Source organism: Thermobia domestica, chromosome 8 (assembly GCF_964235325.1).
Source record: "Thermobia domestica chromosome 8, izTheDome1.hap1.1, whole genome shotgun sequence".
NCBI lineage: Eukaryota > Metazoa > Arthropoda > Insecta > Zygentoma > Lepismatidae > Thermobia > Thermobia domestica.
In genome coordinates this window covers 238598708-238670796 of record NC_137461.1, presented here as the reverse complement: position 1 = coordinate 238670796, position 72089 = coordinate 238598708, and the positions used below count along the sequence as shown (strand labels likewise).

The 72089-nt window shown below is 34.8% G+C and overlaps 1 protein-coding gene across 1 annotated transcript; it reads right to left on the bottom strand.

Moving 5' to 3' along the window:
* Positions 1–28859: 28859 nt before the first annotated feature.
* LOC145691968 (protein takeout-like) lies at positions 28860–61593 on the bottom strand. The gene is made up of 6 exons (XM_081767265.1): positions 61459–61593; positions 60214–60306; positions 52989–53136; positions 48455–48597; positions 32776–32925; positions 28860–29032 (listed from the first exon to the last, which is right to left on the bottom strand). The coding sequence occupies exons 1-6, from the start codon at positions 61532–61534 to the stop codon at positions 28881–28883; spliced, it is 762 nt and encodes a 253-aa protein (XP_081623391.1). The 5' UTR covers positions 61535–61593; the 3' UTR covers positions 28860–28880.
* Between the last annotated feature and the right edge of the window lie 10496 nt (positions 61594–72089).

Sequence of the window (72089 nt, the reverse complement as noted above, 5' to 3'; positions counted from 1 at the left end):
TTCCTTTGTGTAATTTCAAATATCTATTAAATATTTTTAATATATATTTTATCTTACTATGCAGCTTCTTGGATCACGCCATGCTACAGAGATAATCCTGAATTTAAAGACTGTGTGAAACAGTTGTGCCTTGTGATGATTCAAAATTCAATGGATGGTATGTATATAGAATATATTCGTAACATACGAACTAGGCTACATACAAAGCAAATTGTGAATATTACGTGATTATAACTTCTAAATTATAGATTTGTAACCAATATTATGAAAAGACATGTAATAAGGTTTAGACTTTAAGATCTCTCCATTTGGTGAAATGATCGGAGCGAAAACTCTACCCGAAAAATGTTTTCTGACATTAATTTCGTCGTTCCAAAAATATGTCCCTCTACTCCTTACTACATATTTCAAGCCGGAAGTGGGTGAAATCAATCTTTTTTCTGTTTGAACGTTGATCTCCTATACACTAAAATGTTTATTAATAACAAATAAAACAATTTTCGAATTTAACAGCGCATCAAGTATATTATGTTCAGTGATCATGGTATACAAAGCATACATGGTATACAAAGCATTCTAATAATTCTGGTTTTAGTACTGATATCCATATAGGTAAACGGAATATTGAAAGGAGTAATAACTTGTTGATATAAATATAGCGTCTAATAATAAGATTCTTGTTTGTAATTATTGCTATTTTCGATTCCGAAGTCAAGAACCTTACTTTGTTAACGTCTGACGAAAAGCTTCTATCAATAACCGTATCCTTCTATTGATACCAGAAATTAAATATCCACTATTTCTGAATTGAATATGAATCATCAGAATTTGGATTGCTATCGTAGTTTTATAATGTGAGAAGAACATTCCTTGTGATAATTTAGTGACAATGCAAAATATATTGCTATAAGAAACGGAGTGTTTCAAAGTCAGAATGGAAACCAGAATCGTCAGTCCAGCTGCATAAATTGGGTTTAAGTTACTGAAATCCTAGATTTTTTTCAAATATATCAGATTTATGTCTCTTGTAGTCAATATACTTATACTAATATCTAGTAGTCATTTCAATTGTGATATTCTATTAGTATAACAATACATTCGATATGTTATTATCAATGCTTCTTTAGAAAAGCTTTATTTTCTAATGTAGTTTCACTCAAACCAATTCAATTATTTAATTGTATTTTTGTTTACCCATCAAAACCCTACTGGAGATTTACTTATATACAGAAATAATGATTACAAGAGACATAATTCACACTTCACACAGCGAGAAGGCTTTAACCGTCTTTTCCCATTTCAATATAGACAATACTTAATACGATCAAGCTTTCGGCTTTATTGTTGAAACGAAAATTGTAAGGTGGCCTCCCATCCACAACAAGTCATTGGATAGATTTCTTCGAACAATTTGTATTTAAACAAGATTATCTTCTGAAATAAAGATCACTACTTCTAGTTTTATTTCATCAAAAAAGTTTTTCTTTCTTATATTCCTTAAAAATGTTTCTAGCGTAACTTGTTCAACAAAAGTCATCTTGTCATAACTCTCATAGTTAGTAATACCGCTCAAGCTCTTGCATAGCAAATAGTTTTAATATATGAGTACAAATTTCGTACCATAGGTAGTTACATTTGTGAAAGGAATACTATCACATAATTTTCTTCAATTATTTTTCTCTACCCTATATATTTAGTCCCGCTTTTTAGTATTATTAACATGTAATCTCTATAAGATTAAGATTCTTTAATCCTACATTATTTAGCACTGATATCAAAATTGCCAAATCAACTAATTTATTGTATGTTTAAATATAAAATCATATTATATTTAATCATTTAGGGATCCTGGTAAAACCATACTCTCAAATAGTAGATATATTTTTCTTTTAAGTTTTTCCAAGTATGTGAATCACTGACTAATGTGTCACATGTCTATTAACACTTGTGGGTGTTTCTTTCGTTAATGCATCCTATAAATACAATAATTCAGTACGTTAAGGACTATCATTGTGAAATCAGTGTCAAATAGTCAGCAATTTTTAAAACCATGATGTAGCCAAAATAATGACTTAAATCATGCACTACATCCCTCACTTAAGTATCTAAAGTATCCTGTAATTATGTACACAACACAGGAATGTGCATGTATCTTTCGAAACTACTTCGAAACAGGCATCTTCATACGGTACACCGCCACATTCTTTTAGGAAACACTGTATGGTAGCGTGAATGCACCAACATAACTGACATAAAAAAGTGATAATGCCTTGCAGGTTGCTCTCAGAAACACAAAGCACCACATTCAACTTTGCGAATACTTCAAACATCTCTTCTGGTATGGACAAGCTTCTTATAGATGAATGTATCTTGCGTATATTGCCGAATATTCATTTTCCAAATTCATTCAAAATAATGTGAACATTCTCATTTTCTTGAGTAAAGTACTGAAAGATTCTTCTTTTATTAAAATCCTGTAAACTTAAGATCTTGACATAACTTATACAAACGAAATAAAGTCTAGACATTATTTGTCTTTTGTTCCTCTTTCTAAACCAACGATATTACCTTCTGATCTTAAAACACATGTTTCCTTTTGCTTAAGACAAAACTGAAATTAATTTCTTTCGGTTAAACGAAAAAATATGCTAAATACCTAAATTTGTGATGTAACTCTTACTTAGGTAGAAACCACTGTTTCTTGAGACACTGTAAGAATAATATATTATCTCCCAAACTTGTGCTGAAGTAAATAGTATTCATAATTAATCACACTTGATTAAGCGTTAATTATGACTATATGATATGCATTTGCTAAAATGAAATTTATGACTCTAAATCTACTTTTCAGAAGGGTAGTGGCTGGAACCTCCAACTAAGAAATAAATCAAATTCAAAGGAATGGTATTGTGATAGTCATATGTGCGTTATTTGAAGTTACATGTTTCATTTTTATGTTTATGTATTTTTAGGCGATGAGCAACTTGGTATTGGGCCACTGGATCCACTGTATGTGCCTGATCTCAACGTTACCTATAAGAAATATCCTATGTTCCTCGAAATTATTATGGACTCAATAATTTTTCAGGGAGGTAGATTTGTGAGGGCTGAAAATTTTACGTAAGTTCATTCTTAATGTTATAATGACATCAACTCTTCTTCTGCTGTGTATTGTAGATATGTATATACGTGTAGTAAGTACTAAAAGTGAACGATATGATAATACAGAAGTAAGTTTATATTTCTGATCAATATACTTAAGTATATAAACTCATACAATGTATTACCATAAATGTGCACTACCTTGTTATATTGTTCATCTTGATCCTATTAATTGATAATCATACTATATATCATTTATTCGTATGTCATAAATAATTTAGACTGCATTTGAAGCTTTAAATTTTTGTACAATACTATAAAGATAAAAAAGAGTACTATTAACATAAAGTTTGATATAAGATTTACAATATGTTAATATTATGTTTTATAGGGCTAATTTGAACGATACTTTATATGGGCATGTAGAAGTAACTCTGGTATCGCCACGTCTACAAATTGAAGGATATTTGAATGCTAATGGTAAAGTTAGTAACATACCTATGGCAGCTAAGGGTCATTTTAATATTACTAACAGTAAGTAAATTTACAAAAAGTACTTCAGGTGTAAGTGTTGCATGATTGCTTAGTGGTTCACTGGTTATGTGTTTACAAAGTTTGTATCAATACGAGTAATTCTCTTTGGATTTGTGGTGCCAATATCATATATATAGTTTTTCAGTGATCCTTACGTTTTTCGCAATCTCTTTTGTGTAACTTCTATAACATTAGTCCAATACTTATATCGTCCGTCTCACTTTGAAGTTTAAAGGATATTGTTTTTTTTTCCTATTCATTTCAATACTATCAAAATGTATCATGGGATTTATTAACTTCCGTATGTCCTGCCAGAATACACGGGAATAATATATTGATGTTGTTAACATATCTTTCTCATACTCTCAATGTAAAATATACATTTATAAAGGGGATCATGTCAACTATCGATAAAATCAATATTATGGAGTAGTGAAAAATGAAAATATTCACATATTTATGAAAGTGAAAACTGTATATTAAAATACTGATAACGAACAGGTATTTAACCTTGCTATATCTTCCAACTAAAATAGTGAGTTTACTATACTCAAAATAGGAGTTAAAATTCTCAGTTTGTTTCAATTTGAATGAATATGAGAGTTAAATATCATAAATAAATCGACAATAGTTATATTTTATTGTCAATGCATGCATTTTAGATGTAGATATGGAAATATACAAAAACAAACCTATGTACAGTATAGACATTTTTATATGATACTAAACAATATAAAATGACTTGAGATAAGACATGAAGTTAAATATCGTACAACTTTAGGAAATCGAAGCAAAATTTCTCAACATCACCGCATAAGTAAAATAACAATGTACACCTTGTCTCAAAAAGGTTGAGCGCATTCTTTATTGGTGTTTTGAGGCAAAAGTTTTCAAAGTCCACTTCGGGTATTTCGGAAAAAAAGTAAACCAGGTTCGAACCTCCAAGCCAGCCTTTGCAATCGGGAAAAAGTTTGCGGATGTGTTTTCCTTCTTTTAAATATAATAAGACTTGTTACCCAGTGTAGAAAAAAAGAACAATGATTGAAATACTTAATGATACAATATTTCGAAACCTTGTATTAATGTCAGAACATGCTTGTTTGTCATTTAGCTCTCCATACGTAATGGAACATTTAGATACGTAAACGAATCTTTACATATGTAAAAAAATGCTCAAAGTTAAGACATAGAATATAATTACCCCCTAAGTACTAAAATAAAAGTCAAAGTAGAACAGAAACAGCGTTTGTAGTGGATATGAATGTCATAATTTCCTTGAGAACGTTTATACATCGCTAGAAGCATGTTTGCAGAAGTCCTTGTGTTAGCTCACTGGTAAGCTGTAGGATTTCGAATCATAAGGTTGTGTGTTCGATTCTCATCTGGGTCAATGCTCTTTTAAAAATAATATTTTCCGCAATGCATGAAAAATTATATAAAATAATTACATTAAATACATCAGTTGTATATATATAACATAATCTTTGCAAAATATAGTAATTATTATGTTTAAAATATAACATCTGAAATAGGTAATTGTTCACAGTAGGTCGGTATTATATGTATGAGAATGTTAAATACAAGTTAAGAAACTCGTTCAATAGCAATAAATAAATCGTGTAGTGTATTTATTTGCAGCTATTTGTCATATAGAGGATAAGTCTCAACATTCATAATACAGCATGTCATTTATGTTCTTGAAAAATTATTCGATGCATAAACAGAGGGTTTAGACAGAGAATCCAAAGTAGCAACGCTCGCAAGAAATTCATGAACCCCAAAGGTCACGTGAGCAGACTGGAATTGTCCTTATGAAGCATGCCACAGCAGAAAGTCTTTACATAGATTTTCAATTCAATTCCTGATATTTGCTTTTGCAATGTGGAAGTGGTGATGTCTTGAGTCGCTCTCTCTCGCTCGCTCGCTCACTCTCTATTTATACAGAATATAAAAGTGGATGTATGTGTGTGTTTCAACATAATTCCAATATATCTAGCGCAATTTTACTATATTTCTTACAATCTGGAAAAGAGTACTGTCCGGATACATATCAAAAATGCTAGAAACGGGTCGGTATTAGTATCGAGTCCATTGCTTCGTGGTCGCTTAGATGAATAGCTCTACTTTCAATTCAAGTCCAATTAAGCTCCCATTAGCACCCAGGGTGCTTACGTAGCGACATAAAAATATCGAAATCATCCGATATTAGAATCGAATCATAAGTTTTCAGCGCCGCTAACAGTGCCGCATTTCCCATTAGTCCACATTAGTCCACATTTCACATTAGTCCCATTGCCTAGAGGGCAACATATTTGCAGAGTGCAAAGTTTAAAACTTGAATAATATTTTATTTTTTTCCGTATGAAAAAGTTAAAAATCAAGAGCAAATATACTATTTCATTTACAACCCTCTTTTACTATTCTAATATGTTTAATAATAGCGTAAGAAATCTAAAAATAATTCAGAACATGTTTCACATTTGCTAATTTTGGTTACGTAGTTCTAGCTGTAGCATGTAGTGAGTGGTATTTAACTGTAATAAATTCACTTACGAAGCATATTCGAATTAAGTTTTATTTTTAAGTTAGGGATGAAGGGGCGGAGAATATGTAGTTATTGAGGGCGCCGAGCTTTTAAATGCAACACTGGTCGCTAAATTAATTGGTAGAAATTTTAATGTCATTTAAGACTAAATTTAGTTCTAACGGTGGCAGTATCGTTGCTCTATTAGGAGAAATGACAGTTGCTGATATCAAAATTATAAAAAAAGAGCGACATTAGTATCGAATCCATAATTTTCGGGGTGGATTAGATAAAGAGTGGGACTCCAGGTGCTTAATTATATAGAAAATTAGTTTTTCTTTTTTTACGTTGGTCTACTTTTCCTTGCTTTGAGACTTTCAAATTTCATAATATTTTCTATTGAAATGTGTCTGTAAGGCAACAAAGAAATAATTATATATGATAAATTTAAATTCATTTTAAATCGGAAGATGAGAAACTGTCATTATATATCGTAAACGTCAGATCAACCAGTATTGTAGCAGAGAGGGGCTTGAGCCATTGACGGTAGAAATTCAAGCTCCGATAAGTGACAATTTCACAGACTTGTTTTATTTCAAGTGTAACCTCTTTAGTCAACTTAGAAGAGGACGTGGATCATGGGTCAGGGTTGATGTCGATGGCTTTTGGTGGGTTGGAGTTGGTCGCAATGGTTCAGAGTGGTTCATAGTTGGTGGTGGGTCATAGTGGATCACGATGGATGATGGATCAGAGTGGGCAAATGGGTCATTTTGGTGGTGGGTGGTAGTGGGTCATGGTGGGTCGTGGATCAAATTTCCATTGGTCCACACCATCTCTGGTTAAAATTGTACTAAAGGTAAGAGGCGCCGAAGTTGCATGTCAGCTCTTATGCTCAAATTTTACACATAGATAGTACCCCACCAGAAAGCAATAAATCTGAATCGGTTCACGGTATCACCTCCTAGAACTTGAGATGTAGGGGTTTGTCTGATTGCCTAAATTAAGACGTCAATGATTTATCCCTCAACAAGCAAGCTTTTTGTGATCGTTTCCGTGGGAAAGTCAGAAGAACACGTACCTAGTAATCGTAATATTCATAGTTCACGTCCACCCCGGGGTATTTGTTTTGTGTTTTCCTTGACTCACCTAAATATAAACAAATCACACATATAGGCATTTTAACATATTTTGGGAGAGTAATTTTGTGGTTGGTTGTCGCTTTTTCGCGTCTCTGCCGTTGGTAGTAAAGTTTTCAAAATATAAGTGGGGCCACAGCGGATTGTCGCTGCGGGGCCACCAAGTTTTGGCGGGAGGTCAATAGTTTACCATCTGTAGTCCACCGACGCTTACAGCTTAGGGTAATGAACGATGTCTTTGCCTTGTAGACTTCATGACTACCGACGTCGGCAGTCAACTAGCTTTTATTATTCCTTTACTAACCATCTATCGTTCATGTTTATACACGGTGTTGTAATAATAATAATAATAATAATTATTATTATTATTATTATTATTATTATTATTATTATTAATATTATTATTAATATTATTATTATTATTATTATTATTATTATTATTTGTAGTAATAGTAGTATAATTGATAATAGAATAATTATATTGTCTATGGATTGTCTACGTAGGACTACTCACAGGATTTTGGCAAGTCTTTGTTCGACTCGACTCTAATCCGAGTCGAGTTGAAGGATATTTTTCGCGCCAAGTCCTAGAGTAGACCTCAAAGATGTCTATTTCGAGTCGAGTCGAGTTTCAAAGAAAAGTCGCTCGTGCTCATCTCTACTAATGAGAGCTTAATCGGAGTTAAGCGAAATCGAAAGTCACACTATTTATATAAGGGACCCCGAAAACTGTGAATTTGACACTAATAAAGATCATTTTCTAGCAATTTTTATACGTATCCCTCTCCCATTCACCATAGGTAACCCGACAGCACTCTTTTTCAGACTATAAGAAATGTGGTTAAAATTCCTGTAGGCCAGTGGTTCTCAATCTATTTCCTATAACGATCCCCTTTTATCACATCCTCTTGCCAGCGACCCTTTTATAATTTGTGTTTTATAATAAGTTTGTGTGGGATTTTTAACATACCTATTTCTATAATAGTAGAATCCATTTCTTGTTTATAGTGAACAGTGCCGTGGCATGGAAAATCAGCGCTCGGGGCGAGGGTATACGACGAGTCTCCGTACATATGAGTGAGGTCGACAGACTAGCTGCGAAGCGCCACCATGGTTGGCACGAAGCTCAATAAAATTTTCAAAAGTAAACTCTGCTTTTCCTTGATTTTGTGCACATTTTATTACTTTTTCCTTCTATTTTATACATGTGCACATGCACTTTCCTAACACGAGTAACACACTTCCTCTGAAATTTGTGCCCCCTTTTTTCGGCGCAAGGCATTGACAGTGGATACAGTAACTGTAATATCTATATTCCCAACGACGAAGGTGCTGGTTCAAGATGAATGTTAAACTCCTTCATTGAAGAGGCCATTAACGTATCTGATCTATGCCCACAACTTCTTGACCAAATAACAGAATGATCATGCTACAAGTCTTTGCAACTGGTTTTCTGTAACGAAGACTTGGACAAGTTCTGCCTGATGAGGAGCAAAGAATATCCTGGACGGGTATCTGCTGCTTTAAAAGCAGTAGATAATTCCATTTGCTACATAGTACTTGTGCGAAAGTTTTTTTTATGGTAAAGATTAAAACAAAGAAAAGAAATTGCTTATCAGTTGAAAATGGCTTCATAATGTGCATCACGAAGATTGAACCGGGCATTGCTGCACTAGTGAAATTACACCATGCTTAGGTATCTCATTAGGGTTCAATTTTAATTGTATTTCAATGTGCAGGTTTTGTTGCACGTGTATTTTTCTAGTATTTCTATATACAGATCTCATTAGTTACATACCATACCTCTTTAATTTAAATTCATTTTTAAACACCTCTGCACCCTTTGAAAATGTTCAGTAGACTTACTTTCTATTGTTCTTTACAGTATGTATAAAAAATAAAAGTATGCCTATCAGAACAAAATTCAAAATAATATTTAAAAATAATTTCCGGTATTAGATTCTAACTATATTTATCTCTTCCGCTTATCTTCATGACCCCTAGGGGCCACGACTCCCAGGTTGAGAAACCCTGCTCTAGGCATACATGAGTTATGTTGGAACATACATACATACACTTTTATATGTATAAATGCAGATAAGAGAGAGTTGAGAGAGAGCGATTAAGGTATTACCGCTCTCAATCTCTTCACTTTACTTTTGCGATTCGTGAATTTCTTACGTGACAGTTTGGGGCTAGCTAGTTTTTTGTCTTGAACGACGAATATTGAGAAGTTACCTGCGTATGAAAATAGCTGCAAATAAATACATTACATAACTTATTTATTGCTGTTACACGATTTTCTTAATTTGTATTTAATATTCACATATAACATACCGACGTTCTGTCAATACCTCAAATGTTATATTTTAAAGATAAGAATTGCTTATGTCGTGAAATGATATGAATATATATATTCAACTGATATATACAACTGAAGAATTGTAATGTAACTATTTTACATAATTTTCATGCATTGAGGAAAGTAGAATATTATAAAAGAACCTCACCTAAACGGGTATCGAACTCACGATTTAAACGCTAGGGGATGTACCACTAAGCTAACATGACCGCTTTTCGGAAGCTGCTTCTGAAATATAACTGAGCTCATACGTAAATGCTCTTTTCCTTATAGAAGTCACAATGGCGAAACGAGAGTGTGAATATATATTGTTTCATTCAATATAGTTTCATTATTTCATTATATATAGTTTCAAATATTGTATCATTAAGTATTTCAATCAATTTTACTTTTTTCTACACCTAATACCATTTCAACATGTCTTATTATATTTAACAGAAGGAAAAACATATCTGTACATTTTTTCCCGATTGCTAAGGTTGGCTTGGAGGTTCGAACCAGCAGTTTTAGTTTACTGTTTTCAGAAGATACCGGAAGTTGGGCTTCGAAAGTGTTCGTCTCAATACAGCTATTATCATATCGCTCAATCTGTTTGGTATATGGTATATGTTTTTATCCGTGTAAAGTCAGTATAACAATTCATTCTTAAAACAGCTTTCCGTATGTATTAATATTCCTTTATAAAATCTATTTTTAATATTATTATTACGGCGCACCATTTTCAGATTTCTTTCGCGAGTCGTTGACCAAGTCGTTCCTCACAATAGGCGTAGTGCAAGGGGAACCTTTTACCTATTGCTTTCGGCTCATAGCTCAAAACATTGGTAACTATGGACAGACATACAGCAGTAATTACTTTATGGGAGTTGGAATGCTATTCTGCAACTGCAGCTAGCAGACGAGTAGGTGTCCCGGCCTCTACAGGAAGACAATGGATTCGGAAATATAGTGCTACACGTCAGACTGGTAATTTACGATCTCCTGGTCGTCCGCATGTGTCAACCGAAGCCGAAGATGCGAGATTAGTAAACAAATCGCGGTTAGACCCACTAAGGGCGTCTAGAGAGCTAAGGAAAGTTTCTCTCTTTCCTGGTAGTAAACATACAGGTCTGCGAAGGCTTCGCCATGCTGGGTTACGTGGCCGTGTTGCTGCCGTAAAAGAAAAACTCTCAGACGACCACAAAATTTACCGTCTCGCGTTTGCACAGGCGAATGTGCGTCGCAATTGGGAAAACGTAGTTCTCACAGATGAATCCATATTCACAACATCAAATGAGGGACGCCGTTTTGTGTGTCGTCCGACAGGCACCCGATATGACCCTGGATATGTTGCTGCTTGAAATCGCAGTGGCCATGTATCTATTTCATGTTGGGGTTGGATTTCCAGTCGAGGAGCAGGACAGCTTCACAGAATTTAAGGACATCTGAACAGTGCTAAGTACTTAGACATTATGAGTAATATCATGGTGCCATCTGTGCGAGTATTTCAGCCTGATGGTGTAATTAAGTTCCAGCAAGACCAGTCGCCAATACATACTTTCCGTGTGGTTCAGGAATGGTTCGCAGAGCAGCCTGAGATATTTAATTGACTGGCCGCCTCGTCAATCCCATGGAAACCTCAATCCCATGGAAAATATGTGGGCAGAAGTGAAGCGTACTCTAAGGGACAGTTGGCCTGAGGCTGATCCACCAAGAACTCAGGATGACCTGTGGCATCTTGTTTCCGTAGCATGGCTGGAGGTAGGGGAAGTAGATAGATTTGTCACCCATTTAATATATTCCATGCCCAGAAGAATGGGGCGTGTAATAAATTCAGAAGGGTCTTGGACACAATATTAATGTCCCCGCCTCAACTCCCGAAAACAGCCCTTTTCAGGGCTACCTAAACGCTTCTGAAAATATTTCTAGAAGTAAACCACTCCTTGTATCCGATTTGTGTGCAATTCTACTAACACAAAAATGATAATTCTCTGCAGGCTTTGAACTCAAGACGACCTCACTAACAAGCCCGTACACTACCAGTGAGCTAACATGAACACCTGAAGAAACACGACTTTCAATTTCCGGTATTCCATGACACTAATGCGGTTCAATGAGAAAACCTCTGGGATCTTTGCGGCACTGTTCAAAACTTTCCTTTAGACAGAGAGAATTTGCAGTATACGTCGTAGAATGTGTGTACATTCTGAAGATAGATGACGAGACAAACTTCCTGCTTTCGGATAACATCACAGAAGAATTAAGAATATTAATATTTTGCACTGCGAAGGGAGCCAGTGGACAACTGCGCTTTTGATGGACGGAACATTTAAGCGTTGTAGTCGGCAATTTGCTCAATTATTTACAATACACTCAACATAAGAAGTAACTTCGAGGAAAGAAATATTGTCCTTTGATCTTCGGTCTCTTACTAGCCAGAGATAGTAAGACGTATCAGAGATTTTTCAGTTCGGTGAAAGCTAATATTAATGATTGGAATCCGAAATTAATCAAATTGGATTTTAAGGAAGCCGCAATATTATCTTGAAGAACACTGTTCCCAGAAACTCACATGAGTGGGTGTAATTTTCTTCTTAATTAGTGCTTTCGGAGAAAGGTTTAGAAATTAAGACTCAAGAATGACTACAAATCAGTTCCAGATGAGGTCGTCTCAGAATGTGTTTTGCTCAATCATTTCTCCCTGTACATGATGTCGATGTTTTATGACTTTCCACTTTAAAAGATGCACCATATCACCAAAAACTCGATAGGTTTTTAGAATATTTTGTAGAACAGTGGCTAAGCTACTCCGGTATTGGCATCTCCATGTAGATCTGCTTGAATCAACAGAACAAAACAAATAATGCTGTTAATGGGTGGAAAGACAGACTCAAATCATTAATAGGTAAGTCAACGCCCAATGTGTATTATTTGTTGAAGTATCTAGAAAAGTGAGGATGTGTGCAATCAACCTATATGAAAAATAACAAAACATTTAAGGAAAACGATGTAAGTACATAAGATTGAACAAGATAATGGAAAACTCATGAATTGAACATGAAGCCTCAAAATATGTCATGAAACTGTTGAGGAAATACCTACACATTCAATGGTTTGAGTAATTTTTGTTTGTTCCACAAGAGAAGCTATCTGTTATTGTACTAATTGATCTCTATTATAAATCTCGAATGTAAATTACTAAGTCATTAAACGTTAATTTTGACTTTGTTTCTTATACTCATACTTATTCCGAGCTGGATCTGACCAAAAATCTCTAAATACGTTCATAACAATGGACAAGTGTGTCCAAAATGAGTGACTTGAGACAAATAACCCCGCTTGCAAATAACCCCGTAGCTCTTTGGATAATCCCGTAATACATAATCACTTGTTTATCATATATCCCAGTAACTGTTATTTCACTTTTCCGTATAATTAATTCTTATATTTGCTTTTATATGTTCTTACGTGCTGTGAGAAAGGTTTGCATGTAAATGTGGTTAATTAATAATGGTTCCATATTGTGAAAGAAGATTTTTAGTCTGCTTTTAGTATGCTGAAAGCCCAAGTCCCATGAAAAATCATGTTTGTCTCCTCTAGAACAAATTGCTGGCTACACCAATATAATAAAACTGTCTTTGTGTAGCATTTGATACTATGTGCTTATTCTCTAACTATCGTCTCTCAGCTTGGAGAATTAGAAGTTATGTAGAATAGTACTGCAAATGTCGCAGTAGCGCAAATGTCGATATTGCATGTGTTGCACTTTCGTCTCGAATAGGCTTATTTTGGACTTTTGTTAAACTTGACAAAACTGTCTTTGATTGTATACAAATTCACGTGGAGAACAGTTATGGAAATTTTTAACTATCAATATGAATTCGTACTATCAATATGAAATGAAATTACAATTCATTAGAAAATATATGCCTTTAAAATGTTCGAAATGGGTGACAGCATTAAATGGGTGGTGGATGGTGGGTGATGGGCGTTGGAAATAGGTTATATTTCGCAAGTGTTGTAAATGTTACACACATGGAGTTAATTCAGAATTCATTTCATTATTTTTATTATGGAATTCTTACATTTTCATATTTTCTTCTAAGTGTCATTTAAGTTTTAGTATAATTTCATTTATTCCTACACAAGAACAAATAGATGGTGCGAATATTACACGATTAACTTCATATGTACTACGAATCATTTTCTACTTCAAAATTCTGTTCAATTACTATACGTATTGTCTTTTCAACTTCGAATTAAACCAGCATTAAACGACGAGTTCTAGTATCTACAACTAAGGTATAGTTAGCTACCTTGAATATACAGTAAAACATCAATTGCCGTAAATCCAGCTATTTAGATCGTTAAATAACCGGATCAATATTACAAAAAGAGACAATAATTTGGAAACTGATACTAATTGAAATGCTCACTTTATAAGTTTATGCGTAAAACAATAATTTTCTTGAAATTTTAATCTAAACCAAAGATAAAACGTACGATTAATTAGAATTATTAGAAACCTACTTTCGGATATCGCAAAGTCGGTACATCACCAATATCATCCTTACAGTTGTATTTCTCTATTCCCATATTTTGAGAAATAAAAAATTGTTTGTACATACATAAGGATTACCGTGTTTTATTAAACTAAACCTATTTTAGAGGTACTTCTACTTCACAATATAAACATTATTTATTTCATAATACAATTATTGAGTCAATGATTAGCTCAAATATCAAAATTTCTACATATATGGATTGTGTTAAGAACTGAGTACTAATAGTTCGGATAATCGGAGTTTCACTCCAGTACACTTTATTTACAAAAGATACAAAATTTAGATATGTAATATTTAACACCACATTAAAGTACCTATTTTAATATTCACATTTCTCATATTGTTTGTTCCATTAAAGTAATTAAAAGACAATAATAATAATAAGAAGAAGAAGAAGAAAATACAATTCTTGTAACTTGTACAAAATATAATTTATTTTCAAAACATTCTACTACATGAACACAGACTAATGTTATAATTTGTATATTCACAGAAAATATTGTTATGCCGATAAAAGTTAACCTAAGTCCTGTTGTTCAGAATGGAATAACATATTTGAAAGCAGAGAGCGCTTCTGTAAAACCACACTGTGGCGACTTTGTTTCACATTTTGATGGAACATTTGGAAGGGACAGCGTTTTCAGTAAGTATATATTATACAGAAATTTATAAAGAATAAATGAGTTTATGATTCCTACTTCGTATAAATTACCATTGAATTCTTCGTAGAGATTATTACGCACTTCATAGAATTAAATTTCAGTGTATATGTGGTCGGGTCATAAATATGAATTCGTCACTGCGATCCTATTGAATACCTTTGAACTTATGACATAGATTGTTGAAATAAGCTAATGAAAGTTAGAAAGATGGTCAACATAAATGGGTGTAAATGATCCACAATGACCATCAAAGAGTCAGAGCCCTACAAGATTACGGCGCAAACAACCGCTAGGCCTATGAAAGACCATATAATACTTTTCTACGCCTTAGTGTAGAGGGAATTGTAATGTATATTTTCATGCAGTGTATGCTTTAAGCAGTTGTCTGCCAATAAATGCGCAAAATATGATTCGACAGTAGACCTGGCACGGAATGTAACGTAATTTCTTAAACCATGCAATATATTATAATTGATCCATGGTTCTTTGACGACTGCACTATAACTTACGACTGCACTAATAAAAATCTATGCTAATGTGGAGCTGCAAGTTTTATATGCAAGTTATCGGTTGCGAAGTACCATATTTAAGAATATATACTGATATTTTACAGGCATACATGTGTATTTTGACCTAGAATAAAGGCTGCAATTTATGGTGCCACTTGTTGCTGATTTTGGAAAACAGCAACGTCCGGAACCATTATTGAATTGTATTCCCTCATCTTTACGACGTACAATAGTTCCACCGTGTCCGGCAAATTTTGAAAGCTCTTGAAACTCATTATTCTTGCTCTTGAAATACGAAAAGTTTCTTTGTTTCCAAGATATTATTTTAGCCATCCCATTCTTTATTATAGCATAGTCTGATAAATCTTCTGTCTTCTCCATTGTGCACACACAAGTTGGCTGCGGGTCTGTGAATCTAATCATCCTCTGACGAACAGCTTTCCTTTAGCACGTCTCTTTGACATCAGGCAAAGTTTTTCTTTTCTGATAACTAGTGCGTTCATAACAGTATATATAGTTATGTTCAAACCGAGAGATTTACATAGAGGAATGCAATAATACGAAGGTACTCTAACTCACCCTTACGTGTTTACCACCTAGCTTCACACACTGTTATTACTGTTATTACCTGTATTTGAATAGTGGTATGGCACTGTACAAATAATAGCACGCTGAACGAAACAGAATATTTACCTTTCCTCCTGAATTCAAAGACAGTGTTTTACCCAATATCCTATGGTAGCTTTAGAGTCTCATCTTGATTTTTTCATGGTTAATTGCAAACATTATTGGGAAGAGTTGAACCTTTGGTAAGCATTGAAAGTTCTGAAAGAGTACTGACGTTTAATGAAATATTTCCTTCTTTAAAACTACCCATAAAATCAATATTCAAACATTTATATGTATCATTTTCCTTATTCCATTCTAACTAGGTATGTTAAAACTTAATGAAATTGATGTGATAAAATAATAACATTCTGAGAGGTCACTAATATTCGCATAACGAATAACCGTAGCAAAATAAGTGAATTTCTGTAAAACATAAGCTTTCTAACAGATTACCTTAAAGTTGTAAAAGGTGAAGACCTATCATATAAAAATTATGCGCATTCAGCGAACAGTATGTTACTTACAGGTATTGTAAAATTAGTATCGGTTTATGTCGCTTGTATTGCAAAATTACTTAATATATATTAAATTAAGCATACACCCCAATTAGATGTTAGCCAACGCGTGTTCTTAGTTTGCAGTCAGTCAGAAGTAAGACGACGTCCGGTCAACAGATTTTTGTGGTGCAGTTTGCAAAGGCTGAGTCAGTGATTTCGCTGTAGCGTGCTTTTCGACGGCTTTTAGACAGTGGTTGCGTGCACCAAAAATACTAGTTGTTAGTATTGCGAATTTGAAGAGAGAGGTTTCTTGTGCAAAGGTAAGAGTCCAGGTCGGCCTCACAGATAAATTGTTTAAATTTTATGACATATTTAGCAATCGTTTAGATGTTGTTCGAGCTGATGGTGGTGAACACATATAGCATTTGTAATAGTATAGCTAAAACTTGGAGATTTTATGAGAATTTTGCAATTTATCTCATTTTTGTAGTATGTTTTTATCGATACATATTACAAAACACATATCCTGACTGAAATGTATCAACATGAAATCCCTGTTTTATACGGACAAGACGTGCACCAGGAAAAACGGCTCAAAGACAAGATATACAGCCACAAGGCTAAAGCATTCCTGCAATTATATCGGCCATATGGAACAAAAAACAGAAATGTTGCCCATTTCTCGACATCCCTGGTAAAGAGTTAAGATGCCTGCACAAGGGACTATTGCGCTTTCATACTGCTGAGGCGGCGTCAGTCCCATAGTAGCGTCCGTTCTGCAACCAGTATGTGGAAAACCTGTGAAGAGGAGATTGATGCAATACAAATGATCCAGCTCCAAAGCTCTTTCTTGCAATGGAAATTTCGATGCCAAGCAATAGTCAATAAACATGGCCGGCAGTTCAAACATAACCGGTGGTGAAAACAAGGAATTTCTTAGGTAAGTAGCATATTCAATTTCGGTTCAATATAAGTGAAACAACCTTTGTATAGCTGCATCTACATAAAGGAGAAGAAGTGTCTTCAATAACATCATTAAATTGTATTATCGTTTTTTTATAATCGTTCCTTCTTCCAACTCGATGAGCTTTGAATTTTTTTTATGTTTCCAAGTATGTGTATTTAAGAATGCAAAGAGTTCCGTAATATCTTCTCGTTCAACAAAATACCTTATGGGAGCTAAGGAAGTGTTATTGTTTAGATTAGCAATCACTCTTGTTGTATTTGTGAACTTATTTTGTCCTGGATATTTGTTGTAAGATCGGCATCTAAAATATTTGACCACGGAATATCAGAAAGAGACACAGCAAAAATCATGGATCATTGTAAACTGAGCAGCAGTCATAAGTTTTCGAGCTTTAATACGAATTTTTAAAGAATTTCACAAAGCCTAAATTTCCTTTCTTTAGAAAAAAACACTTATGCATATAAAGTCTCTGAAGAAAGCTCAATATGGAAGGTAAACGAATCTAATCTAGTAGATCAACCTGTGATAAATTACGTAATACACGTTAAAATACAATCCTTAAATTATTCTTGCAGTAATACCATGAGTAAAATGCTCAATAGTTATTTTTAGGTCTCGGCGCAAGTAATTAACATCTGAAGTTTTCTCTTTCCAGTAGGCCATAGAAATTGCTGTGGCAATTAGCAATCAGATCAACAGTTTCATATGTTCGAGGGGTAAGTCAGAACCTAAAAATGAGAATACTAGTTTGACAGCCAAAGAGAAACCACAATTTGCAAAACGATGGTAAACACACATTGGGTTTTCAGTTACAGAGGAAGATCGTGCATGTTAAGTTTCGTTGTGTAGAAATTGTATAAGATTTCATATACCAAACAGCTGCTAAGCTTACAATGATCTATGATGTTTGCTTGGCTCTTTCTGTTATTCCACAGGCAGATATTTATAAAAAAAATAAATAAATAAAACAGGACAAAATCAGTTCACAAATAGAAAAGGGTGATTACTAATCTAAACAAAATTACTTCCTTAGCTCTCATAAGGTATATAGTTGAACGAAAAGAAGTTACACAAATCTCTGCATTCTTAAATGTGCATCCTTGGAAACACAAAGACTACGAACAATTCCCCCCTCCCCGAGTTGGACGATATAACGATTACGAAATTAAAGGCACCTATTAATATATTATAGACACAATGTTTAGCAAAACCGCGAGCTCAGAACAGGATAATTGGAAAGTACACTTTGAACCAAAAGTTTTAAATATACCAGTTGAATTTGAAGAACAAGTATATCATTATGAATATATTTAATATATGAATTAGATGTTTATAGAAAGAAAAAATCATACTGAATGTTTTTTTACACTAAAGAGGAGAGGACACGAAGTAGCTTTTAAGCTAGGAAGAAAAATCTAACCCTTCGAAGTTTCAAAGATAGATTTGATGAATGTAATAGTAAAGGAATAGAATATTTTGAAGGAGTAGAGAAACGAGTGAGCATCTATAGCCAAAAGAAGGAGTTTAGAATCAATAGCGAGAAAGGGGTATTGATCGTTGAGATGAAAACAAATGCGGAAAGATTTAGTTAACAAGTTAAAAAGCATATAAAACGGAAATAAATATTTCCTTTTCGTTTTACAATTTGAGTTGTAGTGTCTGTGTTAATCAAATACCTCTGAGGGGAGGAATTCTGAGAAACTTTTCGAAACTACTCGAATGCTGAGAAACATTGTAGACAGAATCTTCTATAAGAATGTGGTCAAGTAACACTATTGTACTGTGTAGACAATTGAATGTTGTTCATATGTTGTTAAAGTAATACTTGCTGAAAAGTATAAGTTACTAGCCTTTTATCTAAGTAAATACATTTGATTTATTATGTTATTCGAAAGATTGTTATTTCATATTTAGAGGAATCCAATGTTCGATTTAGTAATTTATGCCATACAAATAAGAGTTTAACTGGAGTGATTATGAATGCTTATCGCTGCATTGCATATACATATCTATAGTATGTTTTCGTAATTCACTAGTTCTGTTTTGTCCTAACAATAAGTGCAAGAATATAATTGAACTTATTATTAAGAGTTGAGTACAACATTATTCGTATTCTTTTGTGCAACAATATTGCATCAAGCAAATGCTCTTTCAATTACGCAAAAAATAACACAAAGAAACATTAAATGGGTGGAATGCAAAGCATGATTACTGGTGTTATCTTTAGGTTGTAACTTCTGCATTGTCTGCGTATTTCTTTCCTCATTTATATTTTCTCGTATATTAATTGAGAGAAAACCGTAAAAGAATCTTCTTAGAAAATATATACCTATATCGTCAGAGAAATACGTTAGAATAAACAAACCTAACAATTGTTTTCAGGATTCTTAATGTTAACAATTTCATTGTCAGATACAAGAGAAGTAATGTTTTGTCTGAGGCATGATCCCGAATAAGTTTTCCATAACCAATTACCACTCGTAGACGTTTTCTGAGAGAATCGCTCATAATGATAGATCTTTGATTTCGTCCGTTTACATTAAATTTCTATCGCGAGTGAGGATCAAAAGTGTTAAAGTAAATGAATTATTTGGTGTTGTGAGGTAAGTGCCTTTCTTTATGAAGCGTTGTATGTTACCCTTCATTTTCTTATTGATTACAAGAATAAATATCGCGTACGTCGCAACTACAGTAAAGTTAAAATTCGTATATAGGTAGCGAATTATGCAAGGTACGGCATTTGAGATAAATCCTCAAATAAATACATTTTTCAACTGTTTTTCGTTTCCGGTAATAATTTAACTATTTGTATTTGCTCTTTATTCCAGAGGAAGATGCAACCAGATCGATTAATTTATATTGGAGATCCTACTACAAAGAATTTTCACAGACACTGGAGGACAATTTTAACCGAATCGCAGTTGATGTCGTTAATAGATACACACTCAAATTTTCATTGGACCAATTGTTCCCCAAAAGAGGCAATTAGTGCAATTACATACCAATGCATTAAATGTCGTACTATATTAAATCGTATTTTCACAAATCAGAAGGTAATGAAAGAAAACTGTCAATTATGAGAAATCAATACATAATAAGTTCCACAATAAAAACTGGATGCGTAAGTGGTACTACTCTTTCCTTTAACCCTTTGACAAATCATATGTCTCTCTCCAACTCAACCTATAATCTTTATAAACATATAAACTATGATCGGCAGGACTATTTTTTTCTTTCAGGCTATATGGAATGAATCGGAGTAAAATTACTGTCGCGAATATAAGTTTAATCGTGTTATGGTGTTAATGTGGAAAACAATAAAACACTATTTTTTGTTGTTGTAAAAGAAGTTTTCATCAAAGCAAAAGAGCAAGCAATCACTATATTTTAAAGATTCTTGTATTGAATTTCCGTTTAAGATATAAAAAATGTGATATAGAATAAATGCAACATCTAATCAGCAATGACTGAAAACAAGCTCAAGAACGTGGTCCTTTTTAAAGTAAATTTAATGTCTTAGTTGGTGTTTGTTAGAATAATGATATATTAAATATATAATTGATTTATTTGTGCTCCTTAAGATGAAAATAAAGATGAAAGAACAAGGAAATGCATATATTGTAGCCATCAGCATCACTGTATGTATTATTCCATTAATTGAATGCTTATGTGAGTAGCCTAAGACGTATTCACTATACCATGTTAAAATTTGCTGCAGGTCTCAACTCTATGACTTAAGCTTGAAGTGGGGCAGGTAATAACCATGCAACACATGCATCAGCTTCATAATTAGATATATCTTACCACTACCGGCAGGTAATTGCCGCCATATTAGAAGTTTTTATGCAATACATGAGTGGATATAAATATTACAAACAACAAAATGAAAGAAATAAGAATTGAAATAACACGAGAAATTAAGATAATAAAGAAAATAACCAATGCATAGAAAATCTTAATGTAGTATAAACGATAATTTTTGAAGAAAAATATGGAAAGAAAACATGGAAGAAGAAATAGATATAAGTAAATTCTCATAATAAAAAATGTTTTCCTGTATATATATATATATATAACCCCTTTTAGAACCCTTAAATAAAAACTCTGTTAGTGAATATATTAACTTTCGGCAAATCCAATGTGCTTCAAAATTTACATTTTAGTGTGTTGAGTAGTGTAGTGTAGTAAGTTTAGTGTTTGTATTTTATTATATTATTTTAATGTGTCCTGTTTCGATCAGAGAAGATGAGCAATTTCTGAAAAGTGTAAAACAAAATAAAATATAAAACAGAAAGGTACACATAATATAACAAATATTAAATCTGGAAGTATGATTCTTTTATTGCAAAGCACCTAAGGAATCCCCAATTTTTAAAGTAGCAAACACAAGGAGAATAAATGCCTAACCCTTTGGGGATCTTATGGTACAATTTGTACCATACCCGTTTTTCATGGTACATTGCGTTATTTTTCTTCTATTTGAGCTTTTTCGTCCGTTTTTTTCTTTCTTTTTTTTGTTGTTTTTCAAGTCCAGACGCATTGTAGAAGACATTACGTATGGTTTCAGACCTTCCTGCGTCCAGACATAGGAGGTGATGACGTCATAAGTCAAATTTATTTTCTCATTTACTAAGCCTATGTTCAATATTTTTTGGCGGGCTTATTTTTCCACCTAGAAGATTGAACTTTTGCACAAACATTCAGTCCACCGAGTAGTATTTACCAGATTTTTTCAAATTTGTGGGTTGAAACAGGGGGGTCCAGAATGGCTAAAAGTTGAAAAAAGAGAAATTTAGACCAAAAAAATCCTTTTTTTGAATTTCCTGCCTTAGATACATGATGGAGACATGTAAATGGTACCGCCTGAAAGGCAGTTCTAAGCTGAAGAGAATATGGGCGACACATGACCCTAGGGTAATTAGGGATGTCTCAGGATTTTTTTTCCCCTGAGATCATAGTGTTTTGTGGTAATTTGGGGCATTGTGGGAATTCTTGATAAAATTTCTCCCGTCCTTACTGTTCAAGATAGAAACTTGAAATTTGGCACACACATTAAGTATACCAAGTACTATTTATCAGATTTTTTTAGATGGCTACGTTCACACAGGGGGTCCATAGGGGCCAAAGTTCGAGAAAAAAAATTTTCCCTCCGGAATTTTTACTTTGACATTTTTCCCGCTTTTGGTATATGGTATGAGAATGCAAGTGGTACCATTTAAAAGCCAGCTCTATTCTGAAGAGAATGAGATATGAACCATGATCCTAGGATAAATAGTGACGATGCAGTAGCTGCTTGACTGGAAGTCTAAAAAATAGCCCAAAAAGCCAGGATCCGGAAAAGATCCCCAAAGGGCTAAACCAAGATGGTGAGAACCGAAACCGAACCAAACACGTTTTCCAACACTTTATTAATTTCTTTTGTTTCCCATTTCAACTTTGTTCTTTCTATAAGTATGTATTTTTGCATCTATGTACTGCAAGAGGCCATATTAGACCAATGCAGGTCGCGCCTGATACTAAGTACTCGATAATCCAGTGTCACACGATCTGCCATGACCCATGTACCATCGAACCATGGCAAACTGAACACCTTAAAAACTCGTTCTATTTTACGACCCCTTTCTAGAAATGTATTTTTTATCTTTTATGACCACTTTTTCAACCCCTATATAACATGTCCCAGCTATGGAAAACTGATTACCCCGAACACCCGTTCTCTTTTATAACCACTTTTTAGGGGTGTACTCGTTCCCTTTAATGAGCACTTTTAGGGATGTATTCGTTCTCTTTTATGACCACTTTTTGAACCCCTATTTTTATATAAGAGATATTATATAAGACTATGAACATATTTTGCAACCCCTATGTAACACTGCAGAGAATGAACCAGTAGGTGGGGTGTACTCGTTCCCCTTTATCACCCCCTAAGTTCAAAGGTGAAAAATTTATACGGGAGCACATATTAAGGTGCGGTTTCCACATTTAGTAATAGGTCATCCAGTACTACATGTCCCAAAAATACTAATCAACCAAGTCAAAACTCAAATATTTAAATCAGAATAACTTGTAATCGAAGCAAAGGATAAAAATTGGACCTATTCAGTTTTGTAGCAAGCCAAAACAAGTGAAGAAGGAATAAAATTAAATGGATTATTTACTTTTGTACCAACCAGAAAAAAAGCAAAGAAACACTATTTTAACTAACAAAAAATTTTGTACCATTTGTAATATTCAAATAAACGAAAGAATGAATTTTAGTGGCTTATTCACTTTTGTATTCACAGGAAAAAATCGAAGAAAGGTCATTTTAACTAGTTTGGTTTTTTATACCTTTCTGGGCTATTCTAATAAACAAAAAATATATTTGGATGGAGTACTTATTTTGTAATAGCCAGAAGAAAGCAAAGATATTCCATTTTAACTAGGTTAGAATTTTATATCATCTTGCACTATTCAAACAGGTACGAAAATAATTTCTTGGCCCCAACTTCGGTGGCATTTTCTTGGAACCTGATTTAGTAAGTTTTTGCTCTCTTCACGATTCTGCAGTGCGTAGAGATAAGTAGAAGCTCTGTTAGTACATTGATTTTAAAAAAAATAAACAAAACCTTTATAGTACAATATAAAATTAGCTTGGGAATATATAAAAAAAAACATAAAACAAAATAAACGAGTTGCAACATATTATCCTGCTTTAGATATGTATAGTATAAGTAATTCATTTTAGAATATATATACACATTAAACCATTATGGCAAAATGTACCATAAAATATACAGATAAAAGTCTATATTAAACAACAGTAAATTCAACTCTCTCCTAATGCTTATTTTGTACACTCTTAGGAGGACCAATCTTTATCTTAAACTTAATATTTAAATTCATTGCTTAGTTTTAAGCTCGTGTTCTAGCCAACAATTAGACACATACAATTCGGAAATGCGTGCAAACTTTAACATATATTAAGATTTACCTCTATACTCTAATAATTTGATAGCCTCTATTAATAATTCTTGTCCTTCCTCTAAATATATTAATCTCCGGCAAGATCTCGCTTTAAAATTAATTTGTATTTTCCCATTAATAAAGAGCTGCTGAATCATTATCTTTAGAAATAGTAGAGAAAAGAGAATTCGTTTTAGTAAAATATGTACTTCTCTCTTCTAAATAACACTTCTGCTCTATAGAAATTCAATTCTTCTTACAGTCTCTTATATGAATATAATTAATAGGGAATGTATTTAAACTAAAAGCAGAAACTACACATGTTATTAACTTCTCTCGATCTTCTTTTTTGTCAGGTAACTTTACTTGGAAGCCTGTTAACTTTTTAGTATTTAAGTTACCCCAATAAGCATAACTTAAAAGCTGTTGTGTCTCATTAACTACCGAACAACTATTCTGCAAAGTATCCGTTAGCTTTATCCACATCTTAGAAATTGGATTTTAATAACACAGAGCTTCTGTAAAATATTCTTTGATGTGAAAAATTAGGTCTCAACAGTCTTGTATTGGTTTCCACTTACTAGAATTTGTCCACTCATCAATAGAATAGTTAAAAAGAGTAGATCTTAGTCTCGTAATTCCATTTTGTTTTGCCAAGTTACTCTCGAAACTATTCTCTAAACATTGTCAGGACAATGTATAAAATCAATTAGGTGTTTATCCAAGACATAAGGTACACTTTGAGACGTAATTTGGCAAACAAATTTGTTGTAAATTTTTAGTAGAATAATTACTTTATTCCATCTAAGACAATCTAAACCTACATAATAGTCGTTATTACAAATAGTATTAATTGGCTGATCCTTCTCGAAATTTGTTACAAAAGATCCTTCCATTCCAAAAATTATAATTACTAGTAAGATATTTTTCCAATTCTCTCTTCATAAAAGTACCTGAAAATTTTTTTTGTAATATCGAAATCAAGAAGAAAATAATATTCTGTTTGTAAATGCTCTAGGAGCTCTGGTAAACGCTTAAGAAATTTTTCTATTGACACATCTGCTAATTCTATTTTGTATATTATTATAATCGGATCCTTGTACTTCTTACTTAATCTCCCTAATACTTTTTGCATATTTTTGCCCCTTTTGATCTTTCTGTAGAAGAAGTTAGAAAGAACAGTAATTTTGCCTTAACACCGTGTAAAGCTAAAGAAAACTCAGAGACGTTAGATAGTATAAAAGTGGTAAAAGAACTTGAAGCTTTCTTCTTAATTAGAAATGTATTATTAATTCTTTGTCCCTCTCAACAAAATTACCAGGAGCTTACCTTATAAAGAATTAAATTATTACAGAAAAGTGGTGTAGTCTATATTATAAAATGAATGTGACTATGTTTCTGACTCTCAATCTCTTCAACCGCAGGACCAATCTCCATCAAATTTTCCAAGTAAATGCAGTTCTGGCCTGGGAGTGATTTTAGCTATTTACTTTGACAATACAACTTAGGAGAGGGGAAGGGGGACATAGGAAAAATAAATAAAACTTAATAACTCTTGAACAACCCGACAGATCTTGATTAAAATTTTCACAGTAGATGAGGTTCAGGACTAAGATGATTTTTGTCGTTTCACTTTGACTTAGCAACGTAGGGGACGGGGTGAAACGAAAGATATACAAAAGTCAATAAATATAAAAATAAAAGTGGCCATGTTCGTGAATTAATTACTTTTGAGCCCCCCGATCGATCTCAATCAAATTTTCAACATATATAAAGTTCAAATCTGGGAAGTGTTTTTTTTATCATTTAATTTTGAAAGCATATCTTAGGACCTGGGGGAGAGGCGGGGAAATATATGAAAATGAATAAAATTTAATAACTTTTGAACCACATGACCGATCTCGATCAAACTTTCAACATAGATAAGGTTTGGCCCTGGGTTGCTTTCTTCATTTCACTTTTACAGTGCAATGAAGGGGCGGCGGAGGAGGAGAAATATGTCAAAAATGTAAAAATAAAAGTTACTGTCTTTGTGACTTCCCCGACCGATTTTACCAAATTTTCAACATAGATGAGGCTCAGATATGAGTTGTTTTTTTATCATATCACGTTAACTATAGAACTTAGGGGAGGGAAAGGGGAGGAGAGAAATCTATAAAAATAATTAAATCTTAATAGCTCTTGAACCACCAGATCGATCTTGACCAACCTTTTAGCATATATATAATGTTTGGTCCTGGAATGTTTTCTTCATTTCACTTTTACAGTGCAACGAACGGGAGAGGGAGGGGCAGATATATGTAAAAAGAATAAAAATGAAAGTGACCGTTTTTGTGACTTCATCACGCTTTAACAACAGGACTGATCTTAATCTACTATTCTATTACGTGAGCTGGTGGATTCAATGTACGAACTTCCATGCAAGAGGGCCACCGCTGCAATCTCTGAATAATCGTCGACATTGAATCTATGAACTATAGGCCAAAGCCTTACTTTTTATTTTCTGCAAGAGCGATCTTTCTAGGCGTATGGTATATTAGCACTTAATCAGAAGTTTCATCTTTATACTCAGGATGACAGTAACTTTCTTCAAGCTGAGTCGTCTTTGATATAGCCTCATTCCCAACGTACGCAGAATATTTTCCTTGGGAATTTTGTGAAGAATCATTGCTAGTAACAGAATTCCTGTATATGTTTTACCCGGGAAAAGTCCTTATGTTTCAGGTATATGACCTAACAGCTCTAACTTCAAGATGCAACTCCAAGTTATTAATTTCTATCAAATGACGTTTCAAATAGCAGAAAGATTATAATTAGTTTTACAAATGTGTAAATATGAATCACAACAAAGAAGAGATCCCAACTGTAATGTAATTAACAGCGGCACAAACCTGTCTTCAACATTGGTAGGCGAGCAGATTTGACTCTTATTCTGAAGGGGGAGATAAGACTTATATTACTGCAGACTAATCGGATTTCTGACGTGAACTTGTTGTATATTATACAGCAAGGGACATCAATTTCATATCACTCTTCTTTGTGGCAGTTGGACACAAAAAATCACATTTCTGCCGAGAAACACACTTCAAATCGGATTATTTGTGGGCAGTTCCTCCAGTTCCACGATTGGAGGGAATATGTCCCACTCAACTTCCCCCCTTCCCCGGGATTTGTACCAGTGGTAATAAGAGAATGATCAGTTGCCAATAATAACAATTATCAACAAATTAAAAGAGCAAAACACTTTACCAAACTGTCTCTCTCTCTTTTTTTTAATATATGTATATATATTGTCTATTATTACCTTCACCGTAATGAAAAATGTTAATCGGATCTTGCGTCGACATACCATCTGTTTCATCCCCTCGATAACCACCTTCTTGGGATATGTTTCATAACTTAGGGAAACCTGCGGAACACACTCACGGCCTTCTTTGAATGCACGACCGCCGAGGTTTATCAGCAGGGTACTCTGCAGCTGCTGGATAGTTGGCAAAATGTGTTGGATCCTCATGGAAATTATTTCTAAACCTAAAGGTACGCACCGTATACTGTACTGCTCTTTGTTTATCACTGCCCTAGAATGGTAAGGACTATCTTGGTTACATTGTATGTATATAGAATTTGGACATTCTTATTTCTTTAAGTCTCCTCACGGACTTCATCTTGAATTTGTTTGACTTTTAGTAAATAAGTTAAAATATAATAAAAGAAATATTAATAATATAGAGAGTAAGCCAGGAAGTATCTACAAAATTAAATTAAACTAATAACTTACAAACCATAAATTTGAGTCGCAGTTAGTGTCATTATAATTGAGTAGGCCAATGGCAGAACACGTTAAATCCACTTCTAAGAAAAAACGAGTTAGTGGTTGCTCTTGAAATCTTAGCTGGGAAGATTTGATTTGCCAATGGTGTTCATTAACAAAGGTTATTTTAACTATTTGAAAATTGACATTGGAATATGTTCCAATTTCCAAAACTTGATAAATCCATCATGGTTACAGTTGCAAAAGCAGTGGAACTCATATTCTGTATTCAGTTTAATGAATTGTCAAATCTCAAACCTGCAAGTAACGTTATGAGAAAAGCAGAATCAAACCCGGTTAATTCCATACTTAGGAGAATTTGAGGTTTCGTACTGTATAGGATTAGTTTAGTAGTCTGAATATTTATTGCAACTCTGGTAAAACATTCGAAATTTTATTTGGCAGCATTCGCAGTCTTTGCTTTCGTTACTTACCACAACTAAGAGTTCTAGAGGGTCAGTAGCTATAAAGAATGTCGAGCAAACAACAACTTTTTAAAGATCCAACTAATCTTTATTTTTGCCCAGCGAAGCATACTAGGAAAGTTGTTAATTTATACATGGATATAGTAGTTTACAAGCATTTCTTTATTTTATTTTATTTTTTTTACAGTCAGACAATCTGTTACAATAATTATACACTATAAAGTACATTTTATAATAGTTACATATTTTTTGATCAATTTATGATATATTTGAGTGGCATTTTAAGAGATATTGTATTTGCTATTTTAGTGAACATTTCACTCAATCTATCTTCAAGTCCTAGACGTGATATTTCTTCGAAAGCAGCTTCCCACACTTCATTGGCAAATGCAACGGAAATATCATCTGCAAGGAGAAACAAAGAATTATATAATAAGTGTAATTGTAATTGTAAGCAGTAGGTATAAAATTTACGTTAATTGTAACTTTATACCATATTACTATGCAGACTAAATGCAGTATAACAAACACAACTGCACAAATTCAAACATACGCTCGGGAATGTCATACCAACTATATAATGAATATAGAAGTACGATTAAGTACGAGATACTAGTAATAAAACGCCATATATAGCATTACTTTTAGTTTATTTCCATTTCCTTCATAAAATCCTTCTGATTGCGGTTATAATATGAAATTCTTTATTATACATTCTTCATCTGTGTACTACTATTTATACGCTAAAAACGCTTGATTTTTTTGGCACCTAAGAACAATTATAGTGAAATGTGTTGTTTCATTTCATAATCAGAAATAGCGAATTCACTAAGGGGATGGTCAGCAGCCGCTCCCATGTGGGAGAATTTTTGGTAGGGTGTCTAGAGGACAGTCGCGTCCAAGCTTTGACGTAGTGAGGGTCACGACTGAAAGAAAAACTTTTTTTTTTTGTAACGGAAGACAACGTGAAAAATGGGGAGTTCGCTACGCGATTTACCCTTTTAGGATTTCCACTTCCGAAGTAAAGTTTAGACTTGCACTGAAACAACTAGAACTTCCTTACTATTTATTGTAGCATCATGATTCATACCTCATTTTCTTTAGAATAGATCAAACTATGCAACAGTACCACTCCCTTGGTCGTATTATACAGCAGAAAGAACAAAATAAAAAAATGGAGATTTTTCGAAAATTCTTTTTTTTTTGGGGGGGGGAGAATATTTGTGCCTATCTGGCCCGGGCTTGGTTACGCGTAGGAATCTGATATTTTTTAAACAAAAAATGCGTTGTTATTTCCATAATATGTGTGCAAAATGTCATTCCTGTATCTTAAAAGTGGAGGGAAATTTTTGAAAGCAAGAAGGTGATCCAGTTTTTCTTATATATATATATATATATATATATATATATATATATATATATATATATATATATATATATATAATTTATACTTCAAAAATGTACTCCGTAATTTCTATTTGACCTAGAGTCATAGTTGGAACGCCATTTTCTTTAGCATAACGATCCCTTTCCAACGGTACCACTCGCATGTCCTTATCATACACCTAAACCGGAAAATTAGCGAAAGACTCGGAAGTAAACATTTTGCACCTGTAGCTAGGTCTGGGTTGACGTAGGAATCTGTTAGTTTTTTAAAAATACGTTGTTATGTACATAATACGAATGCAAAATTTTAATCTTGTATCTTGAACACAAAGGGCGGAAAAAATATTCAGACTCTGAATTTAGGATTTCTCTATATATACATACATATTATAAAAAAATACTGCGTCATTACTGTTTGACCTAGAGTCATGATTTAAACGTTAATGTCTTCAATATAGCAAGACCTTTCCAACACCCATGCTCAGACCCAATTTCACATAGGGATCTCAGAAAATTTGGGAAACACCTGAAGATATATACAATCCGTATGCAAAGTCCCAATCTGATATCTTGAAAACTAAAGTGAGTGTTTGGTGTGAAAGGGCAATAGTAATGTGTTCAAAGTGTTAAAGAAGTTATATGAAACCCTGATTTGTGGCAGACCGATCCAAGACTGATAGACGGCAAAAGACAAGGCAATAACTATGATAGTATTTGCATCACTCAAATAAAGCACCTAAAGAAGTACACACGTAGTTTAGCTCGTGAATGAGATGCTGTTTGTATCTCATATAGTTAATTTACATTATGTAAATATACAAGTAACACCCTTTTAAATTACAACTTCACCAATATCTTACAGAAGATGATCCAGGTATTTGTTGAATGGGCTACAGAGCAACTACGACAATAAAAAAATAAAAAATAAAAAACCATTCCCTCTGACGTTTTGTTTATTTAGATGACCGAGTTTACGTGTTGGGCGAAGTTAATAAACAGAACGGTATGATCAAATAGTAATCCGCACTGTTTTGACACATCCACAGGCGTTTCCGCGGTATGGTGTTCTGCGGTATGTAACGGACTCATGTTGCAAATCCATTCATCATCGACAGTATCCTAACAACAATAGTTTATGAGGATGTGTTAAAAGACGATGAGTCGTTCTCCAAGTTTCTCCAGAATGACGGCGTCCCACCCAATTTCTGTACTTATGCCCGTGAATATCTCGATTAGCAGTTTCCTAATATATTGATTGGTCGACAAGGTGTTATGGAATGGCTTCCTCGTTCCAATAGACTACTACCTGTGTGGCCATGTGAAATCTATTGTATATGTGGTACAAATTAGAGATGTTCTGAATCTCAAGGAACAAATTGTGAACATGAGTTCCAACATATTAGCCAATAGTTTGTCCAAGGATTTGTGTGACTGAAAACTCAGAACGCAATCGACTGTAATGGGGAAAACATTAAACATGTTCTGTAACAGTGAGTAGTCTTTGACGTATGACTAATCTCTTTTGGTGGAAATACAACAAATGAAAAATTCAGCTTTGCAATACTTAGCGATAGAGCAAAAATAAAGGTGCGGTTTCCTATTTAAGGTGATTGTGTAAAATTCAACATGCTGGACGGCATTGTTATGTGTAATTAAACATTTCTCTCAACTCCTATTCCCCACTTGCATTGTTACTTTGATTATATTTTACAATGTTAACAACTATTAAGATGTTTCCACAATTTTCGACAACCGCGTATAGTATAAAAGGTACTGTTAAGTTTACCATGTACTTAACCGTAGCGTACAAACTTTATGCCTCTTTTATTTACGTCTATAGACACTATTCTCTCTTATACTGAATGACTAATGTATTGAATGTTTTGACTAGTAACCATATGTGCACGAATCAAATATTCATGGTGTCTCAAAAGTCCTCTGACAAGGTAACAGCTATTATCAGAGTTGTAAGAAAATTTAAGAAACCGTCTCCAAATTTATGTTTTCAATATAAAGTGAAAGAATTTTTAAAATCGGACGAGCTTTTGGCCTGTACACACTTTATGCTCCCAATATAAAAGTAAAAATACAACATTCCCATTTGCCTGGAGCCACAACTTAAGTAAATGAAGTTACTGTCCTTTACGCTAACGTGTCGATGGCCAGCCGTCATTTGAAACAATAACTTCATTTACTTAAGTTGTGGGTCCAGGTAAATGGCAACGTTGCATTTTCATAAGAGTGTACAGCCCAAATGGTTCGTCCGATTTAAAAAAAAAAACAATCCTTTATTTTATATTGAAAACATAATATTAGGAGACGCCCCCCCCCCCTTACATTTTGTTGTAACTGTGATACTAACAGAGTTAACCTCTGTAAGGAGACTTTTGAGGCAGTCTGTATATAAATTCCTCTCATAAACATCCTACAAGTATCGCCAAGGAAAATACACTTGGAATTGTTTTGTCTTGGGAAGATGATATGCAAGCGCTGTATGGTCTCGGAAAGTATTTGTGTTTCTGTTAGAAGCGCTCTGTCTCGTCTCCTAATTCGTCTCAAAAATCATGTCTCACATCTTCTCTTCACCATTAATTAACATTAAGATGTTAATATTTCTCCTGTATAAGGTAATAGAACATGCTATATAGGCCTACCAATATTAAGTTGCCAGGTCCTTCACAACTGGTAATGATACCTATCACGCATTAGAGAACAGTACTTGTAAGTGAATTCTCAAATAAAGGTAAATTGATCAATCATACTTAAGACTTGGTTGTCTCCGAACAGTCCATTAAAGTAGATTTTGAGGTCTTCTATTCGATGCTTGATTCTAATGTTATAGATTCCCATATATTCAGTTTCATTCCTTATGACTGGCTTTCCTTCGATGTCTGCAAAACCTTTTACATTATCTGAAACAAAATACGAATAAGATGATAATGTTACAATTATATTATAACAATACGAGAACATAATTATACTTTTTTCTATTCTGAACAGGAATAGTTAGCTTTCACTGTTCATTTTCTACATGTTATGCTAGATTAAAATAAAAACGCTCAATACTACGAACTGGGATTTTATACTCTTTTTCTATTCCACCACGAAGATGTGGTGCAGGAGAGAGATATTAAATATACTGCAACTTCGCCGTTTCTTTCCAAAAGACTATTTATTTTTTTCAGTTATTATCTTAATATTGCCTGTATTAAATTAATTTATCATCTGTTTAAGAATTTCTGTTAAGAGATAAATACATATATTCTTAATACGAGAAATCATAAAAATTTACACTATTCTTACGCTTGTGCATTCGGTAGGAATGCTTTCGTTGTCGTTTTGAAGAAAGAAAGGAAACTATTATCGTTAACTTGGGAAAGATAGCTCACTGGTAGAATTGAGAGGTAACTGAGAAGACGACGAGCGTTTTAGTTTATAGGGCATGTGGGTAGAAATAAATAAAAACAAATATTTAAAAAAAAAAGAGAGTCGAGAGTTTGTTTAGGAAGAAAGAAAAGGAAGGTTGTTTGGGCGTCTAGGACCTTGGATGTGTATTCCGTACCTCCGTTCCTGGTCGTCGACTGGTGGTCTCCATGTCTCGGCTTCTGTGTCGAATTGGCGAGGAACTTGGTATAGGTCTCTCCTGTCGTTGCTCACACTCGCTCCTCGTGAACTTTACCGCTCCTCGTGTACTTCACCGCTTCTCGAGTGCTACTCCCCTCTTCCGGGTCCTGGGACGTTTTTATATGAAACAAAGTAGGAAGATGGCCGACGAAATTACGGAAAAACATCCAAAGTACGCACGTGTAGGATTCAGGAAAGTGCAAGGTAAATGGAATTCTCGACTTATTTAATAATTTGTCAACAGTTACAGAACGCTTTGGTTACATCAGATTACATAAGTTACATAAATTTACCAAGAATGAAGAATGAGGAATCGTCTACTAAAGAGAATTTTGAAATGTTTGCTGACTGTCTTATTATTCCAAGTTGTGTCTGTCTCTCATCATCCACAGAAAATAAAGAAAGAAAAAAAAATAAAAAATAATATCGTTTTTAAATCTTGATTTGTTTATATACTGAATATTAAAAATATTAGGGAAATCCAATATCTCTACATTCCCGCCACTAAATCTTACTGAACGACGAAAAGAGGAAGGCTGTCGTTTCAGGTCCAATTACTTATTGAACGCACTGTATATCTTTATGTATGTTAAATACATATAAAAAAATAATTAATCACACATCACTAAAAAAAAACACTTAAATCACTAGCGTTAACAGATAATAAAATGTAGCACTAAACCAATCAATCAATCAATATTTGAAGAATAAACACACAAGAAAGTTAATTTGTCAATTTGAAAGCATCATCTTTCAATGTCTTGGATAGTTCCTGTCTTTTCTCCCATTTAAATAGTTGACGTAATCGTTAAGATACTGAAGCACATGGTCTTGTTTATAACATTGAACTTGAAACTGTAGAATGCTGAATCGGCAGAGTCTCAGCTGCAAGATAATCTACTCCAGCTTGGTCGTTGACCATATGCAAAGGACGTAGTGAAGTTGAAGTAGCTGTCACCAGATGGCAGATGTTATCGGCTTGGCTGGATAGATGACGCTGGGCGTGATGGGGTGTGGCTGTGAGCTTCTTGAAGATGTATAATTATAATATATTTATATTTGCAGTATTTATGTCCGTGACGTGTGATAAGGTGAGTTTTACGTGCATCAAAAAAAATTAGTGTGAACAAAAAGTGAGAGAAAAAAACGTTCAGCAACATATCATTCCTTGCGTCGGTTGGTGGGCAAATCGTGAGGTTCAAATCTGAGCGTCGATATCTCTTGATGTCCATAAATCCTCTTCTTCTTAGTGGTGTAATGCTGCATTGAGGTACGGAAAGGGGTTGTGGGGAGATAAATTTTTTTATAAAAAAAATATTAAAGGAAAAAAGGAATAGTGATTGAAGTTATCAGAAACATGTGACTCTGTATATGTGTATCTAGGATGAAGATTAAGAAAGGGTGTGTATCAGAAGGGGCAAAAAGTGAAATTATAGATGTTATAATATAAAGAAATAGGAATTGTAGCGAAAATATGGCAAAGGAACACAGTCTCTAAGCCGTGGGAAAATGTAAACATGAAAATTTTCAAGATGGCTGCCATGACGCTATGACGGAGGGATGGGAGTTTTCGCAAAGGCTCTCGGTATAGTAATGGCCGATGTTTGTTTACAAACAGAAGGATAAAAGCAAAACGAATGACAAGTTATAATGGCTGTTTTTAATTTGGGGGGGGGGCCACAAGAGTTCAAAAACAAGGATAATGATATTGGGAAAGTAAGATTTGATTAAGATAACTATTATTAGGCTTTTGAAAGGCGATTTCAAAGTCAAGGTACCTAAACGTGAATCCAGTGGCGTCTCGGGGGGGTTGGTTTTACGAAATAATGGAATTGTGGAGAAGATTTGAAAGTAAGGAAAATTAGAGTGAAATGCGGTAAGGTTATTGTCCGAAGACTTACTTCCGGTGAGAAACAGGGTTGGCAACTCAGGTAAGAATATCAAGGTATCGTAAAAAAAAAAAATCAGGGAAGATAAATAAAGGAAGTGTCGTTATTTGAGGACTGTGAGGGTGATTTTTATGAAAGTCTGAGAGTGATCGTAGTATTTCAGTAGAGGTGGGTAGGAGGCATCAGAAAAATTAGGACAATAGAGAAACATAAAAAAAGAAGAAAAAGAAAGAATTAGTATTAGTATAAGTACTTCATATTCATGATCTGACCAAATGCCCAAAATATCTAAACAATTTCCTATTAAAATCTTAAATACAATTTCCTTAATATCATATTCTAAAGGGGGCCGGGGGGCTCATTATTTCCAACATAAACCTAACCCATTTCCTGATTAGGTTGGGAATTTAAGGTAACTAGAGGTTGGATTGGGTTTTATCGCCCAATACTCGATTGTGTTAGTAAAATTATGTTGGAAATAAAAATTGTGGGGGGGGGGGAAAGAAGGTCTCTAAATTCATAAAAATAGGTATGTCCGGTAATGATTCTCAATTTTATATGGTCGTGCGTATATACGTTCTAATATCTTCTTCTAGATGCTGTTTCACAAAATGCGTGAATTACTCGACGTCTCAGTTTCCGTATCCGCTTTTAAGAATACACTATATAGTTGGAAATGTACGAAGATTTTACGTTAGAATTCCTTAATTCCAAGACGGTAGAAGGTGGTACTATAATCTCTGTACCAAAACTTCCGTCATTAACTATCAATTCTTCCGGAGGAGGAGGTAAACTCAATTCTGACACTGAATGTGCATCCTCATTTCTGTTCGAAGTGGTGAACTTTTCTGGGGTCACTTCAGGCTCTTGATCTCTTTCTTCAATCCTCTCGTTACATTTATTCTCAAAACTCTTCATCTGCAGTGGCGTATCATCACCAATTTTTTTCATTAAACTTTTCATTACTCTATAGAGCAAAATTAGACTTACAATTGCAATAACGGTTTGCACAATGTCTAAAAAGTAGCTCAATTCTTGCAAAGAAAATTCCATAGACGCATTACATTTTCTACAAAACCATATAAAATTGAAAATCCCATGTTCTCTTAGCAAATAAATTAGTAGAAGAGTTATGATGATATTCCAAATAATAATAATTCCTGGTATAAAATATTCATGCTTATAGATAAGCATCTTAATGGGCGTCTGGTCAATTATCGTAAATGCTGATATATTCATATGTCGGATTGAAGAACTCCAAACATCGTTAAGTAAAGATGAAACATTAAAAAATTCATTCCCTTTATACGTAGATCGTAATAGCATCAGATCATTAGAGACTAGCTGGCTCGGAAAAAGATGTAAAAATACAGGTTCTGTAAGATCATTGTCGAGACACGGAAAATCCGATCTGACGAAAAGATTTCTCTCCACAATTAATTTAGTATTGCATGGTATTCGAATTTTAAGGGCTCCGTATAATCTGGCTTCTTCTGGAACTCGAATGGTAGACACATTTTCTCTAGTCTTCAAAGTTAGAAATTCTGGTGGGTGTATTAAAACAAACTCATGCGATCCAATGTCTATAATCTGTGCCTCTTTCGAATCATAGCACGTATGGTCACAGTTGTGTAATATTTCCCTGACTGTACTGGCAACGAAAGCTGCGTGAGCACAATTTATTAAACGAGAACGTGTCACAGTGTGTGTAGGTATCTTACATAACTTTGATTGGCTATAATGACAAGCAAGTAGGCTTGTTCCTGTTATTGGTATAAGATCTTTTTTATCTTGAACTACCATAACTAAAGGCTGGATATCAACGGTACAAGTTTGGTTGTATACAGCAAACGGAAGTGGCTGCACATCATATAACTCAAATGAAGGCTGTATTTCAACGATCGGAATTTTCATCTGTAGATAAATGTACGTGTCGGTGATTGAACAAGTCAAAACATTAATAGAATAATACATCTCCAATAACGACTTATCTATGGCTAACTTATATCCATTTTTCAAAATGATATTCTCAAATTCAGATAAATGTGCGTGCAACACTTTATAAGGGATTATATTAGGGTTCAGCCTAGCATCTGTACACATCTGGATTGTCAGATCATATTTAAAAATTTGTAGAAACTGTACAAACTGCGTTGAAATCGAATAAAATTCTTGAATGAACGAAATGACCTCTTTATGTACTCGATTTGCAAGCTTATTAAGATGATCTCCCAGATCATGTTCTTGATCCAATATTTTTGCCGAAAAGTTTCTAATTTTTTGAAAATTATCCTGTATCTGATCTTGAAAACTTAAAAATTCTGAAGTTGTGTTTTGAATATATAAATTGTTTTTTAACAATTGTTTTTGTAAACCCAGTACAGTTTGTTCCAAATGAAATTCCTTCTTATTTATCGAATCAATAGAAGAACTGTCAGCTACGTCACAACACCAATTCAATGCTTTCCCAATGAACCCTAACAGTGCACGTGGAGATCTGGTTGATAATCGATGAAATCGTGGATTTGGAGGCTTTAAAAAATAATCGTTAATGTGGACTTTCAGATCATGTAAGTCTTTTGCAGCTTCGCAGACATCTGGAGCTAGAGTGTCATTTTCGTTGCAAAGCAGAGCTTCAAAAAGAGAAGAAACCTTAACATCATGCGGAAAGGAAAATGTCAAATTAAAAGATATCGGTAATGAGTGTTGGTACAAAATAACATTTGGGAGTTTACGGAAAAATAAACCAGATGTTATTTGGAATTCGGTGTTATTAGACGTCACATATGGGAAAGAGAAAGATAGGATAATGCAGCTTAAAACAAAATAGGTTATCTGAAACACAAATTAAATATAATGAGAAATTTAGAATTTTCACATGTTCTATTGATTATTATCTCTGTTAGCCTAAGTATATATGTTCCTGTTAAATTGCGTTACTAATTTCAATGTTTCCTTCTTTTCTAGGTAAGTGGAATGCCTACTAGTTCATCTCAGTACTTCACCTAATTTTATTTTCAACAATGGAGGTAGACAAGTCATAGCAAAAACTGTTTTTGAGAGATGGTTTAATACTTCCTCTGGACCTGCACTTTAACAGAATAATGGACACAGGATTTTTTTTTTGGTGGTAAAAGGTTGTACTAACATACTGCAAATTAACATAGAAATAACTCCCTGTTAGGCCAGTAATAAACTAATCTCTAGGTTAAGTACATTATATAAATTTTATGCTCTTGTAAAGGACAAAAAACTCATTTCGGGAAATATTCGTGCATCACTTTTTCGTAAATAATTTGATTTTGTTTATCGAATTGAACAAAAATTATTTTTTCAAAATAATCGAGGTACTCCTCGAGATATTCCCTTACTACGTTCAAAGCAATTCTTGCAGCCTCCAATTTCGGGTAGTTAAATACTCCTGTAGCTATATTTGGAAAGGCAATGGTCGTTATGTCATTGTCCATAGCCAACTGTAGGGATTTCTCATAACACATCTTTAGGCGCTTAGCATTTTTATCATCGGGTGCAGATACATGTATAACATAATCTACAGGTAGATTATATCCTGAGGTTAATACGGCATTACCTGGGTTCAAGTGACCAATTTTCTTGCACTCCTGCCTCATTTCACTTCCCGCCAAAGACTGTACCATCAAGTCTACACCTCCTCTTGGTTGCAACTGGGTGTTGGATGAATTTACGATCGCTTGTCCTGCCAGTGACGTAATAGACCCATAATACAAAGCCACTTTCCGGTTAATTTCCTCGTTGACGGCAAACTTCGGTTTTTCAACATCAGCCATCGATTTGGTGTCGGGTCCGGTCTCGTCCCACGACGGAATTTCGGTCATCAATTTCACATCTCGAATGAACAATGAATCCGCTTCCCCCGTGCTTTCCTCTTCCTGATACTCCATCAAAAAAGAAGTGGACTCCTCCTGCTGCTGAAAATCCTTTTCCTGGACTCCTTCACCCAATATTTGTGCATCCTGATTCTCTAACTTTTGCAAGTCCTTAGATATTCCCCTCTCAGGTGGATAATACTTCTTAAGCCGGTCTATAGAAAATGAGTCTATCTTAATCTGTCCTCTAGGTGTTCGAAACTTAACATAATAGCTGTTGTCATGTTTTTTGGACACAATTTGACCAGGTCCAAAATACTTTCCCGAGAAAGCAGCACATTGTCCTCGTTTTCTAGACAGATCAAAAATCCAAACCGCTTCACCCTGCTTGAATTCTTGTTGTATTCGCTTCTTGTCGTAAGACTTCTTGGACGTCAGATGTCGGTTGTAAAAATTTTCTTGGGCTTTTTCGCGTATATACTTCATTCGTTCCAATCTGTCTTGGTTTTCTGAAAATTGACATTCCGTACCCAACATGGCGGAATGCAACAACCGAGGAGAAAAGCCGTGGAGGAGTTCGAAAGGAGAATACTTCATGCTCAAATTGCACGTGACGTTATAGGCAAAGGTTACTTCTGGTAGAAGTTCAATCCAACGTGATTGGTCAGTCTTGTCTAAGGCGATCTTCAATTGCTGTTCTATATTTCTTACTGCGATTTCTACACTCCCAATAGAAAAATGCCCTTGAACGTCAGCGAAATGTATTTGAGTCCCCAGTATTTTACATAACTCCTTAAATAATTGACTGGTAAATGCAACACCTCTATCACAACAGATTTGAGTTGGTATCCCATACTTCAATATGACGTTGTCATATATGAAAGCACTAACAGAAGCTGCAGAAGCATCTGGTAGAGAACCAGTAATACAAAAACGAGTTCCTTCATCTATGACTATAATTAGAAATTTGTGGCGTAAGATATTATTACTAGGGTAGGTCCCACCAAGATCCACATAGATTCTAAAGAAAGGATGAACGCTAGGATGTGTCTGAAGACTACCGAACTGTTTTCCACTCCTCTTTTTTAGCAATTGACAAGTTACACAAGATTGGCACTTATCATACACAAATTTTTTCATATTGGGGAAATAGACAGACTTTAATAAAAGGTTGTATGTTTTCGAAAATCCACCATGGCACGCACCCAGTTTCCCACAATGCAGTTTCTCAAATACAATGTCTCGCAATTTCGATGGTACTGCTAACAAATAGACTTTACCGAATGGTGTCTTATTCACTTTGTATGCTACATTATTCTTCAAAACAAAATACGATGCCTGCCTTTCATAGGCTGAATCCTTTTCTGCTTGATCCTCCAAGTGATCAATAATTTTCTTCAGTACTGCATCTTCTCGCTGTTCTTTTGCGATATCAATGAGGTCCATGTCTTCGATTAGGAAAATTCTCGGGTCAGAGGCACTCTCTTCTTCATCTTCCTTGTCGCGACTATGTTTAACAAAGCGACTCAAACTGTCGGCTTCTATGTTGTCGGTACCTTTCACGTGGGCGATCGTAAAATCGTAACAATCAATCTCAGACATCCAGCGTGCTAATTTACCTGTCAGGTTCTTACTGTGGCGAAGAAACGTAATAGCTTTGGAGTCCGTATGAAGATAGAAATGTCGACCCACCACGAAATATCTGAAAGATCGCAGTGCATACAGCAGAGCCAAGAGTTCCAAATGGTACACTGACAAATTTTTTTCTGAAGGTCCAACTGCTCGACTGGCATATGCGATCGGTACTAGTTCAGCTTCAGGATCGTCTGAAATAGGTTGTTTTGCTACAGCTGCGAGGCCCTTCTTACACGCATCGGTGTAGATATGTAGATCCCTCTCTGGTTTGTATGCCATCAATGTTGGGGCTTCCAAAATTGCTTTTTTCAGAGCTTCAAAAGATTCTTGTTGCTGGGTTCCCCACTTAAAATCTTGGTCTTTTCGAAGCAGAGTTTGAAGAGGATAAGCGATTTCCGAGAAATCCTTAACATACCTTCGCAAAAAGGAGCACACCCCTAAAAAACTTTTTAAATTCTTCTTCGTGCGTGGACGTTGGAAATTCTGAATCGTGGCTAACATTCGATCTGACACTTGTACTCCAAATTTTGATAAACGATGTCCCAACACTATCAAAGAATAATGTGCGATCTTTGTCTTCTCGGGAGACAATTTTAGTCCCCGTTCTCTAAGTTTTTCAAAAAGGACCTTGCACCAATGCACCATCTCGTCTACAGATGACGCGATAATGTAGAAGTCGTCCACATAATGCATAATATTTGTACTTGGAACGCCTGCTAACGTCAATTTGACCAGTCTATTAAGCGCTGCTGCAGAAGAAATGTGTCCCATAGGTAGGACACAATATTGATAACTTGACAAGCCTGGTATCGAGAAGCCTGTACACTCTTTCGACTCCTCTGTAATCGGAATTTGGAAGAATCCTTTGGTCAAATCACTCGAGGTATAAAGGAGATGTCCTGCCATACGATTGATTATGTCATCCACCGACGGTGTCGCAAAGTTCGAAGGATGGGACTGCTGATTTAGACCCCTCAGATCACTTACAAATCGGAACTGATTATTACGCTTCCTAATCAGCAAGATGGGGTGGTTCCAGGGCGAGATTTTTTCCCTCAAAATCCCTTGACGAAGCATCGTGTCTAACTGCTGCTTGAGTATTCCACGAAGATGATAAGGCACTGAGTAGGGCGTCTTATTCACGGGTGTGGGATCGGATAGACGAATTTCATGACGGTAACCTCGTGCGAGTCCTATGTCCTCCTCAGACCAACTCCAAACATCAGGAAATTCTCGTATGAGACTGTAGAATCTTTCTTTGTCTTCTGGAGGTAGCTCGGGGTTGACGTCGACACGACTAGGGTCACAAAGTCGCCTGGACAGCTCCATCTTCTCCGGGGACGGTAGGTCCTCTTCTACCGACGAAAAACTCCTCTCCTCAGGCTCCTCTGGGACCTCCTCAAAATCTTCAGCATCCCCAATATGTGTACCTTGTCGCAGTTTGATCTCCTTAATGGTGGGATTCGTAACATACACCACGGGGCATCCTCCATTCACTATCGCACATGGAATAAAAATGTCCAGTATTTCTTCTATCCGGCGAGAGGGCGACAATAATAACTTCTTCCCCAAAATATCCCAACAACTGCGTAGCTTCACCAGAGTATGCGAGCGAGGTGGTAAAATCGTGTTTTCCAATACTCTAAAAATAGCCCGAGATCCCTGCGCAAGCCTGGATGTTAAGACTTTTGACAAATTGACTTCTAAATTCCTCGGAGGTAACGTTTTTGAAGGAGGGCGTCCGAATCGAAAAAGAGTTAAATTTTGCTTATTGTAATCTAAAACAGCCCTGTGCTTTTCCAAAAAATCGGCGCCAATCAAAGGCCCATAATCAAAATTTGGAATAACTCTGAATACATGAGTAAACCATTTTTTACCAATCCTAAATTTTAATAAAGCTATCTCAGAAACTTGTATAGACTTCCCTGTTACTCCCCGAAGTCTAGTATTAATACGGAAACGTTTAGCATTTTCCGGGACCAAATTTTCCCCCAGACAACTGATCTGGCTGCCGCTGTCAATCATCAGTTCTACGTCTTTCCCGTTCATAAAAGCTGACACATGAGGCAATTCGTTAAAGGACACTATAGGGACTATAACAGAACCTTGAGTAGATTCGTCCCGACCATCTACTCTGTCTGCATGTTTAAAGAGGGCATACGACAATATTTCGCAATATGATTCGGTAATTTGCATTTGTAACAAATAATTTGGCCTCTATCCGGAGTCGAACCCTGACCTGGCGAAGAATTACTATTACTTGAGGACGCAAAATCACTGCTGGACTTTTTATTAGTATCAGCATTATTATTCTGACTTCTGTTGTTTTGATTACCGTTCCGTTTTCCTTGGTAATCCTGACCTACATTTTTCGGCTGATTAAACTGCTTTTTCCTATATTGAAAATCATCGCTTCTTTCACAATTTGTTGAAGGAGCTAAGGCTGAAATCTGCAGCGTCAACTTTGACAGTTGTTGCTGTATGTCAGTCAACGGGTCGATTACCGGTTGGTTCTGTTGAGCCTGCTGGTTTTGCAAGTATGCTGACTGTGTATTATATGGTTGAGCAGTAATCGAACTTTGAACCCTTACTTCAGCATTATTCTGAGTATTAGCATCTATGCTAGTCGGAGAAAATAAAGACGACTGCAAAACAGCAGAATTCTTTTTCAAGAATTTCTCTAATTCCTTACGCTTCAATAACAATTTAGTCCTTTCCTCGATAATTAGGTGGTTCAGAAGGTCACTGACCGTGTTGTACTCCTTTCGTACTACAACTTTAAAGTAATCGGGTAAAAGTCCTTCCACAATAAATTGTAATTGTTTCTTTTCATTGGCAGTCGGGTCTGCGCGTAAAATCAAATCCTGCTTCGCATAAACGTACTCTAGAACGGATTCTGATTCATTCTGATCACGGGCTCGCATCTGAGCTTCAGATAATTGTGGCACCAAATTGTCCTTAAAAGCGTTTATAAAAGCTTGCTTGAACTGGTCGTAAGTCATTTGGGCAAATTCTGGCTTTCTTTCTATGCCAGCAAACCAGTTTTCAGCGGGGCCACGGAGTAGGCTCCCCAGCACCAATTTTCGTCTCATACCATCCCATGAATTAATGCTAGCGATGGTCTCATAGCGTCTGATGTACGTGTTTACATCGTCACCCAACCGGGCATAAAAAGGCTCTGGTTTCACAATCGTGCCGTGCATGGACGGAGGTGGATCGTTTCCTCCTGTTGCCATACTGCTAGAACTAGAACCACGAACAGTTACGTCTAAAGAATCAGGAGAAATATCCGAAAATGATTCCGAAAATTCTAGCTTCTTTTTAAGTTGCTCTAAATAATTACGTGTAAATTTAGTCGATTTAGGAGACGAACAGGCCGCGGGATCGAAATAGACAGTATCACTTAAGTTAAAAATATCCTCTAAAGGTATCAAAAATTCGTCCGCTAATCTTCGCAACATATAACACAAGTAATAAAACTATTGGGCACAAGTCAAGACCTTAAATATGCTATACCTACACTAAAAACTAAATACAACACATAAAACATACACAAGAGGTATTGGGGCTCCACCACTCTCCGAAAAGGAGAGAAAAAGAAAGGTAATTATAGAATAGCATAAGAAAGATTGCTCAAAAAATAAAAAACAAAAGAGAACAAAACTAGTTTCATAGAGGGTTGGTGGCGGGGAAGTTGGAGGTGATTCTAAAAAGCCTAAAAAATGAAGAGAAAACAGTTTAGAAGTTTGAAAGACAACTAGCATTGATCACCTTCTTACGCTGATGCGAGAAAAAAGATCAGCATCTCCATCATCTTACGCTTGTGCATTCGGTAGGAATGCTTTCGTCGTCGTTTTGAAGAAAGAAAGGAAACTATTATCGTTAACTTGGGAAAGATAGCTCACTGGTAGAATTGAGAGGTAACTGAGAAGACGACGAGCGTTTTAGTTTATAGGGCATGTGGGTAGAAATAAATAAAAACAAATATTTAAAAAAAAAAGAGAGTCGAGAGTTTGTTTAGGAAGAAAGAAAAGGAAGGTTGTTTGGGCGTCTAGGACCTTGGATGTGTATTCCGTACCTCCGTTCCTGGTCGTCGACTGGTGGTCTCCATGTCTCGGCTTCTGTGTCGAATTGGCGAGGAACTTGGTATAGGTCTCTCCTGTCGTTGCTCACACTCGCTCCTCGTGAACTTTACCGCTCCTCGTGTACTTCACCGCTTCTCGAGTGCTACTCCCCTCTTCCGGGTCCTGGGACGTTTTTATATGAAACAAAGTAGGAAGATGGCCGACGAAATTACGGAAAAACATCCAAAGTACGCACGTGTAGGATTCAGGAAAGTGCAAGGTAAATGGAATTCTCGACTTATTTAATAATTTGTCAACAGTTACAGAACGCTTTGGTTACATCAGATTACATAAGTTACATAAATTTACCAAGAATGAAGAATGAGGAATCGTCTACTAAAGAGAATTTTGAAATGTTTGCTGACTGTCTTATTATTCCAAGTTGTGTCTGTCTCTCATCATCCACAGAAAATAAAGAAAGAAAAAAAAAATAATATCGTTTTTAAATCTTGATTTGTTTATATACTGAATATTAAAAATATTAGGGAAATCCAATATCTCTACACTATGTTTCTTTTACTGATACATTTTATGCCTAAAGTACAACAACAGTGTACTGCAACAGAATGTTGCAATACTGAATTTCTTTGAAACTTAAATACTCTGTTTGGCTAGATTTGAAACAACAAACGACGCTTCTTCTTATTAAGTGAGTTATAAGAATCAGTGGCGAAGCGTACTATGAGGCTCTGAGGCCGCCGGGCCTACAATGTTTTCTATCGTGTATTTTCATTATCTTCGTTTCTTTTTTATAAAATGAAGTCAATTCTTCAACATTTCGATTTTTCCAGTAGCAAAATAGTAAGTTTGAAACCTCCGGAATTAACCTGTTTAATTGAGGTATATACTCACAGGAGATATTCAAAGCAACTATTTTTCCCCCAATATGGACCTTGTTCCACAATAGCTTGTAGAATAGTCTGATACATGAAATATATGTATAAATTTACCAAACGCTACTGTACAGGATAAAATAATAATATTTGTGTGTAATTTTAGTTGAATTTTCCATTTCATACAATCAGTGGGGTATTCACGATTTTGTTTCGGGGCCTTTGATGTTTCGGGAGGGTTTGCTGACTTTATTTCTGGAAATGTGAAAATTCTGCAATATATATAAAACAAAAAGTTACGATAAAATTTCAGTGAGTGCAAGGGAGGGTTTGCAGCTTTATCCAATGTAAGGCAGGATTGAAGCCCATTTTATCCAGTGTATACCTGAGCGTCAAGGAGATCTATAGCCCCCCTTGGATCCTCGCCTAACTATTAGTGAAATGTACCTACCACTCTTTCTTTTGAGAAGTGCTTTGGTTAAAATTAATAAAACTATACCATATCAAAGACTATATTAAGAACTCAGTTTCATAACACAGTTATATGTAACGGTAAAAGTAATGTAATTAACGTTCATCCATGATTAGACAGAATAGCACATAAAGGAAATTAGTGCAGACTAGACCATTAATTTTCAAGAACAATTGCAACAGTTTTATTTTCGATTATCTTTTTTAATTATTTGCAATATTGAAATTTCTTAACTTATTTTTTTTTATTCATTCGAAAAAACAAACGTTCCATTACTTGTAAAATTAACCTAATTTTTGTTCTTTTCCCATTTTTTTCCAATTTTTCTGGAAAGAAACCAGAAAAAGCCTTTCTTATCAACAGGTTGAAGATTTCTGGAACTTTTGCAATACTTAATATCAATATCATGTCGGCTTTTAAAACTAGGTAACATGAAAATGAATCTTCAGTATCCTATATTTACGTCTTTCATGCAAAACGGAATTAAAATGAAGGAATAATTAACATGAACATTAGTAGCCTACATGAACAAAATATTGGCCTCAAAACCAATCATGGTCCAAAATCTAACCTCCAACTTTATAATTGAGGCATGGATCGATAGCGTCAATTTGCATAAAGCTTCCTTCATGTTCACCCTGGAATTATTATTTAAATAATCATTTTTGGATAAAGCTAGGTTCTCAGTGAAACAGGAACAGACAGACTCATGGTTTGTTTCATCAAAAACAAAATGACTATGCTGAAGGATCGATTTAGTTGAGCAAGTCGTGTTGTTCTTTAGTAGAACCACGCAAGAAGTATGAATAACACGGTACCAATGTAGCCTGCTCCACGCAAGGCTTATATTATTCCATCAGTATTGTTTCGTTCTTTCTTTTTCTTCGAGCGTCCAACCTCTTTTTTACATTTCTCAATAGCATGGGAACTTGGAATGTATAAGTTCAACACAATGAGAGGGGCAACTCAAATACTTAGTTCCCAGTATTTTGAAGTGTCTGGCTGACAGTTTCTCTATTCTGAAACCTAGAGAGGAAACAATGGGTTGTTTGATCGGGCCGATGTGCTAACGAAAATAATAACTTGAGGATGTTAAAAATTAACATTTCCTTCTACAGTTCAGATTCTTGCCATGAATAAATAATAAAAAATGTTATGCTCTGCTCGTAAATTCCTCCAACGTGACGGAATTAGCACAAATCTAATGGAAGGAAAGAATTGCAAATGTTTTCGTATATGCTGACGGGGAATAAGTTATCGCTGTGGTCATTGAAATCTGGCCGGAGAATGTTTTGAGACTCCACTTCAGCAGAAATACCCTAGTGAGAAACACTAACTTGAAAATCAAGAAGGTTATGTGTTTAACTTTTGATGACAACTCAAACGTTTGTGCCATAAGATATTGAAACCGCGGTGAGTACTCAAAATTTACACAGAAAGGTCAATAAAGATTCAGTCTACAATTTCTCGCAACTGTACACAACAATCACATTCGTTGCTTATTTTTTTTAAAAAAATCTCAAATTCAATTTCGTTTCGGCACCTGAACATTTCCCTTTTTAAGAAAATATGAAGATTAATACCTCATATTTAAGAATAAATATAAAGTTTAATATACTTTGGAAAGCAGAAATACATATTATACAAATTCATTTACTTTAATATGTACTAAGCTGATAAAAGTTGTAAATATTTCTTCCAACATCGGCTTCTTTTATTACTCCATTACATGTAGGTGCAGCATAATCTGAAGATTGTTTTAATTTCCTCTTCTCTTGAACTTGCTCAGCAGTGCTTGTCTAGTTGTAAAACCGCATTACTCAGTTACATTCTTGCCTCATCATAGATCTTGCATAATAATAATATGATACGTGTTTGTAGCACAATTGAACATAAAATTATACTTTTAGCTAATAATTAACTCATAATTTAGGATTATATATATATATTAAAATAGAACATCGTTTTGTGTTTATTAATGACGAAGCATGAAATCAAGTAAATAAAGGTATTACTTACACATCGAAATATTATAATAGCCTTTTCCCTGTAGTGGGAGCATGATGAGTTTGTTATCTGTCCTGTATGTTCCTTCAATGAAAGCATGAGGAAGCAAGAATTCGGCTTGCATAAACATCTTCAAATGTTCGTCAAAAGTAACGCTAAGGAAGAGATTTAAAATACAGTATTAAATAATGAATTAATTTCAAGAAACTTTTTCTAATCTTTTATCAAGGAAAAACGTCTAGTGAATACAAATTAAGATGAATGTTTTACTCAACAAGAACAATGCCAAAGTACCAAGTTATGCTATCAATAGGCTTCCACATGTGTTGCCAATATACACAACTTATCTCGTTTCTAGCTTACATACGAAAGCAAGTTATGCTTCAATTCAGATAAATCAAATATGGCAATGCGATTAGTGCCAGTATGCGGTGGTAATTGTGATTGGCTATCAAGCCTTTCAACACTTGTATCTGCTCATATCCATTAAGTTAGTTAAAACTAAACAGCGTGACAAACATCTTGGCATTTGAAGGCGGCGCTCCAAGTTCCCTTTAAATGCTGCTAACAAATGAGAGGCCAGCGGTATTGCCACCTTTATTTTGTACACATTCACGTCTATCCCCTATCACCTGATCGCGCTGTAGTATGTCTGCTTAGCCATAGCCACACCCCTTAGCACTCGGCAACATCGTTTCAGAGCTTGTGTTTTATTCGTTTAGCTTAAATGCCAAGATGTTTGTCACAGGCTTTAGTTTAAAGACAAGAAATGAACACAACTCAAAGTAAATAAAGAATCTCAATGACTGTAGTAAGAAATATCCATTTGAATGTAGTAGCAGTAGTTATGAAAATGTAAAATAAAATACAGTTCAAAAGTAATACAAAATCAGCAAATGAAGTGACTGAAAAACAAACTCTTTGAACAATTAGATTAACATCTTTCTGAAGCAAAGAAATGAGTGACAAATATAGAAAATATCAAATAGCATATAAGGTATCGTAGGCATGCACTACGGAGATATGCAGCCGATGAAATAATTGATAGCTTATTACGATTACCTTCGCATGCTGCACCTAATTGCACTTCTGCATTTGAATTATTTGAATTGATGCCGAATGCAGAGACATCTTTCACGAGTATAGAAAAGACGTTTAATGATCAAAAGATTCTTACTATTTATCGCAGACTTATTGTGGAATGAAATATGGTGACTCCTAATGGAGAAACCTTAGTGAAACTAGTTTTAAATTATTACAGCGCCATCTGACACGAATAAAAAAATGTTTGCAATACAATTTCATTATCTTTCACCGTAAGATCAGAATCCAAAATAAAAGATAGGGTTCATTTGTGTTTTCAAAGTTACTCCCAGCCGTAGATGGCGTGCTGCTGATCATATCTCAAGTCAATTTTCCCTGGAAAAAGATCCCACTGTTTATACATGCGTGAATTGAAGTAGCATTTTTGCAAAAGTTAACATTTTGAACGAAAATTTTAAAATATATATATATAAAGGATAATCGTGCCTGTTGTTTTGTATGGTTGCGAAACATGGTCGCTTACTCCGAGGGAAGATATAGACTGAAAGTATTTGAGAACAAGATCTTGAGACGAACATTCGTACCCAAGACGAACGGGAAACAGGAATGACGGAAACTTCATAAAAAGAAACTGTATAATTTATACGGTTTACAAAACAATGTTAGGGTCATCAAGCCTAGGAAGCTCAGGTGGGAAGGTGATGTAGCTAGAATGGAAAAAGTAGGAACGCTTTCAAAGTCTTAACTGGAAGATCAATCGGAAAACGGCATAAGGAAGACCTAGGCGCAGATGGGAGGACAATATTAAGACGGATCTCGCAGAAATAGCAGTACAAAGTAGAAACTGGATCCAGTTGGCTAAGGATATAAGTCAATGGTGAGCTTTTTGTAAACGGGCCATTGAACCTCTGGGCTCCATAGGCCCTAGAGTTAGTTAGTTACTTAGTGCTTTGAACCCTGAGTTTGATTCCAACTGTTAATCTCATTCTTCCTCCTTTGTTCATTCTATTAAATGTAGTTTTTTTCATACGATCTGTATCTTAAAAGAAACTGCAGGTAATAAACATAGTTGGTCCATCTAATTTTCATATTTATTGGAACTGAGATTGGGAATTTTCGTCTATTTCCTTCTGGTGTCTTTTCGTTATCACAGTATGTTAGTTCTATTTCAGCATATATGTTTTCCGTTCATTTGTATCATTTTTCACAGCTTTCAGTTTGATTTCATTTTTAACATACGGTATTTAAGCTTCTTAGAAGGAATTAGTGGTTAAATTTTCGATTTTAGTTTCTAAATTCATTAAAGTAATAGATATGTATCATGTAAACTTAAATTTCGTGGAAGATTCTTTACGATTACTGAATGAATTTCTTCTGAATTGAATGTCTTAATGTATATACCACAATTTACTAAATTTTAAATTTGTAGAAAACACACGTAAATATACGTGATGTGTAGTAAACATACGCAGATTGGGGTTGTATGAATGTATTGAGCACCTAAGAAGCCTCATTACTACCGTGCTAAACTGTATTGTTGTTACTCCGTAAGATAAAAGTGAGCATGCCACATATTAGATAGATGTTAATGATGTTTTGAGTATAATCACCTGACTTGATTTATATCCATGATAGTAGTGAATACATTCAAGTAGCCTCGAGGGACGTAATTAGAGTTAAATCTGAGAAATTTATAATAACCAATTTTAAACAATATGTATGAAAGGAAATTCCTAACACCTTGTTCATAAACCAGGACTTCCATATCTTATATCGTGTAGTCTCATTCCATTCCAATTCAATTCAAATTATTTGGTCTTCATAATCATATACATTCCAACTATTCATGCATATTGTCAAGACAATAGATAATTTATTAATTTGTTTGGATCAATTTGTAATACTGTCTTGAATTTTAGAAACCTAATTTAATCTTGTTTGTTTTTAAAAAGATATGTGCAGATGAAACACTATGTGTATATTCCAGATTGTACGCATTCTATTCTAACAACAAGAGTTTGTAATGCTATGTAATAAATTTGTTAACACTCACACTTTCTTCGGACAATGAGGACAAAAGAAAAAGTGACATTGTTTCGTGTCATCATGATTGAATTGAGGTTATGAGAATTTGGTTGAATAACATCTTTTTAGATCTGGGACTCACGTGGATGAAAATTGGCCCGAGTGCTGAAACCGTATTACCGGAACGTCAGCAGTTTGTGTTGTATAAAAACCTTTTATTTTTATTCACTGGGAGCATTCAAGAAGCATTCAAGCAGTGCATTCGATCACTCATTAAGTTGACGAGGAGTCAATCATTAAGACTACGATCATCATTAGCGTTATTGTTCAGAGAATCGTCAAAGAAGTATCAACATCAAAATACAAACAACTGTTGTCTCTGGAATACGAACATTCAGTGCTTGGTTCAAACATCATCACCAAAAGGTATGTGTCACAACCAGATTCTGCGCTAATCCAATTCATTAGTCATGATTCATACACTAAACCACAATCTCTTAAGTTCACATTACACTAACAACACTCTGAACACAAATGTTTATTAGGTTTGTTGAATACACATGTTTTAAGTAGACGTTTTTGTTATTTTCAACAGGGCTCTGGTTGGCCCTCAATCAATGCAACCAGTGGTGGATAATCCCCAATTTACCTTTCACATAATGCGAGTAAACACACAGTTGATTAATGCTAACTAGATCACTCTGGGGAGCTCAGAGTGCTCTACCTAGTCAAAATTAATTCAATTTTAAACAAGAGCAACCCAGGTTGGCAATATGAACATGGCTAGCCCTGTGATAAGGTAAAAGGTACATATAGCTGCAACATATGAATTCAAACTGACATAATTGTGTTCTGAGCATACTAAACTAATTTCAGGATATCATCAGTGTACATAAGAATACACCATTTCAATATTTTAAAATATTTTCGTTACATTCCTAACAGTTTCTTTACATATCTTTATATTTAGTATTTACCTAGAAATTCAATAGCAGCATGAAAGCAGTGTTCCAGTAGAAAGGTCATCGTTAACTTCCTGAAAGTATGTGCTGTTCTGCCGTTTGAATGTATTGAGGGAGTTTATTGCATAAGATAGTATACATATACATCAGATTCCTTTTGTACAACATTGTACAATGCTCTAATAGGATTTTCACCTTATATCTGGTTTGGTGTTTATGTATTATTGATTTGTGAAGTGTGTAGGTGTTGGTTTTAAGGAAGAGCAACGTAAAACATGTACAAAGCTTAAGGTTATATTTTCAGCTTCCTAAACATTGGGATACCTGAATAATTTATTTTGGTGTATTTCCTTAAAACCCTTTTTTTTAAAAAAAAATAATGAACAGCATTTTACTTTGCGAGAAATTTCCTCAAAGATTATGCAAACGTTTAAAGTTCTGGAAAGAGTTCAGCTTTTCTACATACTTCTCGGTAACTTATAACTATATAATAGTTGTGAAAAATTTGTTCTTACCTTAGATCCCTTACTTCCATCCCACGGAGACCATACAGATAACTGTTTCTTACTTCGATGCTAGAAAATGACTTTGCACTTTCATATTTGACGACCACTCCTCGTATGAACCAAGGGTCTATCGGTGGAATATCCAACGTTGCTTCTCCTGATATTTAATTGAGAAATTATATTAATATTCTAATCAACAATATAATACCAGAAAGAATAGGTCTATCTGATTGCAGTTGTCGTTAGACGTTAACGTGAATTTTCAATAAATATGCCATGCAGATTATACATATACACATAGAGGAGTCATAAGTCCTCTAATATTATCACAGTCCACAAAGCACACACATGCGTGTGTGTGTACCGTGATCGACCGTAAGTAAAAGATAAAACTGGTCCAAGAGTTAGTATGGCAAGCTTATAACTTAACATGGAGGCCGTCATTCTGTCAGAGTGTTCAGTCAGTTTTTAGTGGCAGTGATTATGAGTGCTCAATAACGTTTGATACTCTATGAGTTCGAACTGAGGTAAAATGCTGGTCAGCAATCATAATAGAAGGAGAGAAAACAAAGAATAACATAAAACTACATTTTCGATAAAACGGCTTTTTAATATTGAAAACCACATACAAAATGAATATGGTTGAATTACACAATCACTTAATAAAATATAGGTTGTTGTCCATTCGCTATTATATGCAGTGTAATAGTACTAAGAGTCACCAATAGATAGGCCAAAACACTCGTTAAAGCACACATATAGACATTCAATGATCTTCCCCTCACCCTTCAATTATTTATCATGCTAAAGAGGAAGCTGCAGTGTGACACAGCGCAGAAACTCGTTGGTTCAAGAAATTTCGTGCCGGTTGTAAAATTGTCCAAGCTCAGGCAAGTGCCAACCTTCCCAATGTAACAAATCCTGAAGTAATTCGACTTGCCTTGAGGAAAATCCATCCACTAGCACACAATGGTTCTCAAACTAACTTTAGGATGTCCCATTCCACAGTAGTGCTTCACCTTTGCAAACTCACGAAACCGTCTGGAGCTTCCACGTAAGTTGACACCAAATCATGTACGGAGGAGAGTGGATGTGCCTATAACTGCTGAAAAATACGGGCGATGTTCGTTTCCAGAAACGGATCGTCGCACACAATGAAAAATGATTTTTTCTTTAGAATCCGAATGTGCATATACAGTGATTTATCAAGGGTCAACTTCGCGAACCGATCATTTCAAGCATAAAGTCATGCTCTTTGTATGAAGAATCTACAAAATATAATTCACTTCGAGTTCGTTTGGTAAAGGTTGTACAATCAATGCTGACTTTTATTTCGAACAATTCGAGCGGAAGTATTCTGCACCATACAAGAAATATCTGCACGCTCTTTTGCAACATGGTAATTCGAAACCATACTCCTCTCGAGAAACTCAAAAATATCAGGAACTAATGTCATCAAACTGATGCCACACCCAGCTATAGTTCTTATCTTGTACCTTTACATTACTGCTTGTGCACTTCCTGAAATTACAATGCTTAAGAACGTCCAGAAGATGGAAACAACAGTAATAAAAAAATTCTTTTCCTATAACAACAAGACGTTATATCGACGTGGAATCGAGAAACTGACAGAAACGTGACAGCAGTCGGTCCAACACGAGGGGCTATACTTTGAATGTTGACCTTTCTTCACTGCACTGTAATAAACAAGGATGTGTACTAGAATATTGAAAGACTTTTGACTCATCGTTGTACTTACAAGGGATATGTTTCGGTTCGAACGCGAGGATCAACACAAAACTTGGTAGACATATACAGAACTAAGTAGTGACCACTGTATGGTATGTCATTCCCGTGTAAAACTCGTTTTCCGCCGACAGCACCACCTATCCTTCGAAACACTAACAGTTAAAATTCCCCGTTATAGGTGCTGAGTGAAGATCAGTCAGGTACGTTAGTGTGTGGTAGTAAGCTCGAATTAGTGTTAGGTGTGGTAGTCAGTGTGGAAAAATGGGGCGGGCTGTTGGATTTAACCCCCTTCATGTAGTTGAACTGTTAAAAGACAAACTAAGGCGCAGATTTAAGAATCAGACATCAGTTGGAGCAGAAGATGAGTCGTTTGCGACATGTTGGTGCAATTTAATTATCAATGAGTACGAAAATGAATTAGAAATGATACCACATCGACACTCGCCAGAGATGATAAAAAAAATGATACGACACAGCAAGATATCTATAATAGCAGCTCAAATCGGGAAGAAGACCGCAGTCCAGAGCGGGTACTAGGAATCGGGAAATCAAACTCCAAATAGCGAAATGTGATATCATCAGCAGTCCAAATTAGTCAAAGCGAATATGACGTATCTTCATCATGAAAACTGAAAAGAACAGACATTTTGTCGCAGTTTACGGACGAGGAAGTCCGGAGTATATACAAAGATTATCATGAAGGAGAATACAATTCGTACCGTACAGGAAGCTTCTGGCACGACACAAGAAAATTATTTCTTTAAGTAACTGGAAACCTATTTTGGATTATGGGCACGCGCTGTCTACGAACTCCGCTTCATTTAAAGGGAATGCGGAAATGAAACTCCAAACAATGAAGTCTGAAGTCATCAGATTATTTGACGAGGCGCGAGAGCATGGAACACTAGTGCATTACTGGTATTTACAGTGCTGGGCTTTCCAAGCAAGTTGGCTTATCGGATTTCAAAACATAGACGACTTTCATTGAAAATCTTTAGAAACAAGCAGCTATTATTTCAAGAACTAGTACGACCTTCGTCAAATAATCTGATAATTTCACATTTCATTGTTTGGAGTTTCATTTCCCGATTCACGGTACCCGTTCTAGACTGCTGTCTTCTTCCCGCTCTGAGCTGCTATCATAGATATCTTGCTGTGTCGTGCCATTTTTTTATAGTCTCTGGCGAGTGTCGATGTGGTATCATTTCCAATTCATTTTCGTACTCATTGATAATTAAATTGCACCAACATCTCGCAAACGACCCATCTTCTGCTCCAACTGATGTTTGATTCTTAAATCTGCGCCTTAGTTTGTCTTTTAACAGTTCAACTACATGAAGGGGGTTAATGCCAGCAGCTTACTCATTTTTCCACACTGACTACCACACCTAACACTAATTCGAGCTTACTACCACACTCTGACGCACCTAACTGATCTTCACTCGGCACCTATAACGGGAAATTTAACTCTTAGTGTTTCGAAGGATAGTTGGCGCTGCCGGCGGAAAACGTGTTTTACACGGGAATGACTTACCATACAGTGGTCAGTACTTAGTCCTGTATATGTCTACCAAGTTTTGTGTTGATCCTCGCGTTCGAACCGAAACATGTCCCTTGTTAGTGTGGAATCCAGACAGCATGATTGATATATTTAATCCCAACTCTTCCTTAGAGTCTTTTTGAGTGTAGACAATTATAGAAAGACAGTAATATAAGAAAACGGCTTACATCCCTCTTAAAATAGATGCTCTTAAGATTTATTCATGAATTGTAAAGTGGAACTTCCTTTGACGAATGTTTTTTTTTTAACTTCCTATATTTCCGACGTTGATAAGGGTTGTTAAACTCTAAATAATTAGTTATCTAAAATTAGAACAGATTAAGAAGAATTTGGCTTCGAATAAAACATCCGTTTACTTAGTTTCAAGGAAAATTGTTGTATAATATTTTGAACTATTGCAACAGGTGTGTAATTAAAACAAATGATTTGAAATTACTAATGAAGCGTAAATACTTGATAACACATTTCAGTATGTGCTTGCATAAAACGAAATTATATTATCGGACTTAAGAGAAAACTAAGTACAGAAATAGGCTTAGTGTGTTTCAAGGTTACAACAAAAGTTAAATACATCATAACATCTCCTATCAACGAAAAGAGAACAACAATAATAAATCGGGAAATCATAGTCGTTCTTTGAGTACAAAGCTTCTGATTCCCTATTGCTACAGTAACATGGGTTATATATATGGATATATATATATATATATATATATATAAAGATAGATAGATATAAACACTTCTCAGCCCAGTATACTTTAATTTCCCTTCAGACGGGTCATACATTTCAAAACGTTTAAAAAGACAGATCTAGGATTAGCGTTAGAAACTATATTTCTTTGTTTTTGCCCTCTATAGCCATGTTCACTTTTCATGTACCTTGCTAATCCCATTATCCGAGGAAAGGGAAGAAAGGAAGGGAACGCCTTGGGACCTAAATTTTAGGTATCATCCCGGCATTTGCCTGTGTGAATGAGAATAATCCAGGAAATCTCTCATAATGACTGACCTTAATAAATTTTATACCTACTCGACCGAGTGTCCCCACTGGGAATCGAATCCGGCGTTTACCACCAAAGACTACAGCGTTACAGCTACGCTACTCGGTGTCACGAAACATGGATTTAATAAGTTTTACAGTATACACGTAATTTAGTAACTATCAACTTAAAGTTTAAAAAAATGTCATTCTGTGAAGAATATTAAATACTACAACGTCAACTGAGAATCAAATCCTTGTTTGTAGTTTCTCTGTCTATCTAAGCATTAAGCTGCTTTCACACAGGATATTACAAACAATAGTAACAAAAATTAATTGACAAGAGTAGAAAATTGATAATTGGTTGACAAAGATGTTTTCATTACATTAGTTGTCATGACGTGTGTAAGGTTTCGCTTGAGATACGATGCAAACAATCTCTTAATATATTCAGAAAATGTTAATACGACAAGGCATTTACATTATGTTCCTGTAGTAGTTAAGTCAACCTCGAAGGCTCCTTCTTTTTTTATACTTGCGTACTTTATAAACGAATGACAAGTCTAGATCTGAAGTGTAGACTTGAAAAGTGGTTGAGTTTTTGTGAATGACTCTTTAGTATGAAACTGTGGAATGCAATGTCTAATAGAATAAAATAAGTTTTTGTCTTGTCTCAATAAAGTGGATTAGGTTTTGGAAACAACACTGACAATTCATTCGATTCCGACTGTTGGTATTTTGAACTGAAGTCAGCCTAAAATTATCTATATGAATTTGCAAAATATAAATAGAGTAATTCGGGGGCAAGTGACCATAGAGGTGAAGTGAATAGAGTTTAGGTTAATGATATGTGGTAACAAAGCATAATCGGCGCTGATCTTGCAAAGCCCTATATGTGCAGTATTGTTTCTGGGGCTGATGAAGAAGATAGTGTACAGACGAAGGAAGCGAACTACTGAATGCAGCGAGCACGGACAGCAGGGTAAGTGTATAGATTTGTAACTTTTTGTTGCTATTGTAATAAGAACAGTAAGAAATTAGTTCAATTCTTTCCTGAACTAACCGTATTGCTTCCACAGCAGCATGAAGCGATTATTAGTTGCGCATGTATGTAGATGTGCCTCAATACATTGCGAACAAAAAGATACAAAACACGTTCTGGAAAATGACGACGAGATTGGGTGAAGTGGTTAACATGTTTTGGGGTAATTTGAATAGTCTTATTAATCATGTCACATATCATTAATCATTAATCATTCCATGTAAACAATATGAACCTAAGAAAATATTTATATCTAACTATTTCTTGTCTGTCCTCCCAACCGTGGTCTGGTATGGGAGAAACCTGGATTCAACAGCTAGTGGGAACTCAAATATTGTGCTCTTTCTTGTAGGATCAAACAACTCAATGCTTCCGAGTACTTAGGACACGATCTCGGGTTGGTATTTCTATTTGATTCTTAAGCATTTCTACAACAATAGCTTATGTACCTTTGCATCATGTAGGTGTTCTTCGTTATCTGTATACTCATTATATAGCTGTTCATGTCTGGTTATTTACATTATGTTAAGGACACATCTTCTCACCACTTTATCCCTAAATATACTCACTTCACACCCCACGTGTGGGGTGAAGTGAATAATTTACCTTCTATCATTCATTTTTTCTGTGCAGGTTACTTGAGATACGATATGAACCATGCTTATATATTCAGAATGCAGGAGGTCTGTCTTATTCATACAATTGTCAATCAGTTGTGCTATCATTTCTATGTAAGATTTTTTTTCACTTTAATGCTTACTACGTTCACATCTCCCAAAATTACTCTATTACGATTTACACAATTTTTGTTTTTTATTATATTACAATATAGAACAATATATATTTATATTTTCATTTGAAAAGTCCCTAATTAGAAATATTAATTATACTAGCAAGATGTTCGTCCTTCGCACAGAGAGAATCTTTCATTTGGACATAAGGTGCTTCAAAACTGTCACCAATAAACTAAGGGACCCCAAAACCCATTGATTAGACACTAATATCGCTCATTTTCAATTACTTTTACCTGTTACCATTCCCCTCCTTAGAAGTAGTAATGGGAGCTGAAATTGGGTTTAGGCGGCATCGGAAATATCACTGTTCGTATCAGCGATCTCAGAAACTATGATTCGACACTAATACCGGTCATTTTTGATCAATTTTATACATCACCCCAACTCTCTAGTTGCGGAGCTGAGTTTGGATTTAGAAGTGCATCGGAAGTGTCACTGTTCATCTCAGCGACCCCGAAAACTATGGATTCGCCCCTAATATCGGTCATTTTCGATCATTTTTATTTAGCTCCCTCTCCCCTCCCCTACGTTGCACCGTCAAAGTGAAATGACGAAAAGCATTCAAGACCCGAACTTCATCCGTGTTGAAAATTTAATAGAGAATTGGTCGGGTAGTTCAAGAGTAAGTCATAACCATAGTCACTTTCGTTTTTATTTATATAGATTTGATTCGATCATTGCAGAAAGAACCTAAGTCTATTTTGTCTAGATTTGAGGGATTAGAAAATATTTCTAAAAATAAATCTATGACTCTTTTGTCGTCAACTTATAGTTCAGCATCTTTGTAACACGTTCGACACCTGCACTTTTATTACTCAAAATTGCACATGCTCTTAGAGAATTGGAAATATTCAAAAACGAAATTTCTGGAGAATGTAACTTGGGTTATTTCTGTAATCATCAATTCTTTTGCTTTTACTCAAGCAAAAAATTCTCATATAATATTTAAAAAAAAAACTATACACAATTTTGCTTCTATTTGCGTTATTATCTTGTCATATTTCATTGTCACTTAGAACAAATCAAATAATGTTACAGTGAAGGATGAAATATGTTTCCCGCAATTAAAAGTAATCTCATTTGTGTACATAATTAACTTCGACACTTACCTTTAACAACATTTTCAAGTGTTGTTTTTACTAATGTCTTAATACATTCAGATAGATCATCACTCTTCCTGTCACATGGTTTCAGCCAAGCAGCTGAAATTTTAGAGAAATTGAAATTAAAAATTAAGCCAGTTTCCACTAGCATATAAAACATACAATAAATTTCTTAATAATGAGGTACTCAATTCCAAAATAGGGAAAGAAAAATAATGATGGTACAATGTTTAAGATGATTTATTTGTTTGAAATGTTAAAATAGTTGTTGGTTTCCTCTTAAAGGATTACAGCAAGAGTTTCTACTAGTTGTATTCACATCTTTTTCCAATTGCATATCTCCAAAACCGGGCAACAATGGTTCCGTATATGATCACTCATCTCTCACGTGTGTGGTCCTTGGTTCGATCAAAGCTCCCACAAAGTAGGCTTTGCGATAGACCAATACCATGTGTTTGAGTTTTCTCGGGATTCTCTTGTTTCCTTCCAATTTCGCCATTCCACTAATATTCATTTTATTGTCACCATCTGTCTTGGCCTCAGTGCAAAATCTTCGGACGCTAAACTTTTCAAAGAAGTAATTTTAAGCTGAGTTACAAACTTTTCTCGTGTTTGGCATGTCTCTGGAACGGTTTCAGATATCAAATTACTGTAAATGTAATTAACTTTTTTATATTTATGAAAAACTACATACTTGATTGAATATGATACTTAACTCAGCATTTTTTTTTTAAATAAAGCCATTTGAAGAAAAGTAAAAATGTCAATCTCTTTTAACTTTGTGTATATTTATTTGAAATACGTTATATAATAATGGTATTTAAGATCAGGGTACTTTGGATGTGCATTGCCACATCTGTCTCATTTCCTTAATTACTGTTGTACAGACCTTCGAAATTTTACTGATACTATAGCATTTTCATTTTGTAACACTGAATATTAGAAATATGTAATTTTGTAAGCATTCGTTTCATAAGCAAATTGAAATACGTAATAATCTGATGTAGTCAAACTTAGAAAAATAAAACATTATTTTGGTTGCAATTTAATGGTACTGTAGAATATATCTGATTACTTCGCTACGTTTTGTTTCCATCGTAAAAAGTTTCAATATTGTTCTATTAATTTTAAAGTTAGAAGTTCATTTCAAGATATGTAGTTCAACGCATTTAGCCTGTTGCAAATCGTACCTTCAATATGTTTACTGTTAATATATATTAATGAAATAGAACACATGTAGCGTGTACTTACGTGGTAGTCCGATAAACGAATTTGTAGCTGCGACTGTACTCAAACATATTAAGGATATAACAAATATACTTTTCATGATGGACTCATGAAAATGTCTACTTCTAGAATGCCTATTTTTGAAGCTATCAGTTCTTTAATTACTTCATCAGGAACAGTAAATAAAAATTTTGTTCATTAAGTTTCTCTGCTTGTAAAACGCTATGTAAGTTGCATCAAGAACACACCAATCAAGGTTTTAGTTTTGTGCACAGTCATCTCAATGTACATTTTGGTGCTCAATTGGAGTGTTTTCCATCTATTCTCTTTCTTAAACAACATTTGTTTTCAGACATAAATGCAATATGCGCTTTATTATTAATACTATTATACTAGAGTCACCTTGGACAATGCTTGTTCTCGCTATGTCATAGCACTACAGGTAAAAGAATAGTTTTTAGTGAACAAATGAGTGTATGTGTGCTGGATATGTCTTAGAGATTTACCCTGCTGTTTAATGTTTAATGTAGAAGTAAATGCTGAGGACAAGATTCTAATACGAACCGCCTAGGAGCAGGGGTAAAACTGAGGGGAATGTGGGTGAAGGTCGTTTCTCCACTTCCAAAAAATATCTTTAGCATTCCTCACTTTCTAAAAAAATTACAATGAGCAAAGATATCCACGAGAGATTGTGTGACGTTTAGCGTACCCTACCTTTCCAAAAACACTTTTACCCCTGCCTAGGAGTAAATACCAAATGTGATGTATTGTTAGGACGTCTATCATTAATTTATTTCATGCTTCTGGGTATACAAGTTCTACTTCTTGTGTGTTATCTATACAGAAATGCTGCCGCGGGATATTAGAAGCGAGTTAGAATTAGTAGAGTGGAATAGAAGATCAACTTTGAGTTTCGTAGGTTAACATGTGTACTTTGTTACATTGACATTTTGTAACTTCTCCTTTTCTTGCGACAGCCCAAACTACTTTATATACACTTTCAAGTATATAGGAGCCATGGTGGATTGGTGCTAGAGCGTTACTCTTGTGGGTGGAGTCTCTGATTGAATCCCAGCTCAAACCAAGTAGACTTTGTGGTGCACAAACACTGTGTGCGTGGGTTTTCCTTGTTCATCCATTTTCTTCATTCTACCAGTTTTCATTCGTTCTGTACATCACGGTATCTTTGAGGCTACACGGCATAACCATGGACTGTAAAACTAAAATACTTAATTTCATTTTTCTTAAATATATAAAACCTAGTTCTTTAATAATATAGCATAAGATAGAAAAAGAACATTATATAACAGTTGGTAATATTAAGAACAAAGTTAATTGAAGATGAAAATGAAAATTGAAAATGAAGCTGTTATGACATTGATGATGTTTTCTGTTCGTTTCTTCGGAGCATAATGTTCTTTTCCAGCAGCAATGTCCACAGCCAAGAATACGTACCACTTATTCACAGAGAATCAAAAATATGACAGACAAGGTTAAGTTTGTGATTCAATTTTCTCATAGAATGCTTATAACCGGGAAGAACATTCAGAACAGAGAAGTATATATTGCCTGATACGGTGTAATCAGCAAATTGAATGTTAAGAGCTGGAATTTTCTGATCCAGAATACAGACAGTTACCCGTATTGTTGAGACGTTTTAAATATTCCGATGGGAATTTTTGATCTCAGACAGTTCTGCGTTTCGCGACTTTTTCTCCCTTTACCTTAAAAGTCACATCAGGCAGATTTCTAAAAAGGGCCTATGACACTATGTAGAAATATAGACAAAGATATGATATGATTTCTATAGAATCAATAATATATTTTTCTCCTTTCACTTTTTTATTTGCTATAACCAATCTGGACTTTCAACATATGCTTCGTAATGTTACGCTCTTATTGACTGATTTCAAGTCAGGACCGTTTAAAAAGAAATTCGAAAAACGCCATTTTAAAAAAATACGCTTTTTAGTGGACTCTGGTACTTTAATACGAATTTTACACGATGGCTAGCAGCAAATACGACGAAACTGAATATTTGCCGTTGTAAAAGGCAATCGCCTTTGCCTGCATATAGGCCTATATCAAATTTTCAAAAAACTCGACATCTCGATTTTCAAAACTTTACAATTATCTACATTTTTCAAGATTATTTCTCAATACTTGGGCATAGTTTTTTGCCTCTTTACAGAGTGTTTTGGCCTTATTGAAAAAAACTAGGAAAACACGAAGAAATCACTCTGCTCTCAGAATATTATGACATTTTTGAAACGTTTAGGATAAGAACTAGTATCGTGGCGATATGACATCAATCTCCAAACGTTTAATGAAAGCCACATTGCATTTTAATATATCTAAGACAAGAGTACTGCATTGTGTAAGAAGACCTGAGACCAAAGGCACTGTACTTACTTTGCTTCACTGACAGACGTTGAAGTGCTTAAACCTGGAAAGAGAAGTGCTTCAATAATGTTTGAAGCATCTCAACTTCCTTCAGTAAATCATTTAAGCAAAAATAATGCTAATAACGTGAAGAAGTTGCTGTCTTAGTTTGACAATGATTCAGAGGGAAGTAAATAGTTCTATTCAAAAGGTATACAATGGAGTGCTAGTGATTTTGTAAACAAAATTCTGTATATGAAGAACTTATACAATAAAGAGCACTCTGTTCCTCTATTATTTTCACACAACATTTAAACCCTATCATTGCATTACGCATAGGCGCCGACTTTGGGGGATGACACTTTTGCCCCCGTAATATTTAAAGATGGGGTCCTCGCCTCCCCCCTCAATATAATCCAGTCGAGGAAGAATAAACAAGAGGAGCAATAATTTCTGTCGTAGACTTCGTCGTGCCTTTATTTCAATACCAGGAACAGCCTTCTTATTCGATAAAAAATGCCGTTTATCGAAATAGTGTTTTTAATAGAGCGCTGAAGCTTCAACCAACACTCTGGCAGCACCGATATGAAAAGTAAAGGTCAATGTGGTGCGCGAAGTTGTAGTGAAGTTCCAAAAATTTTGAACTTGGAATTTGTTTTAATGCCTTTAAGCGAATTTGACTTAGGTCGTGAATTTCTCAGTGGAGCGGATGCAATAGAGCTGTGGACTAAAATATGGGGGTTCGGGAAGGGGGACCTTCATCAAGCAGTAGATAGAAAACAGTTGAATATGATGATATATGTATTCATTATTTGCCCCCCCCCTCTCCCCAATATTTTCTTCAAGTCGGCGCCTATGGTATTGCGTATGTACTCCTGGTTGAGTCGTCATTTCAATGTATAAATATGAGTTTCATAATAGATTTAAGACAGGGATGCAAATAAACAACAAAATTTTACTCGCCCAAGAAAAAAGCTACTATCCCACAATAGCAATAATTTACTTACCTTCGGTATGATATTAAATACTCGCCCGCACCGATGAACCACTCGCCCCGGGCGAGTGAGCGAGTGGTTATTTGATCCCTGGTTTGAGAAATAGATTTTGTGACTGTGGAAACTACGGTTCATGTGTTAACTAAAAAGAAAAAGAATATAAATTTAGTAATACACTGTTAACTTCTTATTCTGATCTTATCTACAAAATGTAATACACTTAAGAGGTTATTGAATTTAAATGCTTAGAATGTATATTTATAACACCTGGCTTAACAAAATAAAGAAGAAACATGCACGAAAAGTGGATATGTTGAGTTTTATGAAAATTTGTAACTTTTTCCCCCTCAATAAAGGCCGTTAGTTATGAACTTCAATTATTCCTTTGTCAATCCCTATCTACATGGATGACCAGGATTACATTTTTGAAATTTTTCGTGTCAACAATATTGCATACAACTTAAAAAAACTCTTCTGTAAAATTTTGGAAATGGCGTTTGTAGAGTATTGTTAAAACAGTTCTCAATTAGTGTGTGGTAAGGCTCAAAGACAGTATATGGAAATCTTCAGTAAAATCTATTACCTTTTTTACTAAAGTTGTCGCGGAACCAAAGGCAAAAATAAACATAAATAGATGTTGTGTTGTGTGGTAAAAGATCGTTTACACTCATTTCTATTAGGATTCATAAAAGAAAACGTAAAAAAAAAATATAATATTTATAAAGCTATTATTATTATGTTATCGCTTGTCTCCACAGTTCCTAATATTCCAGTTGACGACGTGAAGATTTCTCATTTGATAGAGGCATTTACAACATAATTTCAGTTACAAAAAAGTCGCAAAGAAAATGGGATGAAATTGTAATCAATGAGATAGCTGAAAAGAGGTAATTTCGCATAATGATGTTGATTCAGCTCGCCTCAAAGCGCTACGACAAAAGGAGTCTGGAGCCTGGTTGCAAGCCACACCCTCAAAAAACACTGGAACATTTTTTAAGATACTAATATTTTTCAGGTATGTGTAGCGTTCTGCCTAGGACTTAATATTTGCTATGAATTCACATGTGTGTATCAAAGTCGAATGGATAAGAAAGGCTTGCTAACATTAAGTAGTATTAAAAGTGGGGGGATTTCACGTCACAGTGAATTAAATAATAAAACGAACCCTCACCAGTATTGACTGACCTAACATTTAGAACCACCAGGAATTTTCCGGAATGATAATAAACGGACAGATGAAATTTCCTTGACACCTTGGAAAAGGGGCCAGTGTATGGGATGTAACATGTGTAGATACTTTTGCCCCATCTTACTTAACGTCAACTAGTGAAGAAGCGGGAAGTGAAGCAGAGACAGCGTATATGCGGGAAACATTCTGAAGTACTCAAAAATTTAAGATGATCACATTTTTATTGCGTTTGCGTAATGGGTGTTTTAGCAAAGAAGCCAGAACGTTTTTGAAGGTATTAGGATCAAATGTAATTAACAAACCAAGAGATTATAGAAGCGGTTATTTCCTGACACAAAGAATAATCCTAGCCATACAAAGAGGCAATGCCATTAGCATAATTAAACTCCTTCCCATCTTCACCCAAGCTGGATGAAATTTTTTATCCAAAATAAATATAAGCAAAGACTATTTGGGGAAAAAAGAATAAAATACTATTTTTTACAAGAGCATATTGTGATGATACTGAACATTCAGTCTGTTAAACAAATTAAATTACAATAATTAGTGATTTGTATTGCCTAGGTCGTACAACCTTATATATGGGTTTAAAAGTTTACTGTTCAAGTACAAAACACTGCTCGGAATTACAAGATACAGTTCTTGTATTAAATTTACTTATATTAATATATAATTGCTATAGATTTCGAGTCTAAGTAATATAAATTCGTTATTTAATATTTAGTGATTTATATTTCAAAATGAAAATGAAAGAAAGATTTGCAAAAAAATTATAACTAATATTATCAAATTTCGTATTTTCACGTTATTATTATTATTATTATTATTATTATTATTATTATTATTATTATTATTATTATTATTATTATTATTATTATTATTATTATTATTATTATTCAATATTACAAATTTTATTTTAGATATAAAATACCTTATGACACACTAAAATGATAGCTCATGCACTTGCTTCAATCAAGTCAGGGCTCCGGTTTGCATATTTTGTTAGTTTTAAGAGCGTTTCCATCGCAAAATTCAAATGCGACGCACAGTAACAATGACAGAAAATGCCACTATTCAATTTAAAATTAAAATAAAAATAGGGATATATTTTAACGTTTGGCATATGGTATTATATAATGCGAAAGCATTGATCTCAACTAGCAAAGCTTTATCTGTAAGATGAGATGAGCCCCCTTTTTTTGGGAAGGGGGATGATGAATTTATAGAAAGTCTCGTCTTCTAGTGTGCTAAATACGGATAACATGTTGCATTTATTCACTATGCAATCTTAAAATTGTGATAACAAACAACCGATCATGTTTCTTTTCAACTTTATGCACTATAATAATAATGATAATAATAATAATAATAATATTCATAGATGAGTGTAATTTTGTAGAATTATTTCCTTAACTTAAACTACTTAGAGTTTGATACCGTTATTTTGTATTTGTAACAGATGTAGGAATACTTTGAAATGAAATGAAATGAAATCTGTCAGTTTTACGTCCACGTTATGCCGGTTAGGCTAAAGGATACGGTGATTATGAGAAATGAATGAAAATGGTGGAATGAAGAAAGTGGGAGGAAACGGGGGAATCCCGAGAAAATCCACGAGCACGGAGTTTGTCCACCACAAAGTCCACACGGCGCGAGCTGGGATCGAACCAGGGACCCCAAGCACCGGAGGTGAACGCTCCACCACTGAGCCACAGCGCCCTCCCTAGGAATGCTTTATATTATTTACAAGACAGTTGAGTTGTTCTCAGTTTTCACTTAAATTAATGTTTTAGAGGATTTTTTCTAATCATTATTATTAGTAAATTTCCTTTAGCCAATATCGGTAACACATTTCAAATATTTTGAAAGCAAACTTCAAATATTTTGTTCGATAAAAATTTAGGTAATCGTGGTTTAAAATTAAAAAATCTGACAAATTTGCGGTTTGAATATACTTAATATATACACAATTGTTCCGCAGATGTTGTCAATTTCCAATATTATTGTTCTCATAGTCTATGTTTCTACACATATATTGTTAAATTGTCTTGCATTGTTAAATTTGTCTACATGCTTGTGTTGAGTTCCTTTATCTAGTATAAACAATTGTGTAATATATATACTTTAAGAGAAATATATTTATTGGTAACTTAATTTAATAGTTCATTTGACTTAAGTAGCATCCCAAGTAGCAGGAAAGCTTTCAGGCAGTTGGCCGTGCTTGGTTTTAGGCTTTCTACACTTGCATTTTCAACCCACTATCATACAATCTGCCCTTTGTTGTACTTGCAAACAATACTTTAGACCCTTCGCAGAGCGTCATAACATCACTGGCCTTTCATTGCCTATTGACTTGTCGCCAGCGTAAAACGCTTGCGTCAAGCTTGAATGGAACACTGGCTGCAAGGTTGCCCCATATATCTTCGTTACTGGAATTCAGCTTGCGGCATGCTTGCACGCTTTCCAATCAAGTCTGATGCAAAATTAACGACTTCCAATGCAAGCTTACAGCAACCAGTTTGCTAGTTGTCTCTGCTACTATGCATGTGATCTGATGACCTTTCATGCCTCTCTAAGGAAGCACTAAAGATAGGGAACCTGTGATCCATTGGATCTGTTACAAAAATAGAAGTACCATACATTGTGATTTACAGTATTCCCTTAAGATAAAAGAGTAATTCGATCCAAAATGCTTTTCATAAACCGAAACGTTTGTAAATCGAAAGTATTATTTTTTTATTCATTGGAATTAATGTAAACGCAATTAATCTGTTCTAAATACAGAAAAATAGTATACAGTTTCTTTTTCTTTTCTTTTCTTTTAAATGTTTTGTGTGATAAAGAATATAAAATATGTAGAATGTAAATGCAATTCTTTTAAAGACACATACGTAATACTAAATTAAACAAATATATATAGCCTATAGATAGATAGATATAGATATAGATATAGATATAGATATAGATATAGATATAGATATAGATATAGATATAGATATAGATATAGATATAGATATATAAGGACGAAGAACACAAAAAGTGCAATAAAAACAACAAAAAGCACTTTTTGAACACACGGTTTTAGAAGGTAATGTTTATGACTAACACTAAGGCAATCCTAGGCGCTTAAAATAGTCTGTACAGCAGTGTGAGTATAATTGTATCCAGAAATAAAGTTCATAAGCTGATTTAAAAGTTGTTCACAAAACTTGTTGATAAACCGTGTTGCTCGCATAAGGAGAGAATCATATCTCGGAATTTACTGTATCTTTTAATGAAATGAAATCTTATAGTTTTACGTCCCATGGTTATGCCGATTAGGTTAAAGGAGACGGTGATGGGAAATGAATGAAATGAAGAAAGTGGGAGGGAAGGGTGAAGCCCGAGAAAGCCCACGAGTACAGTGTTTGTCCACTCCAAAGTCAACATCGCCGCGAGCTGAGATCAAACCAGGGACACCAACCACCCGGGGTGAACTCTCTACCACTGAGCCAGAGCGCCACCTCTGTATTCTTTGTAAGTATCGAAGCGTGAGCACATTGTAAAAGAATAAAACATTTCGCCTATGTTAGCAACCTTGAGGATCACAACCGTAATAGGTGTCAGTTAATTGGTTAAGGTCAGGGACAAACATTGTTTGTGCGTCAGCAACTAAGAAGGAATGTACACACCGTATTGGAATTGTCATGAACGTAGTTCTTGAGAACGTTCCTAGATGGCACAAACTACACTTGGAGGAGCGTAATAGCAAAAGTCAAATTAAAATTATCATGCTCAACATTATATTGGAGTGATATGCTTGAAACAATTCCCAGTACAGTTAGGATGTGGATGAAATTGTAAGAACGCATAATACCAGCACCATATTTGTTTTCGTCGTATTGATTTATACAGAAAAGTAGTATTCTTTTTTTTCTGTGAAATGTTTTATAATTTTAGTTGCTAAGTTTCGCTAAGTTGCTCTTCAAATGTATTTAAATGTCCGATACTTCGTGAAAATTGAATTTTGTGATACATGTAATTATAATATTTATAAGATTAATTGAGCTGAGCGAAGCGAAGCTCTTATACTCGGGTTAGCCGTTTGGTTGTCCGCGAACTCCTCCTAGACCGTTTGGCCGATCTCAACCAAACTTAGCACGCTGATAGAGTATGTCGTGCTGAGTGACAACATAGGTCGAAATCAAAAATCCGATGTACCATCGAGGAATGATCACCGCAAAACGCTTCCTGATTACGTAGTTTAAGCTCGCTCAGCTCGTTTCATTGCAATCGGGTATATACATTGCATTCCTAGTATAATTTAATAATATTATATAGCCAGTGGCGTATTTGCGATTTTGTTTCGGGGGGCTTTGCTAACTTTCGGGGGCATTTGCCTGAAAATGTGAAAATTCTGCATATGCTTTACTATAGAAAGTAAGATTTCGGGGAGGCTTAAGCACGGAAGCCCCCTAAATACGCCACTGTATACAGCACTTGAAGAAGTTTCATTTGTATAGCATAATATTCACTCATTTAGTATAAAAATCGAAAGGATCAGTATATTTCTACTCTGGTAGAGATATTAGAGTGCAGATGAAATGTACTGTTGGAACCCTTATTTGATTTGCCGAAAAATCAGTTCTCGCTATCTATTATCGTTTTCACCCTGTTGCAATAACGTGAAAACCAGAATGTGTATGGAACTTCCGCTTTGAATACAGAGTTAAGACTGAAAATGGTGCCTATTCTCTCGGCCCGTACTTCCCAATTTTGGAGCCCACGTAGCGTGGTGAGGAAAAACTGGGGCGTCACCTGAATAAAAGATCTGACAGTCGATAGGTCTAGAAAGCTCCTGACACGCCTCAAAGGGACAGGGCGACGCAGCATGCTGAACATGTGATAGCTGCTAGGCTGTACGTAGTTCCCCCCCTCGCTAATAGATGGCGTTGGAGCAGATCAGACACAGAAAGGACTGTTTCGCCAAGTGGTTGCGTTTGATTTTTCGTTATTATTATTATTATTATTATTATTATTATTATTATTATTATTATTATTATTATTATTATTATTATTATTATTATTAAGACTGTAAATCGATTCCAAAGCTTTGATTTCCGCTACTTCTTATCGTATTTTGCTGTATGAAGATCAATATTGAAACTGTAAGTTCTAAAAGATTTCTATCACTTTCAGATTAAGAAGAGATTTGGTAATGAACATAAAATGTGTTATTAGGACGCTTAATCGATTGCAGGAGACCGCCTCTTGTTATCTGTTATTGTTTTTGCTGTGTAGAGATCAACCTGAGAATCAGAAACACTAGATTTGTACCACTTCCGGTCTGTATGTCGTTTCCCTTAACGAACTCTATTCCAAAATTCTACATTCTGTAACCTAGTCAAAAGTGATAGTGTTTCTTTAAGTCTTCATCCCGGCGAAATTAAAATACCGCTAATTTTACAGTAATTATGTGATATCTTCAAATAGATAAAAGATAATTGAAATATGGAACAAGAGCGCCCTAGACAATATTATTTTGCGTGAGGTACCGTTATCACAAGTCACCTAGCGGCTTTCCGTTTTCAGCTGTTTAGAAACGCAAAAATAAATGCCGATTTTCAAAATTGCTCGAAATCGAAAGCAGATAAGTGAGTCTTGATAACGGTTTCTCATATAAAATAATATTGTCTAGGGCGCTCTTGTTCCACATTTCGATTATTATCTATTTGAAGATATCACATAATTGCTATTAAATTAGCGGTATTTTAATTTTGCCGGAATGAAGACTTTTAAGTATTTCTTGAGATTTCTTATCTTCAAGATGGACACGCGAATAATACAACTGAACCCAAACTTCTCAAAAATCAACAAGAGCAAATCATTAAAGTTTCAGTTCATATTGAAGAAAATTGAAGAATATTTCCCGACAAAAATTCGTGGTTAAAATCGATAGATTACTCAACATTCTTAAGATTCGTACACGTTACGGATGCCTAATTCCGCTATTTTTACTTTCCGAAATCCGTAAAGTTAAATCAGAAAACTTCCGGAATTCGGAAAATTTCCGGATATCGTAAACATTCTGGAATTCAGAAATTCCGAAA

Bases quoted from the DNA above. Each gene is read 5' to 3' on its own strand.
- LOC145691968 (XM_081767265.1), bottom strand. From the start codon at position 61,534: ATGAAAAGTATATTTGTTATATCCTTAATATGTTTGAGTACAGTCGCA. The intron at 60,307-61,458 runs GTAAGTACACGC...CTAAAATTTCAG, and splicing joins TTCGTTTATCGGACTACCAC to CTGCTTGGCTGAAACCATGT. The intron at 32,926-48,454 runs GTAAGTAATACC...ATTTTGTTTCAG, and splicing joins CTATTATAATATTTCGATGT to ATAATGTAAAAGGTTTTGCA.